General features: G+C 37.5%; 3 non-coding genes across 3 annotated transcripts; 2 read left to right on the top strand and 1 right to left on the bottom strand.

Annotated features, from left to right (window-relative positions):
• Positions 1–34,336: 34,336 nt before the first annotated feature.
• LOC141675670 (small nucleolar RNA R71) lies at positions 34,337–34,443 on the bottom strand. The gene has a single exon (XR_012556312.1). It is a non-coding gene; the product is annotated as a small nucleolar RNA R71 (small nucleolar RNA).
• A 22,470-nt stretch (positions 34,444–56,913) lies between these two features.
• On the top strand, positions 56,914–57,020 carry LOC141675404 (small nucleolar RNA R71). Its single transcript, XR_012556060.1, has one exon. It is a non-coding gene; the product is annotated as a small nucleolar RNA R71 (small nucleolar RNA).
• Positions 57,021–66,663: 9,643 nt separating this feature from the next.
• On the top strand, positions 66,664–66,770 carry LOC141675921 (small nucleolar RNA R71). Its single transcript, XR_012556545.1, has one exon. It is a non-coding gene; the product is annotated as a small nucleolar RNA R71 (small nucleolar RNA).
• The last annotated feature ends 5,319 nt before the right edge of the window (positions 66,771–72,089 follow it).

The raw sequence follows: 72,089 nt of genomic DNA, 5'->3' as shown, positions 1-72,089 counted from the left end.
ACCCCACAATATACACACACCACAAGTTATAGTCTCAGAGATGAATACCAAAATAACACAAGTCATTTTATTCCCCAATTATAAACCATTTTACCTTAAAAAGGGTTTCTGAATAATTTACATATTCTTTGCCATTATTACAATTCATAAATATACATAGTCTGGTACATCAAAAGTTGAAAGCCTAGCCTATTGGTAGATCCTACCTCAGCTACAACGGCATCAACGCCTACAGGAAACTGGGGAATGTTTCCTAACCGCTTGCGAAATGGGACCTTGGTCCTGTTCATCTTTGCTATCTGTTGTTGTGTGATGAAAGAAGAAAGCAAGGGTGAGCAACAAGCCCACCGAAATAATATGTATAGTAATTAACAATATATGAGCATTCTCATAGTACTCATGAAAGTCTTGGTCAAGAAGAAATGAACCAAGTTGATATCTTAACGCGACCAAGTCGCAAAATATTCAGTATATATATATACATATATACTTTTTACAATCTTTGAAATTCTCTGACATGTATAATATACACAGAGTTCCAGTTTATAACTGTATAAAAATATCGTTGCAAGGTGATCTCATATATCTAACCTTGTCTCAACATTTTTCTGAAATCTTTGACATGTACAAGATAATCATTTACTAGATATAAGTTTAAAAGATGAAGTTACAAGATACTCCAATATACTTATATCTTTTCTGAATACTACTTGAACTACCATCGTTCAAGTTATAATTAGTTTCAAAAGTTTATCACACTGATGAGACTGCAAGATAAGACTTGAATAGATTCAATCTTTGAAATATCATTTGAAAGAAATAAAGTTACGAGATATTTCATTAAGTCTCGATATATATATACACCTATATATATATATACATTTTATACACTTCTTGTAAACCTCTGTTATGAAAATTATAAACAGAGTTGCAATATCCAATAAATTTGGAAAGGAGAAAACCTTGGCATAAACCTGATATCTTGCTGATCAGCCAAAGATACCAATAAGTAACCTTTTCTACTAGTAGATGGACGAATTCCCCACTGGTCATCACCCTGGACGCAATAGGACCTTATGATGGACTGCCACTCAGCCACTTATGCATTTGATGGACTCCCACTGAGCCACTTACACTTTCATGGACGCCCACTGAGCCCATATTGCTTATGCCGACTCAATAGATGGACTTACTTCCCAAACGTTGGGTAAGTAATCAATTCATTTATCAAAACAGCAACCTCGTTGCAAATATAAAATACACCACAGAGCCGGATCCCTCAGGTTTTGAGCGAGTATTTAAATCCCCTTTGAAAGGAAGATCTTAAATATAAAAATGAGTTTTGGGATCCGCTCTAACTTTTAAAATCATTTTGAAGACTCGAAAACATTTTTAAGAATGTTTGGAGTAATGCTAATTTAATAAAATAAATTAGTCCCGATATGTTAGAAAATATCTGAATATTATTGTTTAAATAATATTCCCAACAAGGATGATTTTTTTTATAATAATAGTTGAAGTAGAAGTTTTAAAACTCATACTTGAAATGAATAATAATAATTAACCAAAGATATACTTATACGAAAGTATGATCTTTATTTGAATAATCGAAAATAAGTTTGATTATCAAAACATTATTCTTTAATAAAATAAAGAATATTATTTAGTAAATAAGCGGAGTCATAAGTCCTTGAATGAATATTCAAAATAATATTCATTAAATAGAAAAAACAGAGTCATAAGTCCTCGAATGAATATTCAAGTTAATATTCATTAAATAAAAATAAAGTTATCGAATAAACCTTATTCGGTTAATAGTTTTGAAAACTATCTATATATATATATAAATATATATAATATACTCGGGAACATCGACTCCCGGTTTTAGAAAATGTTCACCTTTGGGTCCCCTATACTAAAGGTATACGCAACTACTACTTATCTCTACCATAGGTATTATGCAACTTATAAGCATTTGAATCAACAATCAGATATCAAGATTACGAAACAGACATGCATATATACCATATCATTATGCTCTAATATATCGCAAAATTTGCTAATAACAATCATGCACTTATCACAAGATAATGCATATACATATGTACATCACAACAACAGTATAACGGGTAGAAAACTTGCCTGAGCGACTGGGGGTGGTAAAAGTCCTGGGACGACTCTGGTAACCTATAAACATCATATAAGTTGGAATTAAACCAAAGTCGCTTAAGAATCTATACTTTAACCAATTAGACCCTAACGTTCGCTTTTGCGCTAACGATTCACTTAAGTCGCTCAAGTACCCTCGGCTCCACCATTTTTAATAAATTAACCATTAGGAATTTTAAGGCGATTCTTTCGCGATTACCCTACTAACTGCCTAATCCACTTTACATAATTGTTTCATACTCCAATTAGTCATTTAAGGGCCTTAACCAAGGTTTCAAAGTAAGGCGAGGGGTAATGGTTCAGTCGCGAAATGCCGTTACTTAAAACGGTCGTTTCTCCTAAACCGTACATCGGATTCAAGCGAACCACATATCAAAACGAAGCTAGTAACATGAACTATCTAATCATCGCAATGGTCAAAACCTAACAGTGAGTTCTCGGGTTCTGATGTTAAGAACAAAAATAGTCTAAAGTAAATCGGGCATAACGACGTCTATGTTTACGCGATTACCAAATTTAAACTATTCCAATCAATTCACAATTCAACCCACAATCACCACTACAACCAAACTTCATCCATTCTTAACTACAACAGCCCCAACAACTCAATATTTCCAATTTATACTACTTCTCAATCATGAACTAAGAGCTTACTTAAGTTCATTAACTAATCATCAAGATTTACAACTCCAAAAACATTACAAAACTAACCAATCTCTAAATATTTAATAATCATACCTCTCATGAACTATACTACTCATAATAAGCTCTTAACATTCAATAACAATGCAAGGTTAAGAGATTATACCTTCCTTGTGAGTAGGAGTAAGTAATGAGCTTGAAACAACCTTGGAAAATCCTTACTAAAGCTTTATCTAAACAAAAACACAAGATCAAAATTTCAAGTTAGTGAAAAACACTATTCACTCTCTTCTTCCATGAATTATATGAAGAGATTGTGAAGGAATTTGAAGCTTAGACTTATAGGATATCTATAACTATGTACAAGGAACCTTAGATAATTACCTCACTAATTAACAAGGCTTGGAACTTGAATTTGAATTTTCTTTCCTTTGAAAATGAAAAGAGGCTGAGTGCTTCTTCTTGAATAATGAAGTCAACTTTGTGTTTTGTGATTTGTGATTTTTTTTGCTTGGTTGTTTTGTTTTGTTTTGCTTAATCATGGTAAAATTTGTGTGGCTTGAAATCAACCAACAATTCCTTCCCTTTTGGTCATGCTTATGTCATCCTCCTATGTCATCTTCCCACACTTGTCCTCTTCTTGTTGGTGTGATGACATCATCATCACTAACCTCTTTGATTAACTCCTAATTACTTGGCTAATGATCGCTGATCTGTTATACGGTTCGCTTAACTTTCGTTCTCGTTTATCGTTTGAGGGATCATACCCGGGATCTTATTACTTGGGTTTCCTTAACCTTTCTCAATACATTATATTCCTTTTATGATCCTCTCTTATATTCCTTGAATTTAAATCATTTTTATCCTGTTACCTTATACTCAATTCTTTCGGTATCTGGTGGATTTTCGGGAAAAATCAAAGTGTTCGAATTTGGATTCTGACGATCTTCACATACACTTATATACCATATAGAGTACTAATAAGATCTCAGAAAAACAATAAAAGAACCCCTACAAAGTGTGGCATGAAAAGTTTTCTTATTCAGCATAATCAGCAAAATCACTATTCATAAGGGTTACAAAAAGTCCAAAATTTTGGGGTTATTACAGGTTTTAATCTTGTAGTTATATTGTGATTCCCGTGATCCTCGATGAGTCATAAATACGGTCGTTTTTCAAAGTTCGTTTTCTTCGAAAACTAATACCGTTTACATACACTCATTTGGTACGTATAATCATAATATCAACTCCGAAACTCCTTTTCTCATGCACTACATAGTGTGGGCTCAAAAGTTTTTCCCCTCCGTCAGGGTTACTATTCATTAAACGTTTTACAAGGTCTCAAAAATTCGAGTTATTACAAAATGGACAAGTGAAAGTAGTCTTTTCTTGATCTTCTGGTGCAATGCAAATCTGATTGTAACCCGAATAGCCATCCAGAAGACAATAATACTCATGACCAGCCAACCTGTCGAGCATCTGATCAATAAATGGAAGAGGGAAGTGATCCTTCCTTGTGGCTTTGTTCAACTTTCTGTAATCCATGCATACCCTCCATCCTGTGACTATTCGAGTGGGGATGAGCTCGTTCTTCTCATTTGCTACCACGGTAATACCTCCTTTCTTAGGTACACATTGCACGGGGCTCACCCAAGAACTGTCAGAAATAGGATATATAATTTCTGCATCCAGCCACTTTAAAATTTCTTTCTTCACCACTTCTTTCATGATAGGATTAAGTCTTCGTTGTTGCTCAACAGTCAGCTTACTACCTTCTCCTAGCAGAATTTTATGCATACAGTACGAAGGGCTGATCCCTTTTATATATGCTATAGTCAATCCGATGGCCGATTTGAATTCTCTAAAGATCCTTAAGAGCTTGTCCTCCTCACTACCTGAAAGGTCAGATGCAATAATAACAGGCAAAGTAGATGCGTCACCTAAAAATGCATACCTCAAGTGTTCAGGAAATGGTTTAAGCTCCAAAGTAGGTGCTTCCTCAATAGATGATTTGAGCTTTCCCTCAGCATTTTTGAGATCAGTATTACCAAGAGATTCAAATGGCATGTCTAGCTTTCACCTCCAAGGAGAAGCATTTAGATATTGTAGTTGCTCATTGCCTTTCTCATATTCACTGTCAAATTCCCCCACTAAGGCTTTCTCTAAGGCATCAGACATTAGTACATGATCAAGTTTTAAGGATAACGCAGAATCAATCAAATCCACCTTTAAGCAGTCCTCGTCTTCTGTAGGGAATTTCATCGCCTTGAATACATTGAATGTCACATCCTGATCCTGCACCCTTGTAACGACCGAGAAATTACGCTTGTATTATATCATAATAAAGATAAATTATGTGTATTGTTATGTGATTAGCTGTGTTGAGTCATTAAACCCTAACTACTATGTGTTACGTGTTGTCTGTTTTGATCCAAACGTGTTTTGGATATTTATTGAGTGTTTTATCGTAAGTTATATATATCTTATATCAAAACCCGTACAGCTCAAACCATGTTTTAAAAGCCCATATTTCAAACAAAATCATTGGCCCTATTTTGCCAAAAATGCCCTATACCATATCGATATTCTGAACTCCTAGACGTTTAAGAAATTTACCTTTTTCGCGAAAAACGACTTTTCCAGACCCCTTCGGGTACCAAAAACCCCACAAAAATCACATTTTTATTTTTATATGATCATAAAATTATCATACATTATTTTTCTTTGTATTTTTGTAATATTCACAATTTTTGGGAATTTTTAGCATTAAATTTGTATTTATTGGATATTTAAAAATTCATTATTAATAATTAAAAATTATAAAAATTGGGGTCAAATATTTTTATTAGGAGTATAATTAGCCCCTTAATTTTATTTAGGGGTATTATTTTCCCTAGTATAAATAGTGGATTAATTAGTAATTAATTAATAATTAAATATAAAAAAATCAGAAAAAAAGAAATTAGAAAGTGTGGGTGAGAGTTGTGTTCTTGAAGAAGCTTGAAGATCAAACGGTGATTGTAAACGATTCGCTGAGCCTCTGATTTTGCTCGAGTAACCAAATTAATCCTCTCAAAGAGACGAATCTATTGATACCAACAACAGCAACTGAGGTTGGTTAAATTTTAAAATCGAATCTTTGGTGTTCTTGGTATGAATTCGATTTTTGAGTCTGAGGAATCATTTGATTGTTTTATTGATTCAGTTAGCTTTATCATAGTCTTCCGAATGATTTAATGTATTTACTTTGATTTTATAACTCCTTGAGTGTTATACCGAGTTCTTGGTTTTAGTGTTTTTTTTATTTCGTTTTTTAGAATTTATAGGTGTTTGTGATTGATTCTAATTGTTGGAAGTGATTGTAGACACTTGGGGCTTTGATTTAGTACCAGAATTGTGTTATTTGATTTCGATTTGACTGAAAACGATGTCGCCGGAGTTTGGGGTTGAAGGTCGCCAGTTTTGGTTCGGTTTTCACCGGAGATGAAGGAAGAGGGATGGTTACACGGTGTTAACGTCGTGGGGAGATGGCTGAAACTCAGGGGAATCGAACGGAGTCAAAACGGAGAAGAAACGATGATCAGGGGGCACGTTTTTGGACTCACCGGAAAAGACCCGCCGGCGCCAGATTCTGGGTTTGGCCGGCGGTGTTCTTGAGCAACCCGGGAACGACCCGAACCCGACCCGTTTTTCCAATTTCAGACCCGGTTTTGATCCTTAAAACCCCAAATGCAATTTCCTGTTTATGTTTCTGATATATTATTTATTTATTATATTTTTCTAAAATCAAAAAATCAGTTTTAATAATTCTAAAAAGTAAATAAAAATTAGATTTAAATTCTGAAAATTATTAATAATAATTTCTGAATTATTTTATTAATTTAGAAATTCGAATTTAATTATTTAAATATTTATTTAATTATTTATCTAATTATTTATTAGTTATCTAATTAATTAATAAATAGGTAATTAATTAATAAATAAGGATTAAATAATATAATTAATAATCTGATAATTAGTTTATTATATTACGAGTAACCCGTATCTATGTGAGTAGTGACTCGATAATTAGAATTATTAGTCGAGCGATGGTTTATTCGAAGAATATCGTAATAATTATTTGTATCGTATAATTAAATACAGATAGATAATTGATTAATTAATCATATAGGCATAGTAATAATAATAGCAGTTCGATAGTAATTGGAGAATCGCGAGTAGCTAGTATTTATACGAGTAGTTAATCGTTGAGTTAGATTATAATTCGAGTAATAAGTATTTATTCGATAAATAACGTATCAGTTAGTTGTATCGGTTGTTTATTTATAAATAATCGATCTAATCGAATAAGTGATAATAATTTGTCAATAATTGTAATAAATTGTAATTAATCCTAATAATTAAAGATTAATTATTTTTAAAATACAATAATTATTAATTAATTATTTTAAAAAATATAATTGTGGATTATTTAATTATGATTAATTATTTATAATTAATTATTAATTAATTAAATCTTTTTTAATTCATAATAATTAAACTGTTAGTCCGATTTGAGCAAAACGAAGACCCCTAGACTCAGAAAAATGAAACGAATCCAATAAAAATAATTGTAATTTATAATTTCTTCCGGAAGAGAGTGGTCTGGTGATAATTAATTGTTCATAGGCCCTATTAGGGGTATAATCGAGTCAAATAAATCCCGAAAAATTATAATAAAATCAAATAGGGTTAGTTATTATAAATATGAGTCTAGTATCGATTCTAAAAATAATTTTAAGTCTAAAAATCAATTATGTGCTTTATGTGCTATGTGCTTTACGTGGTTATGTAAACCTTACGTGCTATATAATTATATATGTGTATATATGTGAGTCAGATAGAGACGTATGGGTAGATTGATAGGGTTGTGTAGTCTCAATTCGAGATACGCGTATGTAGTAAGTTATCTAAACGATTATCTTTCTATGATTGGTTCAGTGTCAGCAAGGTAGATCAAGCTAGAGACCGAAGGTGGTAAGTTGAACCAGGTTAATTACGCACAAGGCAAATTTTCCCCTATTCTAAATTCAAAATAGTGAATTATATCCCATTTTTCTCATATCAGTTACCTTTGATAATTCTTGTTCATATACACTGTTACCCAATTATTGATTCTTGTTTCTATTTCATTTCAATTCTTGATTTCTCCCAATTTATTGAATCCTCTATTCATATTCCAATACTTTTATCCTTGTTACATATACTGTGATATATCCTGGTGTTGGGATACATCAAAAGCATTCCGATTGTTCCGGATGCTACACCTTGGACTGGATGGTTACTATACGGGTTGGGTTTTACCCAGACCATTAATTAATAGGCCGTGGTTGCCTGAGTACTCTTTATGTTGGTCGGGTCTATGCAGTTGGGTATAGATCTGCATTGTATCCTGACTGATCAGCAGGTTTTAGTGCATAGTTAGTTCTTGTTTCCAGTCTTGTTCATTTGGCATTCGCCAGCAATGGAAAATTATTATTCTACTCAGAAGCGGATGGTTGTTCAACCCACCAGATTATTGATTCATTTATTCTTCTCTCTTTATACTATATATATATTGTTGCAGGCTTATTGAGCAATTTTGGCTCATCCTCTTTTATTGTTATTCCTATTATTTTACAGTTAAGGTAGAAAATAAAACCCATCAGGACCCGCGTAGTCAAGAAGCGAGTCAAGCAGCGAGACCCTCTTATACCAAGGGTGTTCCTTCCTATCCCCGAAGAGAGCTTTGAGTTACCGGATCAGGTGTAACAGGATAAATAGTATTATAATTTGAATAAAAGTTTTGTGTAGTTTGAATAAAGGTTGTGTGGTGAGAATGTGGATAGAATAAAGTTTTGTAACAAAGAGAGTTCTTGAGAAAGATTATTTTATTTGGGTTTATAATAAAGTTAGTGTGTGGTTCTTGTTTTCAACTCTTAACCTTAAAAGATCCTAAGTAGTAGTAGTTCGGGGTAATTATTATTTTTATATTCCGCTTGTGCTGGTTTAGTTTGTAGTTGTTATTAATAATGCCCCAAATCTATACCCCGGATTTGGAGGGTGTTATAGTTGGCATCAGAGCTTAGGTTTTGACCCTTGAAAATAAGAACATTAGGATTACGATAAGATAGGAAAACTGTATAAGATAGAAGTAAGAGTATTAGGATTGTGATTTGATTTGTTTTTGTGTTATTATTGTTATGTATATTAGATGGCTTCATTATCATCGTCTACAGAGCGGGCCGAGATAGATCCAGTGATTGCACCGGTAGTGGCTCCAGTGTCAGAGCAGATCTTTCCTCCATTGCCACCACCTCCACCATTGCCACCTGGACCAGCACCAGAGATACCACTTCCCCCAGAGGTACCAGGTTTTGCAGATTACTTTCTATATTTTGAGCCAGAGATACCAGATTTTCCACCACTAGAGTTCCCGATGTTCGATATTCCTGACATGGTTGATATTCCACAGTGGGAGGATCTAGAGCCCCAAATTCCGATGCCACCAGTCAAGATTCCAGAGATTCCACTGATGGAGCCTGAGGCAGAGCCACCAGTGTATGCACCTATGGAGCAGCCTATCTTATTTCCTGCCCCATTAGCTATTTATGCCCCTGTTCCCGGGGTATATCAGTTCCCACAGTCGGAGTTCATGGACGAGGTAGTAGTAGATGGGCCGTTACCTTCTCGAGGTTCCCGCACAGATCTTCGTGAGCATCATACAGTTATATATCAGCGTTTTCAGGCAGAGAGAGAGGAGAGGATTAGATGGCAGAACCAGTTTAGAGAGATCCTTGGATTGTTTGAGACAAAGGCGGATGGTCCCGTCCGAGCACTATACCCAGACTACATATTGAGGGAGAGGTTACGCCAGATTCATAGAGTTAGTTCTCAGCAGCTTACTGATCTGAGGTAGCAGGATATTAGTGCAGAGGCAGCATATCGTAGGGTGATGGGACTTACCGAGGCAGTGTTAGAGGCATTGCAGGAGGAGCTGAGCCATGTGCCACCCGGATTCTCATATTAGCAGATGGAGGAGTGTTGTATCTTGTATATTTTTGTAGATAGAGGGAGCATAGTATCGTATGACTAGTTTGTATGAGTGTAGCTACTAGTTTTGACTGATAGCAGTAGCAGTATGACTGATATATCATAGACTTTTGTATCAAGCATTGACACCTGCAGCTGGTGTCCTACCCATATATATATATGAGATAGACTTTTTCACGTTTTCTTTATTTTATTTTTCCAGTCATTTAAGCATTTACATTTATTTTACTATTTTATTGTTGCATATTTACAAATATTGTTTTATTTACGATCATGTTGTACCCTTTATGTTTTCAAATTTTTTTTAAAGTATTTAAAAAAAGGGATTTATTTACACATCGCACTGTTTTATTTATTTAGATATTTAATAAATTGTTTTATTTCCCCATATCAACTGTTTTAACACATTTTTAATATTATAAAGACTGTTTCCATTATATAACACCTGTTTAGTATACTATTATTAAGAGAAACCTATTGTTTTATCATCAGAAAGATGGCACCTAAAAGAAAAGCACGACCCGACTCATCTAACGGAAATACCGAGGGCCAAACCAATAATAATCAGATGGATCAGATGTTCCATCTCATCCAACAGCAGATGCTGATGATGCAACAACAAATGCAGCAGCAACAGCAGCAGTTCCAACAACAGATGTTACAGCAAGCCGCTCATCCAGGACATCAAATACCACCAGCAGCACCTATAGTCACTTTCAAGCAATTTCAGTTGGTAAAGCCTCCAGAATTTTCCGGTTCCACAGATCCTACAAAGGCGAGAGCTTGGCTGAAGGAGATAGAAAAGGCTTTTACGTTGGTTAAGGTTGAGGAAGAACAGAAGACGGAGTTCGCTAGTTACTTTCTGAAAGCCGAAGCCAATTACTGGTGGGAATCGAAGAAAGCTTTGGAAGGGGAAGGTGTGGTGACCTGGGATAGATTCACTGATCTTTTTCTGGAGAAATATTTTCCTCATTTTATGAAGAACCAGATGGAGATCAAGTTCCTGGAGCTGAAGCAAGATAACTTATCGGTCGCGGATTATGAGACCAAGTTCACTGAGTTGGCCAGGTTTGTTCCTGAGAAAGTGGATACGGATGAAAAGCGGGCCAAGATATTCCAACAGGGACTGAAACCATAGATTCATAGCAGAGTAGATGTGTTTGAGCTAACGAATTATACGGCTGTTGTTCAGAAGGCCATGATCATTGAAGGTGAAAGTGAAGCAGCTCAGAAAGAGAAAGGACCGGGAAATTCTCAGAACCTTTTCAACAGAAGGCCGGGATTTCAAGCCCGGGGAAAAATAAATGCCAGGAGACCAGAACAAAACAATCAGAGGGCGGGTAATCGACTTCCAGCCCCGAATCAACAGAAACTTATTCGACCTTTCATACCTGATTGCAGAACATGTGGTAAGAAGCATACTGGGATTTGCAACAAGCCAAATGTTACGTGTTTAAGTGCAAACAAAAGGGACACTATTCTGGAGAATGTCCGATGGGAAAGACAGAGATCACTTGTTTCCAGTGCGGAAGAAAAAGACATATTTCCAAGGACTGCAGAGGAGTTGCAATGGCAGCTAGTATTCCAAGGGTTTTAGCATTACCTCCACCTCCACTACCACCACAAAATCAGCCCAAGGCAAGGACTTTCAACATGTCAATGAAGGAAGCATACAAAGTCCAAATGTGGTTACATGTACGCTCCTTGTGAATTCCGTAAATGCTCTAGTATTGATTGATTCAGGAGCTACTAGATCTTTTATTTCTAAAAATTTTATCTCTAAGATAGATTTTGAGGTTCAGTGGTTAGATGAAGTGCTAGTTATAAAATTAGCAAATGATGATCAGGTTATGGTAGATCAAGTATGCCCAAGTTGTGATATTGAGATAGGAAGATGTCATTTTTCAGTTGATTTGATACCTTTCAGGTTAGGAGAGTTTGATGTTATTTTAGGAATGGATTGGTTAGCTAGTAATAATGCTCAGATTGATTGTGCAAATAAGAAAGTGAAATTGCAGACTAAAGTAAATGAAACGGTAATATTTAAAGGTGAAAAACAAAAGCAGAGATTCTTAACAATGATGCAGACGAAACGATTGTTACGCCAAGGATGTCAAGCTTACTTAGCTTATGTATGGGATACCGACAAAGAAAGTCTGAAGATCGAAGATATTCCTGTAGTGTGAGTTTCCCGATGTTTTTCTAGATGAACTTCCAAGACTTCCACCGGACCGGGAAATCGAGTTCACTATTGATTTGGCACCAGGGACTGAACCAATTTCGAACGCTCCATATCGAATGACACCTGTTGAAATGAAAGAATTAGCAAAGCAGTTACAAGAACTTCTCGACAAAGGAATTATAAGGCCAAGTGTATCCCCATGGGGCGCACCAGTATTGTTCGTGAAAAAGAAAGACGGTAGCATGCGGATGTGTATTGATTATCGTGAGCTGAACAAGTTAACTATCAAGAATAAATATCCTTTGCCTCGCATTGATGACTTATTTGATCAACTGAAAGGAGCAGCATGGTTTTCAAAAATTGACTTACAATCAGGTTATCATCAGTTAAAGATCAAGGCAGAAGATACGGACATTATGAATTTTTTGTGATGACTTTTGGACTGACGAATGCACCTGTAGCGTTTATGGATTTGATTAATCGAGTATTCAAGAAGTACTTGGATAAATTTATCATTGTATTTATTGATGACATATTGATTTATTCAAAGACGGAAGAAGAGCATGCAACACACTTAAAAACGATATTGCAGACATTACGAACGGAGTAACTCTATGCGAAATTTTCAAAATGTGAATTTTGGTCGAAGAAAGTGCAGTTTCTAGGACACATCATCAGTATTGAAGGAATTCAAGTGGACCCAGCAATGATTGAAGCTGTTTTAAATTGGGAAAGACCAAAGACGCCGACGGAAGTCAGAAGTTTCTTGGGATTAGCAGGCTATTATAGAAGATTCGTTAAAGATTTTGCAAAGATAGCCCCACCATTGACGAAGTTGACGCGAAAGAATGAAAAGTTCGAATGGAACGAAAAATGTGAAGCCAGTTTCCAAGAATTGAAGAATCGACTAGTAACCGCACCTGTGCTTGTGTTACCTGATGATCAAGGAGACTTTGTCATATACAGCGATGCTTCGTATCGAGGACTTGGATATGTTTTGATGCAGCATGGGAATGTAATCGCATATGCTTCCAGACAGTTAAAGCCGCATGAACATAAATATCTGACGCACGATCTCGAGCTAGTAGCAATTGTATTCACATTGAAACTTTGGAGACACTATTTATACGGTGAAAGATGTGAGATTTATATGGACCATAAAAGCTTGAAGTACATTTTCACCCAGAAGGAACTCAATATGCGACAGCGACGGTGGCTAGAATTAATCAAGGATTATGACGTTTCAATCCATTATCATCCAGGAAAGGCCAATATAGTAGCAGATGCGTTAAGTCGAAAGGAACGATTGAACCTGTTAACATCTTCAGAAGACTTAATCAAGGAATTCGATAAATTGGAGATTGAAGCTCGTGTGCCAGAAAGTTCTACCGAAATGATTTACGCTATGACTTTTCAGCCAGAACTGTTGGAGAAAATAAGAAGGTGTCAGGAAGAAGTAAAGGGCCAGGATATTGACAATTTGACAGGAGAAGAGATTACCAGTCAGAAGGATACTAAAGGAATTTTTCGTGTTGCTTCAAGAATCTGGATACCTAACGTACCGGAATTGAAAGCGAAAATTTTGCAAGATGCTCATAGTTCAAGATATTCAATTCATCCCGGAAGCACAAAGATGTACAGAGACCTGAAGGAAAATTTTTGGTGGCCGAATATAAAGAAAGAGATAGCGGAATGGGTCAGCAAGTGTTATACGTTCCAAAGAGTAAAAGCTGAACATCAACGCCCGAGCGGACTACTACAGCCACTAGATATTCGAGAATGGAAATGGGAACACTTAGCTATGGATTTCGTAGTGGGACTTCCAAGGATGAAAGAAAATCACGATGCAATTTGGGTTATTGTTGATCGATTGACGAAATCAGTACATTTTCTCCCGATCAATGAAAGATTTTCACTGGACAAGTTGGTGCACTTATATCTTAGGGAAATAGTAATGCATCATGGAGTACCCGTATCGATTGTATCGGATCGAGATCCCCGTTTCAATTCGAGATTTTGGAGACAATTCCAGGAATGTCTAGGAACGAAGTTGAACATGAGTACGGCTTATCATCCACAAACGGATGGGCAAAACAAAAGGACAATCCAAACAATTGAAGATATGCTACGTGTATGTGCAATCGACTTTGAAGGCAATTGGGACGAGCACTTATCGCTAGTGGAATTTTCTTACAATAATAGCTATCAAGCAAGTATCAGGATGCCACCTTATGAAGCTTTATATGGAAGAAAATGCAGATCACCTACCTGTTGGGATGAGGTTGGAGAACGTAAGATTCTAGGTCCAGAACTGATTCAGCAGACCAAGGAAAAAGTAGAACTTATACAAAAGAGATTTGAAGCAGCGCAGAATTGACAGCGTAAATATGCAGATCTATCCAGAAAGGATATGGACTACCAGGAAGGAGAGCATGTATTGCTAAAGGTATCACCATGGAAGGGATTAACCAGGTTTGGCAACAAAGGCAAATTGAAACCTCGCTACGTTGGACCATTTGAAATTTTGAAGAAATTTGGGAAGGTTGCGTACGAGTTAGCTTTACCACCCCATATGGAACATATTCACAACGTATTTCATGTATCTATGCTTAAGAAGTACAACCCTGATACAAGACATGTAATAGAATATGAGCCAATAGAACTTCAGGCAGATTTGTCTTATGTAGAGCAGCCGATAAGAATTCTAGATCGGCAAGAGAGGGTATTAAGAAATAAGTCTGTGTCATTAGTGAAAGTTTTGTGGAGAAACCCAGTGGTTGAAGAATCAACCTGGGAGCTCGAGAGTGAAATGTTAGAAAAGTATCCTCAGTTATTTGTATAGTATGATTCTGAGGACAGAATCCTGTTAAGGGGGGGAGAATGTAACGACCGAGAAATTACGCTTGTATTATATCATAATAAAGATAAATTATGTGTATTATTATGTGATTAACTGTGTTGAGTCATTAAACCCTAACTGTTATATGTTACGTGTTGTCTGTTTTGATCCAAACATGTTTTGGATATTTATTGAGTATTTTATCGTAAGTTATATATATCTTATATCAAAACCCGTACAGCTTAAACCATGTTTTAAAAGCCCATATTTCAAACAAAATCATTGGCCCTATTTTGCCAAAAATGCCCTATACCATATCGCTATTCTGAACCCCTAGACTTTTTACAAATTTACCTTTTTCGCGAAAAACGACTTTTCCGGACCCCTTCGGGTACCAGAAACCCCACAAAAATCATATTTTTATTTTTATATGATCATAAAATTATCATACATTATTTTTCTTTGTATTTTTGTAATATTCACAATTTTTGGGAATTTTTAGCATTAATTTTGTATTTATTGGATATTTAAAAATTCATTATTAATACCTAAAAATTATAAAAATTGGGGCCAAATATTTTTATTAGGAGTGTAATTATCCCCTTAATTTTATTTAGGGGTATTATTTTCCCTAGTATAAATAGTGGATTAATTAGTAATTAATTATTGATTAAATATAAAAAAATCAGAAAAAAAGAAATTAGAAAGTGTGGGTGAGAGTTGTGTTCTTGAAGAAGCTTGAAGATCAAACGGTGATTGTAAACGATTCGCTGAACCTCTGATTTTGCTCGAGTAACCAAATTAATCCTCTTAAAGAGACGAATCTATTGATACCAACAACATCAACTGAGGTTGGTTAAATTTTAAAATCGAACTTTTGGTGTTCTTGGTATGAATTTGATTTTTGAGTCTGAGGAATCATTTGATTGTTTTATTGATTCAGTTAGCTTTATCATAGTCTTAGGAATGATTTGATGTATTTACTTTGATTTTATAACTCCTGGAGTGCTATACCGAGTTCTTGGTTTTAGTGTTTTTTTTATTTCATTTTTTAGAATTTATAGGTGTTTGTGATTGATTCTAATTGTTGGAAGTGATTGTAGACACTTGGGGCTTTGATTTAGTACCAGAATCGTGTTATTTGGTTTCGATTTGACTGAAAACGATGTCGCCGGAGTTTGGGGTTGAAGGTCGTCGGTTTTGGTTCGGTTTTCACCGGAGATGAAGGAAGAGGGATGGTTACACGGTGTCGACGCCGTGGGGAGATGGCTGAAACTCAGGGAAATCGAACGGAGTCAAAACGGAAAAGAAACGATGATTAGAGGGCAAGTTTTTGGACTCACCGGAAAAGACCCGCCGGCGCCGGATTCTGGGTTTGGCCGACGGTGTTCTTGAGAACCCGGGAACGACCCGAACCAGACCCGTTTTTCCAATTTTAGACCCGGTTTTGATCCTTAAAACCCCAAATGCAATTTCCTGTTTATGTTTCTGATATATTATTTATTTATTATATTTTTCTAAAATCAGAATATCAGTTTTAATAATTCTAAAAAGTAAATAAAAATTAGATTTAAATTCTGAAAATTATTAATAATAATTTCTGAATTATTTTATTAATTTAGAAATTTGAATTTAATTATTTAATTAATTATTTAATTATTTATCTAATTATTTATTAGTTATCTAATTAATTAATAATTAGGTAATTAATTAATAATTAGGTAATTAATTAATAAATAAGAATTAAATAGTATGATTAATAATTCGATTATTAGTTTATTATATTACGAGTAAACCGTATCTATGTGAGTAGTGCTTCGATAATTAGAGTTATTAGTCGAGCGATGGTTTATTTGAAGAATATCGTAATAATTATTCGTATCGTATAATTAAATACAGATAGTTAATTGATTAATTAATCGTATAGGCATAGTAATAATAATAGCAGTTCGATAGTAATTGGAGAATCGCGAGTAGCTCGTATTTATACGAGTAGTTAATCGTTGAGTTAGATTATAATTCGAGTAATAAGTATTTATTCGATAAATAGCGTATCAGTTAGTTGTATCGGTTGTTTATTTATAAATAATCGATCTAATCGAATAAGTAATAATAATTTGTAAATAATTGTAATAAATTGTAATTAATCCTAATAATTATGGATTAATTATTTTTAAAATACAATAATTATTTATTATTTATTTAAAAATATATAATTGTGGATTATTTAATTATAATTAATTATTTATAATTAATTATTAATTAATTAAATCTTTTTTAATTCATAATAATTAAACCGTTAGTCCGATTTGAGCAAAACGAAGACCCCTAGACTCAGAAAAATAAAACGAATCCAATAAAAATAATTGTAAGTTATAATTTCTTCCGGAAGAGAGTGGTCTGGTGATAATTAATTGTTCATAGGCCCTATTAGGGGTATAATCGAGTTAAATAAATCCCGAAAAATTATAATAAAATCAGATCGGGGTTAGTTATTATAAATATGAGTCTAGTATCGATTCTAAAAATAATTATAAGTCTAAAAATCAATTATGTGCTTTATGTGCTATGTGCTTTACGTGGTTACGTGAACCATATGTGCTATATAATTATATATGTGTATATATGCGAGTTAGATAGAGTCGCATGGGTAGATTGATAGGGTTGCGTAGTCTCAATTCGAGATACGTGTATGTAGTAAGTTATCTAAACGATTATCTTTCTATGATTGGTTCAGTGTCAGCAAGGCAGATCAAGCTAGAGACCGAAGCTGGTGAGTTGAACCAGGTTAAGTACGCACAAGGCAAGTTTTACCCTATTCTAAATTCAGAATAGTGAATTATATCCCATTTTTCTCATATAAGTTACCTTTGATCATTCTTGTTCATATACACTGTTACCCAATTATTGATTCTTGTTTATATTTCATTTTGATTCTTGATTTCTCCCAATTTATTGAATCCTCTATTCATATTCCAATACTTTTACCCTTGTTACATATACTGTGATATATCCTGGTGTTGGGATACATTAAAAGCATTCTGATTATTCTGGATGCTACACCTTGGACTGGATGGTTACTATACGGGCTGGGTTTTACTCAGACCATTAATTAATAGGCCGTGGTTGCCTGAGTACTCTTTATGTTGGTCGGGTCTATGCAGTTGGGTATAGATCCGCACTGTATCCTGACTGATCAGCAAGTTATAGTGCATAGTTAGTTCTTGTTTCCAGTCTTGTTCATTTGGCATTCGCCAATAATGGTAAATTATTACTCTACTCAGAAGCGGATGGTTGTTGAACCCACCAGATTATCGATTCATTTATTCTTCTCTCATTATACTATATATATTGTTGCAGGCTTGTTGAGCAATTTTGGCTCATCCTCTTTTATTGTTATTCCTATTGTTTTACAGTTAAGGTAGAAAATGAAACCAATCAGGACCCGCGTAGTCAAGAAGCGAGTCAAGCAGCGGGACCCTCTTACACCAAGGGTGTTCCTTCCTATCCCCGAAGAGAGCTTTGAGTTACCGAATCAGGTGTAACAGGATAAATAGTATTATGATTTGAATAAAAGTTTTGTGTAGTTTGAATAAAGGTTGTGTGGTGAGAATGTGGATAGAATAAAGTTTTATAACAAAGAGAGTTCTTGAGACATATTGTTTTATTTGGGTTTGTAATAAAGTTAGTGTGTGGTTCTTGTTTTCAACTCTTAACCTTAAAAGATCCTAAGTAGTAGTAGTTCGGGGTAATTATTATTTTTATATTCCGCTTGTGCAGGTTTATTTTTGTTACAACACAGCACTGCACTCTTCCCTTAGAGCAACGGTATCAAGGTCATCCAGTTTCACCTTCCTTGAAAGAATACTCTTCATGAATTTCGCATAACTAAGCATTTGGTCCAGAGCCTCAGCGAAAGGTATGTTGATGTGAAATTTCTTGAACACCTCCAGAAACTTACCAAATTGCTTATCCAACTTTTGTTTAACAATCTCTTAGGAAAAGGTGGTGGAGGATAGAGCTATTTCTCCCCTATATTACCCTCAAGCAGAGTGTGTTCAACAGTAGTCTTCCTTGGTTCCGCCTATTTTTCCTTTTTCTTCCCTTCTTCATCTACAACTTCAGCTTCTTCATCTTTTGCTTTTTCAGCATCAGCAACTTTTCCAGACCTTAAAGTAATAGCTTTGACTTGCTCTTTAGCTTCCTTCCTGCCTGGCACTTCAGTATCGCTGGGAAGTGTGCCAGGTTGACGATTGAGCACGGCATTGACTATTTGACAGATTTGATTTTCCAAGGTCTTGATAAAAATAGCCTGACTTTTGCACAACAGCTTTAGCTCCTCGAAATCAGCACTAGAAGGTGGAGCAGCACCTCCTTGTTGAGGATATGATTTCCTTTGAGCATATTGCTGAGGTTGCGTAAATCCAGGTGGATTAAACTGTATACTTACACCTTGCTGATATGGTTGTTGAACAATATTCTGAATGTTGCTCCAGCTAAAATTGGGATGATTTATGTTATTAGGATGATAGGTAGCTGGCACAGGCCGCTGCGGTCGCTGATAATTGTTCACATACTGAACAGATTCATTAACAAGAGAACACTGATCCGTACCATGAGAGCATGCACAAAGCTCACAGACCATAGCTATCTGATTGACTCCATAGTTGATAAGTGGCATTTTATACCACTTAGAACATCTTATAATGGCTTGAATTGATGTCTTGTAATCTTTACAAGTACATACAATGTGGCGCCCTCCAAACCCGGGTCAGAAGTTTGGGGTCCACACACACACCTTAATTATAACCTGCTTATAACAATACTAAAGATAATAATAATATGCAGTGACCCTACTTACCAACTACCAAGGATCGCAACAGGTTAAAGTATGCACACAAGCCAAACACATCTACTTATATTACAAACCGTTCAAATCCCAACCATTCAAACTCAAACTAAGTATTAAGCATTATTACAAATTTTTACAAACTTAAATTATTCCAAAAAAAGCCTTCTAGCTTAACTCGATCAACCTGAACCCCTAGCTCTCGCGCTGGACTGGGGATCCTCGCTACCAACTTGTTCCTTTTTAACTGGAAAGAATATAAATAACATCGCACAAATGAGCTAACTAGCTCAGCTACTCACCATGACAAAACTGAGAATAATGATCATCAGGTAAATATGGTTATGATATCAAGTGAACAATGGATTATGATTTAGAATTGGATATTATACTTTTATTTTAAAAAAACCAAGGTTAGGATGCTGATCAGTCACGTACTAACCCCGAGCAAAGCATACAACATTGCACTAACTACTGGATCCAAGGCACACATTGGCCTAACTTGACCATTATAAGGTCTGACCATGAATCTGGTCCACAATTTTATAAAAACAATCCAATTCTAGCATAATAACAGAATAAGCAATAATAAACAATAAACAGAATCATTAACAATATTGGATGTTTCATAATGAAATGGTTTCAGAGTTCATGAGGATCAATATGGCATTTTCAAAGCTTAGCTGTTGGGTAATGAAAGAATTGGATAGCAAAGGAATCAGTGTTTCAAGGTTTCAAGGAGTTTTCCTTTCAAAGCATAGGATACAATGGTTGGAGTGTGTGGTTAATTCGATTCAGTGTTCGGTATTTAGTTTGTATGTATTTGTGGAGTAGTATCATATACTTGAGGTTCGTATTTCGGTATGCAATAATCAATGGCTTAGAAAGAATAGGGTTTACGGCTCAAGAGAAATAACTAGAATCAGGGTTTGGGTTTCAGTGCTTCAAAGCACTTGTAATATCAACAGGACTACTAAGTACTACAATATCTCGAGAAAGTTCAGAACACTTGCCTGGTGTTAGCTTACTACACTGTACTCGCTTCCAATCTCAACCGTCTCACTCCTCAACTACCTATTTCCCTTTCCTACGTCTTGCCTCTTCTGCTCACATATCAAAAACATCTATCAATATTCAACTCATATGATTCTATTCAACACATACTTCTATCTACCCTTCGTTTCATCCAAATCCGATTAACGGATTGAAAGTTATGTAATGAACAAGTAAACATCGAATATACAGACCGACAGTCAACCAACAAGTCATATATAACACATAATACGTCACATAATCAATGATATATCATTTATAAAGAAGTTTCGGGTCATAAATAGGCTTTCTGGTATTTAAAATTATTTTTAAAACATTTTTCGGAATTAAAACGGGTCGTGGATCAATTTCGGGGCAATAAACAGGGTTCGGTTGGCCAATTCTGGCTTCGAAATAATTTTATAATAATTATCGAGCCTTGGAAATAATTTAGAATAATATTTTAAAGCTTAAAACTATTTTTCGGAATTTTTAAATCATTTTTAAATAAATAAATCTAATTAAATAATTAATTAAAATCAATTAATAATTAATTAAATCAATTAATCAATTTATTTTCGAATTAATTGACCAATTAATCAATTAAAATTAACTAAAATTCATTAACTAATTAATTCAGATTTATTTTCGAATTAAAAATAATTTTTGGAATTAAAATAATAATTTTTAGAATTTTCAGAAATTAAAAACAAATTTTTATAATAAAAATAAATAGGAAATATGATATTTAAGCATTTTTAAAACAGGAATCCTTAATTTGCAAAGTCTGGAAACTTCAGGGAGCAGACTGCATCGTCCCCAAAAGTTCAGGTATCAAACTGCAATTTTACACCCCTATCGCCGAAAAATACAGGGGTTGCCGGAGAACACGATTCCGGCCTCCTCACCCTACCACAAGCTCCAGATCACATCTACAAACTACCAGGAACACAACCATACAATCAAAACAACCTAACAATCCCTGAGTTGGCCGGAATTTGGTCGTGAAGTTTGCCAGTTTCCGGCGAACTTCGAAAATATTCAAAACACAACTCCCTTCTCTACAGACCTCGTTGATTCATGAAACTTATACGACTGGATTGCAAATTTTACAGAGAACACAATCCACTATACCACAACATCTATCTATTCCAGAATAAGAAACCGCCAAATTTCAATTAAGAACATTCATACGGGTTATAAACCCTAATTTTGAAATTCGAAAATTAAACTCAAATTTGAACATGTTATTGAACTCCAAATCAGACGTATAATATATCAAAATCATCAGGAAAGCAAGCTCTACAACATGCAATCATCAAATCATACAAACAATCATCCGAACAAAAATTCATATTTTTAATAAAATTAATTCGAAAATAAATAAAAATAAAGAAAATAAACCTTGATTTCTGCAGTAAAACGAAGCTCAGAATCTGATAGAACACTTCAAATCCTTTGGATTGAGTACTCGAGCTTTGAAAACAGAGACCGGTAACGCCTTCGTTTTGCTGTTTGATTCTTAGAACAGTTTATGAAATTAGGGTTTTTCTCTGAAAATTATATAATTATCTGTCTGCAAATGATTTTGATACGAAATAAAATACGGGAAAAGGCTATTTATAATTACGAAAAATTAGTATCCCGTTGGATCATTCCGGATATAAAACGGTACATTTATTTATAAAAATTGATCCAATCGGTATCGGTTTTCGGGATAATTATCCAAATCAGTACAATTTGTACTGTGGTCTTGGTCTCAGCGCCTGGTTACACGTATTACGAGGTGATAATTGTGATAGTTTAATAAAAAGCTCACGTTTATCGAAAAGACGGGTTTTATTGATTTACCGAAATGAATATTGTATCGAAAATGTTGCGCTGGGACCCGCGCAGAACAAACCGTACGCCGGATTGAAAAAGTCGAAACATGGAATATGCTCGGAATATTACAATTAGGTTAGGAAGGAGTTCTCGGAAGAGTTTCGGGTTCCAAAAACGTAACAACGGATGACATCGGTTAGTTCCCGTTTTAATAAAATAGATTTTAAATACCCGAAAAAAGATTTTATAAATTTCATATAATTCTTATAAATTCATAAATCAATATAAAAATAATTAGGAAGATATGACAATTATCTATATTTTATTTTGGACATATAAAAATTAAAATACTCAATTAATATTATTTTTGAATATCCAAATACAGATAACACTTAACAATTAATTCACAGAATAGATACTGAACACATATAATAATTATTTAATAGCAAAATAATAACACGATATATCCCGGATATTACATCCTTCCCCCCTTAAAAGGATTTTGTCCTCAGAATCTCCTAGGAAAACAAGTGAGGGTACTTTTCTCTCATATTACTTTCTAACTCCCAGGTTGACTCTTCAACCTTTGGGTTTCTCCACAATACTCTTACTAACTTTACTACTTTATTCCTCAATACTTTCTCTCTTTCTTCTAGAATCTCTATCGGGCTCTCTACATATGACAAATCTGCCTGAACCTCTATTGGCTCATATTCTATTACATGCTTGGAGTCTGGATTGTACTTCTTAAGCATCGATACGTGAAAAACATTGTGAATGTGCTCCATGTGTGGTGGTAACGCCAATTCATAAGCTACTTTGCCAACGCGCTTTAGGATCTCAAAAGGTCCGACATATCTTGGGCTTAGCTTCCCTTTCTTTCCAAACCTCGTTAGTCCTTTCCATGGTGATACTTTCAGTAATACCAAGCTTCCTTCTTCAAATTCCATGTCTTTCCTTGACTGGTCTGCATATTTCCTCTGACGATCTTGTGCGGCTATCAATCTCTTCTGGATAATTTTAACAATTTCCTTTGTCTGCTGTACCAGTTCATGTCCAAGTATCTTGCGTTCTCCTACTCCGTCCCAGTACACTGGAGATCTACATTTACGTCCATAAAGAGCTTCATAGGGTGGCATCCCAATACTGGCGTGATAACCGTTGTTATAAGCAAACTCTACCAGAGGTAAATGCTCGTCCCAACTTCCTGTGAAATCAATAGCACAAACACGTAACATATCCTTGATTGTCTGGATCGTTCTTTCACTTTGGCCGTCTGTCTGGGGGTGATAGGCCATACTCATATTCAGTCTTGTTCCTAAACATTCTTGAAAACTCCTCCAAAATCATGAATTAAATCTTGGATCTCGATCAGATACGATAGACACAGGAACTCCATGATGAACTACAATTTCCTTTAAGTACATATGGACCAACTTGTCGAGCGAAAATCTTTCATTTATAGGCAGAAAATGAGCTGACTTGGTAAGTCTATCCACTATAACCCAAATGGCATCATGATTAGCCCTTGTCCTTGGTAATCCAACTATAAAATCCATGGCGATATGTTCCCACTTCCACTCTGGAATCTGCAATGGCTGTAGCAATCCGCTTGGTCTCTGATGCTCTGCTTTAACTCTCTGACAGGTATAACATTTTCTAACCCATTCCGCAATTTCCCTCTTCATATCTGGCCACCAATAATTTTCCTTTAAATCCCTGTACATTTTGGTACTCCCCGGATGGATGGAATATCTTGAACTATGCGCTTCCTGCAAAATTTCATTCTTTAGTTCCGTTACTGGTGGAATCCAAATTCTAGAAGAAAACCTCAAAATACCTTAATCATCCTTTTGTGTGCATAATTCTTCACCTACGAAACGATTTATGTCTTGATCCATTATATCTTCCTGACATTTCTTTATTTTCTCCAACAATTCCGGCTGGAAAGTCATACTGTACACTTTAGCTTCCTCAGGCTTGCAAACTCTAATCTCCAATTCCAATTTCTGAAATTCCTTATATATCTCTTCAGGTACTGATAGCACATTCAACCTTTCCTTTCGACTTAACGCGTCTGCTACAACGTTCGCTTTACCGGGATGATAATTAATCGAGAAATCATAATTTTTGATCAATTCTAACCATCTCCTTTGCCTCATATTAAGTTCCTTTTGGGTGAATATATACTTCAAACTTTTGTGATCTGTATAAATCTCACACTTTTCTCCGTAAAGGTAATGTCTCCAAATCTTTAAAGCAAACACTATGGCTGCTAGCTCCAAATCATGAGTAGGATGCTTCTGTTCGTGTGGTTTCAATTGCCTTGACGCATACGCAATCACCTTGTCGTGCTGCATTAGAACACATCCTAATCCTTTGTGAGAAGCATCATTATAAATTATGAAATTCCCTTGATCGTCTGGAAGTGACAAAACAGGTGACGTGATTAATCTTCGCTTCAACTCCTGAAAACTTCCCTCGCACTTATCGTTCCATATAAACTTTTCGTTCTTTCGGGTAAGCTTTGTCAATGATGTCGCAATCCTTGAGAAATTCTGGACGAATCGACGATAATATCCCTCTAATCCCAAGAAACTTCTTACCTCAGTGGGTGTTCTCGGTCTCTCCCAATTCGTAATTGCTTCGATCTTTGCCGGGTCTACTTTAATCCCTTCGTTACTCACTATGTGTCCTAAAAACTGAACTTCTTGTAGCCAAAATTCATACTTCGAGAATTTAGCATATAACTTCTTTTTCCTTAAAATCTCTAAAGTTGTCCTCAAATGTTCCGCATGATCCTCTTCCGTCTTCGAATAAATTAAAATATCATCTATAAACACAATAATGAACTTATCCAAATACTCCTTGAAAATTCTGTTCATCAGGTCCATAAACATTGTCGGGGCATTGGTCAATCCAAAAGACATAACTAAAAATTTATAATGTCCATACCTCGTTCTGAAAGCTGTCTTTGGTATATCTTCTGGCTTGATCTTTAGTTGATGATATTCCGATCTTAAATCAATTTTGGAGAAGTACTTGGCTCCCTTCAATTGGTCAAACAAATCGTCAATTCTAGGTAACAGATACTTGTTCTTGATTGTAAGCTTGTTGAGCTCCCTATAGTCGATACACAGTCTCATGCTTCCATCTTTCTTCTTGACAAATAATACTGGTGCACCCCACGGGGTCATACTGGGTCTGATTACTCCTTTCTCCAATAGCTCTTGCAATTGCTTCGCTAACTCTTTCATCTCAACGGGCGCCATTCTATACGGGGCCTTGGATACTGGTTCTGTTTCAGGTGCTAAGTCGATTGCAAATTCAATTTCTCTATCTGGAGGAAGTCCTGGCAATACGTTGGGAAACACTTCTGGAAATTCATTCAATACTGGAATATCTTCAAGTTTTGCTGGCTCCTGACTTTTGTCAATCACATATGCTACGAAATGCTCGCATCTTTGCCGTAATAACTTCTTGGCTTGAATCATTGTTAAGAACTTCTTTACTTGCTTCTGGCCCTTAAACGTTACTATCCTTTCGTCTGGCGTTTTCACCATTACCTTCTTATTTCGACAATCTATCTGGGCATCATGCTTAGATAACCAATCCATCCCTAATATAACGTCAAATTCTCCTAACTTACATGGTATCAAATCTACACAAAACTTACTACCAGAGATCTCAATTTCATAATTCCCACAAACTTGATTAACAGATATACATTTTTGATTTGCTAATTCCACTGTCATTATTTCATTTAAATACTCAGCTGGACAATTTAACTTATTAACAAAATCTTGTAAAACAAACGATCGAGTGGCTCCCGAATCTATTAACACTTTAGCACATAAAGAATTCACATTAAGCGTACCTGCCACGACATCCATATCCTGGTTAGCAACCTTCACAGACATGTCAAAAACTCTAGCCCTTGGAGTCTTATTCACTATTGGGGTAGATCCCATAATCCTCAATGCATTACTGACTGGGGCTGGTGTCTTGCAATCCCTGGCCATATGTCCTGGCTTTCCACATCTGAAGCACGTAAATCCAATGGCTGGAACCTTTACTGCTGGATTCCGGATAGGCTGATCCTTATTTGCTGGCTCTCTTGCTGGCTGATTTCGGCACTCCCTCGAATAGTGCCCTTTCTGGTTGCATTTGAAACACACCACATTCAACCTATTACAAACTCCTCCATACTTCTTTCCACATACTTGACAATCTGGAAAAGTTAGTCTCAACTGATTCGGCTGATTCGCATTAACTGGACGGTTGCCCTGGCCTCCGTCGCTTACATTTTGTCTCTTGAAATTAAAATTTCTCCCTAGCTGAAACTTGCCTTTCTTAACATTTGGAAACTTCCCTGGTTGTGACTGACCTTCATTCCCTTCAAATCTCCTTTTCTTACTTTCCTTCTCCTTCTGTGACATCTCACTTTCTGTCTCCGCGATCATGGCCTTCTGTACCACTCCTGCATAGGTCTCCAATTTAAAAATAGCTACCTTTCCTCTGATCCATGGCTTCAAGCCTTGCTGGAATCTCTTAGCTTTCTTCCTGTCAGTATCCACATACGACGGCACATACCTTGACAATTCTTCAAACTTACTTTCATAATCTGCCATCGACATATTCCCTTGCTTCAATTCTAAAAACTTCGGCTCCATCTGATCTTGGACAAACTGAGGAAAATACTTTTCTAGAAACAATTCCTTAAACCTCTCCCAAGTAATAGCATCTGTACCTTCCAATGTCTTCACCATCTCCCACCAATAGGTGGCCTCGTTCTTCAGATAGTAACTTGCAAACTCAACCTTCTGTTCTTCCTTTACTTTTACTAAGGCAAATGCCTTCTATATTTCCTTTAATCAAACATCTGCTTTAATCGGCTCTAGGGAACCCTTGAATTCTGGTGGGTTTATCGCCTAAAAAGTTTTGAAGGTTACCTGGGGATTGGTCTGCCTTTGTTGTTGTTGTGCTAGGTGAACTGTTTGTTGGGCCAAAATTTAAAGAATTTGGGCTATTACTGGGTCTATGGGTCCTGGGTTCACATTCGGGTTTGTATCATCTTGGTTGTTATTGTTATTGGTTTCTTCATTCTGGGTGTTGGTGCGGGTATTTTTTCTAGGAGGCATTTTTTTGTAAAGAATCAAACAACTTATTTAGCTTTTGAATCAAATCTTTTGCATAAAAGAAAAGTTTTGTAAAACAGAAATATCTCTTTTTCAAAGCAGTTGTAACTAAGTAAATTGCATGCTTCCTTACAGAATATAAACAGTTATGGAAAGCAGGGTACATTGTATCACAGGGTATAACTGGTGCAATAATTAAGGTAGAGTAAAATAGGTGCAATAAAGTAAATGACAGTAATGGAAAGGAAAAGGTACTGATATATATAGTTCAAAAGTTTTGGGTAGTACAAGCGTAAAGACGCTTCGAAAGTAAAAGCAAAAGGGTACAACAACCTACTCACTAGTCAGCATAGCTAGTCTACAAATACAACTCAAAAGTCTACTGATACACACCACACACTACTGTACATACTATACAACCATAACAACACTACTCAGCATCTCCATCTCTGAATCTCTAATTCATGGCAGGTCTGGACCTCCAATCTCCTCAAGCTCTTCTAGAACCCACTTAGCCCACTCCACTAAGAAATCATGGGTGATGTCCTCATGTGTAGCCTCAGCAATCCTCACCGCAGCTGTCCTATGAAACGCCTGTAGCCTCTCTCTAAGTCACCTCTCACCACTCCCAACCTCTCTGGTACGCATAATATATAGTAACTCCTGAATCTGACCCTGAAGGAATCGCTGCTCCATAAGGCAAGCCTCAAACTGATGATATGGGACAGGGTAGGAAGAGAACTGGAAAGGTACTCATGTGACTGAATGACCAGTAAAGCCTGAATTAGCAGGTGGGGGTCCTCTGACAGGTGGAATAACAGGATGTGGATCCGATGATGGCACTCCAACTGAAGGCTCTGAGTGATCAGTTGATACGGGAATAAAAGAGTTGGCCATCGCTGCTATCTGAAATCATATCGCAATATAAGAATCTCGAACCACGACGTGAATTATACTAATATCGGTTATACCATAACACTCAACCTCTCAACGTTCTATCATTCTATTCCTTACTTATAATCCTAACCCTCTACCCATTCCCGTCAACCTAGGCTTGTGTCAGTGACTTATAACCTGTAGCTCTGATACCAAACCTGTGGCGCCCTCCAAACCCGGGTCAGAAGTTTGGGGTCCACACACACCTTAATTATAACCTGCTTATAACAATACTAAAGATAATAATAATATGCACTGACCCTACTTACCAACTACCAAGGATCGCAATAGGTTAAAGTATGCACACAAGCCAAACACATCTACTTATATTACAAACCGTTCAAATCCTAACCATTCAAACTCAAACAGAGTATTAAGCATTATTAAAAAAATTTACAAACTTAAATTATTCCAAAAGAAGCCTGCTAGCTTAACTCTATCAACCTGAACCCCTAGCTCTCACGCTGGACTGGGGATCCTCGCTACCAACTTATTCTTTTTTAACTGGAAAGAATATAAACAACATCGCACAAATGAGCTAACTAGCTCAGCAAGTCACCATGACAAAACTGAGAATAATGATCATCAGGTAAATATGGTTATGATATCAAGTGAACAATGGATTATGATTTAGAATTGGATATTATACTTTTATTTAAAAAAAACCAAGGTTAGGTTGCTGATCAGTCACGCACTAACCACGAGCAAAGCACACAGCATTGCTCTAACTACTGGATCCAAGGCACACATTGGCCTAACTTGACCATTATATGGTCTGACCACAAATCTGGTCCACAATTTTATAAAAACAATCCAATTCTAGCATAATAACAGAATAAGCAATAATAAACAATAAACAGAATCATTAACAACATTGGATGTTTCATAATGAAATGGTTTCAGAGTTCATGAGGATCAATATGGCATTTTCAAAGCTTAGCTGTTGGGTAATGAAAGAATTGGATAGCAAAGGAATCAGTGTTTCAAGGTTTCAAGGAGTTTGCCTTTCAAAGCATAGGATACAATGGTTGGAGTGTGTGGGTAATTCGATTCAGTGTTCGGTATTTAGTTTGTATGTATTTGTGGAGTAGTATCGTATACTTGAGGTTCGTATTTGGGTATGCAATAATGAATGGCTTAGAAAGAATAGGGTTTACGGCTCAAGAGCAATAACTGGAATCAGGGTTTGGGTTTCAGTGCTTCAAAGCACTTGTAATATCAACAGGACTACTAAGTACTATAATATCTCGAGAAAGTTCAGAACACTTGCCTGGTGTTAGCTTACTACACTGTACTCGCTTTCAATCTCAACCGTCTCACTCCTCAACTACCTGTTTCCCTTTCCTATGTCTTGCCTCTTCTGCTCACATATCAAATAAATCTATCAATATTCAACTCATATGATTCTATTCAACACATACTTCTATCTACCCTTCGTTTCACCCAAATCCGATTAACGGATTGAAAGTTATGTAATGAACAAGTAAACATCGAATATACAGACCGAAAGTCAACCAACAAGTCACATATAACACATAATACATCACATAATCAATGATATATCATTTATAAAGAAGTTTCGGGTCATAAATAGGCTTTCTGCTATTTAAAATGATTTTTAAAACATTTTTCGGAATTAAAACGGGTCATTGGATCAATTTCGGGGCAATAAACAGGGTTCGGTTGGCCAATTCTGGCTTCGAAACAATTTTATAATAATTATCGAGCCTTGGAAATAATTTAGAATAATATTTTAAAGATCGAAACTATTTTTCGAAATTTTTAAATCATTTTTAAATAATTAAATCTAATTAAATAATTAATTAAAATCAATTAATAATTAATTAAATCAATTAATCAATTATTTTCGAATTAATTGACCAATTAATCAATTAAAATTAACTGAAATTAATTAACTAATTAATTTAGATTTATTTTCGAATTAAAAATAATATTCGGAATTAAAATAATAATTTTTAGAATTTTCTGAAATTCAAAACGAATTTTTATAATAAAAATAAATAGGAAATATGATTTTTAAGCATTTTTAAAACAGGAATCCTAAATTTGCAAAGTCTGGAAACTTCAGGGACCAAACTGCATCGTCCCCAAAAGTTCAGGTATCAAACTGCAATTTTACACCCCTATCGCCGAAAAATACAGGGGTTGCCGGAGAACACGATTCCGGCCTCCTCACCCTACCACAAGCTCCAGATCACATCTACAAACTACCAGGAACACAACCATGCAATCAAAACAACCTAACAATCCCTGAGTTGGCCGGAATTTGGCCGTGAAGTTTGCCAGTTTCCGGCGAACTTCGAAAATATTCAAAACACAACTCCCTTCTCTACAGACCTCGTTGATTCATGAAACTTATACGACTGGATTGCAAATTTCACAGAGAACACAATCCACTATACCACAACATCTATATATTCCAGAATAAGAAACCGCCAAATTTCAATTAAGAACATTCATACGGGTTATAAACCCTAATTTTGAAATTCGAAAATTAAACTCAAATTTGAACATGTTATTGAACTCCAAATCAGACGTATAATATATCAAAATCATCAGGAAAGCAAGCTCTACAACATGCAATCATCAAATCATACAAACAATCATCCGAACAAAAATTCATTTTTTTAATAAAATTAATTCGAAAATAAATAAAAATATAGAAAATAAACCTTGATTTCTGCAGTAAAACGAAGCTCAGAATCTGATAGAACACTTCAAATCCTTTGGATTGAGTACTCGAGCTTTGAAAACAGAGATCGGTAACGCCTTCGTTTTGCTGTTTGATTCTTAGAACAGTTTATGAAATTAGGTTTTTCTCTGAAAATTACATAATTATCTGTCTGCAAATAATTTTGATACGAAATAAAATACGGGAAAAGGCTATTTATAATTACGGAAAATTAGTATCCCGTTGGATCATTCCGGATATAAAATGGTACGTTTATTTATAAAAACTGATCCAATCTGTATCGGTTTTCGGGTAATTATCCAAATCAGTACAATTTTTACTGTGGTCTTGGTCTCAGCGCCTTGTTAAACGTATTACGAGGTGATAATTGTGATAGTTTAATAAAAAGCTCTCGTTTATCGAAAATACGGATTTTATTGATTTACCGAAACGAATATTGTATCGAAAATGTTGCGTCGAGACCCGCGCAGAACAAACCGTACGCCGGATCGAAAAAGTCGAAACATGGAATATGCTCGGAATATTATAATTGGGTTAGGAAGGAGTTCTCGGAAGAGTTTCGGGTTCCAAAAACGTAACAACGGATGACGTCGGTTGGTTCCCGTTTTAATAAAATAGATTTTAAATACCCGGAAAAAGATTTTATAAATTTCATATGATTCTTATAAATTCATAAATCAATATAAAAATAATTAGGAAGATATGACAATTATTTATATTTTATTTTGGACATATAAAAATTAAAATACTCGATTAATATTATTTTTGAATATCCAAATACAGATAACACTTAACAATTAATTCACATAATAGATAATGAACACATATAATAATTATTTAATAGCAAAATAATTACACGATATATCCCGGATATTACATACAATTACAGCTCTGACCACCTCTGAACCCAGGTTCCATTATCCCGATCATGATTTTCCTAAAGTATTTTGTGTATTTGATGCGTTTTTCTAGTGTTTGTGCATTTCAGGATATTAATTGCATTTCTGGAGAGATTTCATCAAGATTAAGCCTTGGTATGTGTTTGGCATTGCAAGCGGGAAAATAGGAGCAGAATGCGGCAAGAAACGGGAGAAAAACAGAGCATTTTCCAGAAGGGGTCTGAGCGCCCGCTCAGCTCTGCTAAGCGATCGCTCAGGAAGCTGAGCGCCCGCTCAGGAATGCTGAGCGGCCGCTTAGGAACGGAAATTTAGAATAATTATTTTGGACTCCTGATTCTGTTTAACTTCCGATTTCTGAGTTAGCTGGGTTTTATGAGACTCCTATATAAGTAGTTTTCAGAGACGTTTCACAAAGGTTGGATCGTAGTACTAATCGAATAGCGAGGAGATAAGGAAGAAGACCGTTTTAGCACACCGCAATGAAGAGGAAGCATATTTTCTTGTGATTCTTTGTATTCGTTGTAACATTGGATGCTAGTTTTCTTTACTTTGAACCTATTTATTCTTGTGACGTACTGTGGTTTAATATAAGTAGATTTAGTTATTATTCTTGTATGTTATTATCATGTTTTCATATGAACCCATGATGACAATGAGTGCTATCATGGGCTAATCGTGATCATGGGTCATAACGGATTTACTATGGAATTCTTTAGTTAGTTGTTTAATACCTTAGTGTGTGATGATTGTATGATATCTAGTATTGGTTGTGCTTATTCGTCTTATGTGTGTCGCGAATATATAAGATAGGGTGTTAATCTCTTGTGAAGCGACGGTGGATCTTGAGGTTTAGAACTTGCCATGCTAGCATAGGTTCTTGTATTTGTATGCATGATTAGTAGGTAACTCTAACCGTTTTATTTGCCCTATGTAATCAAAAGGAATAACTTGTACTTAAATCGTTATGTTGTCAATTTCTGTAGACATATAGGGACTCAACATAATTGATGCCTATTCAACTTCTATCTTAATTGTGGATGCTTGGTAGAATGGTATTAGTACAATGAAAGTCGGCTTTTATCAGTTTCGTGTTGTTCGATTAATATCATCACTGTTGCATGCTAAGGGTAATGACAATGACTATTGAAGGAAGTAGTAATGAAGTTGTGATCTCATGTGTATTTAAATATTGTTAATTCAAGTGTTAATTAAGTGTTTAATTCTCGTAGTTAATTGTAGTTAATAATTAGTTAATCAAATCTAAGTGTTATTGTTTTAACATTGAGAAGTAATCATACATTGGTGAGTGAGTGTAATTGAACATAATTAGTCTGAGTCTCTGTGAGAACGAACTAGAAAGTATTCTATATTACTTGCGAACGCGTATACTTGCGTGTATTATTAGCGCGTGTTTTCGCCCTAACAAGTTTTTGGCGCTGTTGCTGGGGACTCGGCGTATTTGTTTAGTTTATGTACTTACCATCAGTGGTCATTAGGACTCAGTGATTAAGACGTGTTACTTAATATTTCCGGTTGTGTTTCAGGTACTTTAGCGAGCGTTTATGCAAACCCGTTCTCGTACTCGCAAGAGGACTTTAGATACGGCTGAGGAGACAGACGAAGTTCTTGATATTCCGAAGAAGATAGATTTTGAAGATTTGGATTCAGGAAGTGAGTAGAAAGAGCCGGTAATCATGGGTGATCGTATAGTTCGGGCAGATCCAGCTCTTATGCACCCGGCTATTGAGGCCAATAACTTTGAAATCAAGCTGGGCACTATTCAGATGGTGCAGAATTCTGTTTCTTTCGGAGGTGCTGCGACTGAAGACCCCAACATGCACATAAGGAATTTTGTCGAGATCTGTAGTACTTTCAAATATAATGGTGTGACTGATGAGGCTATCAAGCTGAGGCTTTTCCCATTCTCACTGAGGGATAAAGCTAAGGACTGGTTACATTCTGAACCAGCTGGGTCCATCACTACTTGGCAAGATCTTGTGCAAAAGTTTCTGGTGAAGTTTTGTCCAATGGCGAAGACTGCGGCTATAAGGAGTGCTTTTACTCAGTTTATGCAGCAACCTACAGAATCTATGTGCGAAGCTTGGGAGCGCTACAAGGAGATGTTGAGAAAGTGTCCACATCATGGTATGCCTGATTGGATGTGATCACTGGTTTCTATAATGGTTTGGGGGCCCAATCTCGGCTCATGCTCGATGCAGCAGCTGGAGGTGCCTTGTGGGCCAAAAGCTATACTGAGGCTTATAATCTTATTGAGACTATGGCTGCAAATGAGCATCGAAACCCAACTCAAAGGATGATTCCTGGGAAGGTAGGAGGTATTCTGGAAGTTGATGCAGCTACAGCTATTGCAGCGCAGCTCCAAGCGTTGTTTATGAAGGTCGATTCTATAGCCACTTATGGAGTCAATCAGATAACTATGGTCTGTGAGCTGTGTGCAGGCTCTCATGTTATGAATCTGTTCAGTATGTGAACAATTATCAGCGACTGCAGCAGCCTGTGCCAGCTACTTATCATCCTAACAACAGAAATCATCCAAATTTCAGTTGGAGTAATAATCAGAATGTTATTCAGCAACCATATCAGCAAGGTGTAAGTAAACAGTTCAATCCACCTAGATTTCAACAACCACAGCATTATGTTCAAAGGCAATCATATCCTCAATAAAGAGTGGCAGCTCCACCCTCTAGTGCTGATTTTGAGGAACTTAAGCTGCTGTGCAAAAGTCAGGCGGTTTCTATCAAGACCTTGGAAAATCAAATCATCAAATAGCCAATGCAGTGCTCAATCGTCAACCTGGCACACTTACCTTAAGGTCTGGAAAAGTTGTTGATGCTGAAAATGTAAAAGAAGGAGAAGCTGAAGGTGGTGATGAAGAAGCTAAGCAAAAGGAGAAAGCGGCGGAACCAAGGAAGACTACCGTGGAACACACTCTGCCTGAGGGTAATACAGGGGAGAAACAGCTCTATCCTCCACCACCTTTTCCTAAGAGATTGCAACAACAAAAGCTGGATAAGCAGTTTGGCAAGTTTCTGGAGGTGTTCAAGAAACTTCACATCAATATACCTTTCGCTGAGGCTTTGGAGCAAATGCCTAGTTATGTGAAATTTATGAAGTGTATTCTTTCAAGGAAGGTGAAATCGGACGACCTTGAGACCATTGCTTTAACGGAAGAATGCAGTGTTGTGCTGCAACAAAAGCTACCTCCAAAGCTTAAAGATCCAGGTAGCTTCACCATTGCTTGCACCATTGGCAAGTTGTCTTTTGACAAGTGCCTATGTGATTTGGGAGCAAGCATCAATCTGATGCCGTTGTCGATCTTCAAAAAGTTAAATTTACCTGATCCAAAGCCCACCTACATGTCTCTATAATTGGCTGATCGTTCTATTATATACCCACGAGGCATAGTGGAGGATGTGCTAGTAAAGGTGGATAAGCTCTTCTTTCCTGCAGACTTTGTTATTCGAGATTTCGAGGAAGATAAGAAGATTCCCATAATCTTGGGGAGACCTTTCTTGGCTACAAGCTGTACCTTAATAGATGTGCAGAAAGGTGAACTTACTATAAGGGTGCAGGATCAGGATGTGACATTCAATGTATTCAAAACAATGAAATTCCCTACAGAAGACGAGGAGTGCTTAAAAGTGGATTTGATTGATTCTGCGGTTACTTCAGAATTTGATCATATGCTAATGTCTGATGCATTAGAGAAAGCCTTAGTGGGGGATTTTGACAGTGATGAAGAGGATGGCAATGAGCAACTACAATATCTAAATGCTTCTCCCTGGAGGCGAAAGCTAGTCATGCCATTTGAATCTCTTGGTACTTCTGACCTCAAAAATGCTGAAGGAAAGCTCAAACCATCTATTGAGGAAGCACCTACCTTGAAGCTTAAACCATTGCTTGAACACTTGAGGTATGCTTTTTTAGGTGATGCATCTACTTTACCTGTTATTATTGCATCTGACCTTTCAGGAAGTGAGGAGGACAAGCTCCTGAGGATCTTGAGAGAATTCAAATCGGCTATCGGATGGACTACAGCAGACATCAAAGGGATCAGCCCATCGTACTGCATGCGTAAAATTCTGCGAGAAGAGGGTAGTAAGCCGACTGTGGAGCAACATCGCAGACTTAATCCTATCATGAAAGAAGTGGTGAAAAAAGAAATTCTGAAGTGGCTAGATGCAGGAATCATTTATCCTATTTCTGACAGTTCTTGGGTGAGCCCCGTACAATGTGTACCTAAGAAAGGAGGTATTACTGTGGTAGCAAATGAGAAGAACGAGCTCATCCCCACTCGAACAGTCACAGGATGGAGGGTATGCATGGTCTACATAAAGTTGAACAAGGCCACGAGGAAGGATCACTTCCCTCTTCCATTTATTGATCAGATGTTTGACAGGTTGTCCGGTCATGAGTATTATTGTCTTCTGGATGGTTATTCGGGGTATAATCAGATATGTATTATACCAGAGGATCAAGAAAAGACTACCTTCACTTGTCCATTTGGCACATTTGCTTTTCGCAGAGTTTCGTTTGGCTTATATGGCGCACCGGCCACCTTTCAGAGATGTATGATGGCTATAATCTCTGATATGATTGGAAATAATGTCGAGGTGTTCATGGACGACTTCTCCATCTTTGGATATTCGTATGATGAATGTTTGAATAATCTTCGTGCGGTGCTCAAAAGGTGTGTGGAAACTAATTTGGTACTCAATTGGGAAAAATGTCACTTTATGGTGCGTGAAGGCATTATTCTTGGGCATAAGGTCTCTAGCAAGGGTCTTGAGGTGGAAAAAGCCAAGGTGGGAGTCATTGAAAATCTTCTACCACCTATTTCTGTGAAAGGAATCCGTAGTTTTCTTGGTCATGCGGGTTTTTATCGGCGTTTCATCAAGGACTTTTCGAAGATATCTAAGCCGTTGTGCAACTTGCTTGAGAAGGATGTGTCTTTCAAATTTGATGATGAATGCTTGTAGGCATTCGAAACTCTCAAGAAGAGTTTGATAACTGCACCAGTTATTAAACACCCGATTGGACAGAGCCTTTTGAGATGATGTGTGATGCGAGTGATTATACGATGGGCGCAGTTCTTGGGAAGTGCAAGAATAATCTCTTTCATGTGGTCTTCTATGTTAGCAAGACCTTAAACGGAGCTCAAATGAAATACACCACTACTGAGAAGGAGCTCTTGGCTATAGTCTTTGGTTTCAAAAAATTTCGATCTTATTTGCTTGGGACAAAGGTGACAGTGTTCACTGATCATGCGGCCATTCGCTATCTGGTCTCCAAGAAGGATTCGAAGCCTAGACTCATTCGTTGGGTGCTCTTGCTACAAGAATTTGAGTTAGAGATCAAGGATCGAAAAGGTACTGAGAATCAAGTAGTTGGCCATCTCTCTAGATTGGAGAATCCCGAGTCTACTTCACATGATTGATCAATGAATCTTTTCCTGATGAGCAGTTTTTCGCAGTTCAGGAGGAAGAGCCATGGTTCGCAGATATTGTGAATTATCTTGTTACCAATATAATGCCTCCTAATTTGAATACAGCTCAAAAGAAGAAGTTTCTGCATGAGGTGAAGTGGTATATGTGGGATGAACCGTATTTATTTAGACAGGGAGCTGACCAGATCATCAGGAGATGTATTCCATTTTGTGAGACGAAGGGGATATTTTGAGACTGCCACTCCACAGTTTATGGTGGACATTATGGTGGTGAGAAGACGGCAGCTCGTATTCTGTAAGCAGGTTTTTTCTGGCCTACTTTGTTTAAGGATGCTCATCAGTTCGTTTTAAGGTGTGATCGTTGCCAAAGATTGGGAAATCTTACGAGGAAGGATGAGATGCCGTTAAATGTGATGCTTGAAGTCGAGGTCTTTGATGTTTGGGGAATCGATTTCATGGGGCCATTTCTCTCATCCTGCAATAATCAGTACATCTTGTTGGCAGTCGATTATGTCTCAAAATGGGTAGAAGTCAAAGCTCTACCGATGAATGATGCAAGGGTAGTTTTGAAATTTCTTCATAAGCAGATTTTCACAAGGTTTGGAATGCCACGAGTAATCATAAGTGATGAAGGGTTGCATTTCTACAACCGTAAGTTCACTTCTATGATGCAGCGCTACAATGTGAATCATCGTGTTGCCACTGCCTATCATCCGCTAACGAATGGTCAAGCGGATGTGTCTAATAGAGAGATAAAGCGCATTTTAGAGAAGGTTGTTTGTACGTCAAGGAAGGATTGGTCTTTAAAGCTCGATGAAGCTGTTTGGGCTTACAGAACAGCATATAAGACTCCAGTTGGGATGTCCCCGTTTCAACTTGTGTATGGTAAGGGATGTCATTTACCTGTGGAGCTTGAGCATAAGGCCTATTGGGCGTTGAAGAAGTTGAACCTGGATCTAGATGCAGCTGGAAAGAAGCGAATGCTTCAGCTAAATGAACTTGATGAATTTCGACTCCAAGCGTACGAGAACAACAAAATGTACAAGGAAAAAGTGAAAAGGTGGCACAACAGGAAGTTATATCCTAAGTCATTTATGTCGGGGCAACAAGTTCTTTTATTCAACTCTTATCTCCGACTTTTTCCTGGAAAGTTGAAATCAAGGTGGTCTGGACCTTTTATTGTCAAAACTGTGTTTCCACATGGAGCAATGGAGATTTTTGAGAATGATCCGGACCAAGCATTCAAGGTTAATGGTCAGCGTTTGAAGCATTACTATGGGGCACGACAAACCGGGAAGTGGTTAGTGTCATTTTATTATCAACTTGATTAAGGTACGCTACGTCAAGCTAATGACGAAAAAGAAGCGCTTCTTGGGAGGCAACCCATGATTTGTTATTACCTTTAGAAGTTAGTAACCTATCCAAAACCACAAAAAAAATCAGAAAAACAGGGCAAGGAAATTTTTTTTTCCAGTAGACCCCTGAGCGCCCGCTCAGCTCTGCTGAGCGACCGCTCAGGGCCCGACTAGGAGAAATTTTTTTTAAGTCTTATAAAAATCCAAAAAAATCTGAAAAATCCAAAAATAAAACACAGCCCCATTACCCACGAATTATCTTCCCATTACCCACGATTTTAACCCTCAAAACCCACTCCTAATCAAATTTTACCCTAATCTCTACCCTATATATACATACAACTATTCCATATACTCCCCAATACACTTTCAAACCTTAAACTCTCTCCCATATTCAAAAATACAAATCTTAAACACTTTTTCTCAGTTTCGATGGCACCCAAGAGATCTAGGACTATTGATAGCAGCAGCACTGTTCCTACCGTTGATTCTTCGAGGGGTACTGTTGTGAGGCCTCATTTGTTTGATAGGGCTGCTGAGGAGGAGTATACTAGGCTTCTGGGTAAGCCGATTTTGAAGGAGAGGGGATTCTTACCATCGGGGAGGGATGGTGAGTTTTTGCCAATGATTGGTGAAAAGGGTTGGATTGCTTTTTGTGAGTCACCAGAGGCAGTTCCGATGAGCATTGTTCGCGAGTTCTATGCGAACGCGAAGGCTAAAAAGAATGGGTTTTCTGTTGTGCGGGGGATGACGGTGGATTATCACCCTGAGGCGATTCGCCGTGTGATTGGGCAGCGACTGAGGAAGCCCACAGAGGAGAACTGGAACGAGAAGACTGCTGAGGATTTTGACTTGGATTTGATTTGTGCTACTCTCTGTAGGCAGGCACAGTTTGGACCTTCAAGACTGGGATTAACGAGTATCGCCATTTTCTGGCAATTGCGATGAATAGGTATGCCCGTGCATGGATTGCCTTTATTTGCGCTAATATTTTTCCTACTTCACATGCACATGAGGTCACAGTTGAGCGAGCACAGTTGTTATGGGGTATTTTGAATGAGGAGTACTATGTGGACCTTGGAGAGTTCATCTACCAAGGGATTCTGAAGTTTTTTAGGGGAGCTAAGCACATGAACATCCCTTATGCATCCATGGTTACAAAGCTTTGCCGAGCAGTGGGAGTACAGTGGCCATCTCACGAGCAGTTGCAGCTGTCGGCCGCTCCTATTGACTCTGGGACTCTGAATGCGATGCAGGAGTGGACTGGTGGAGAGCCCGAGGAGCATGGGCTGGGTTATCGTCTTCCAGGAGGGCGTCCAGCAGGTGGTGCTACCATGGCGAGACCAGGGCGTGATGAGGCTGGTTCTTCTAGAGCTCATGAGGGTGCTGGGATGTCACGAGACGCGAGCAGGTTTTCTCAGGAGCTCACCCTTGCGCTTAGGACTGCTTTTAGAGGCCTTGGAGCTGACATCCAGTGGCCAGTTTTTGGTGAGGACTCTACATATCCGCCTCCTGATACACGGTGATGAGGATGATGATCTCTCCGAGTAGGTATACCCTGTGTTCCTTTCTACTACCTTCACTGGGGACAGTGAAGATTTTAAGTTTGGGGGTGGTAGTTAAGGAATATTTTGTGTGTGTGTGTCATATAGTTGCATATTCATGATAGTTTAGTTCATATAATTGCATATTTTTGCCATATAGTTATTTTTATTTATTTATAGCTTTATTTATCATGTCATGTAGCTCATGTATATTCCATGATCCCTTTTGCGTTGCTGTGCCAATTGGTTTGTGATATTGATGTGAGTGTAGTCATAGCTTTAAAGTGATGTTGAGTCTTGTAGGTTGACATGCATGCTAGAAACACTTGTAATTTCACTACGTCTTAGAGAATGCTTAAGGACTAGATTGGTGTTATGGTTTGATGGTTTTCAAGGTTAATCTATTGATTATGCTTAGAATTTATAATAGGTTCTTAGTGATAAAAGGCATGAAAAGAAAAATTGGAGTAAAAAGTGAAATTCATTGCTAATTGTGGCTAGGCGTCAAATGGCTAGTAGCCGGCTCATATTTTTATGCGAGTAGTCTAGGGTTGAGCAAGATGGAGCGAAACGCACTTGCTCAGAAATTTTGAAAAGAAAAGAAAAAAATATATAAAAAAAGAAAAAAAAGAAAAGAAAAAATAGAGAGTTAATGCATAATTGATCACGAGTGGGCTCTTCAGAAATCTAGTTATTAAGTTCTTAGGGGACTTTGTGCCTAGTGACCTAAGGTTTTTATAGTCTGGGATCCGCTAACCTAACGCTCGCTACATGGATACCATTGCATAAGTCTTTTGTGGACCTCACTCATTGCACGGTCAAATAAGCATTTGTTTGTTGTGGTAAATAAAAAGCATGATTCAGTAATAAGCTCCGGTAATCTTGAAGTGTTATAAGTCATTTTGTGCCTAGAATTTTATTCTTCGTATAATCATGTGATTACTTTGAGGATAGTCGAGTTATGATAATTGATCTAGTTTCGAAGCATATCTATTAAGCATCCGCACACACCACATTTCCGGCTGTATGTTAGTTTGCATGATTTGATTGATCTTTATTCGCCTAATTGCATTTTTTGAGATGTCGTAAGTTGGTTGGTTTGGTCGTAGTAAGGGGGATCGCTGCATTTGATATAGATTGCATTCATGCATGTTATTGTTTTGTTTTTGAGTCTGTGACACTTAAGGACAAGCATCGATTGAAGTTTGGGGGTGTGATAAGTGGCATTTTATACCACTTAGAATGTCTTATAATGGCTTGAATTGATATTTTGAAATCAAGTATTTTGTGTATTTGATGCGTTTTTCTAGTGTTTGTGCATTTCAGGGTATTAATTGCATTTCTGGAGAGATTTCATCAAGAATAAGCATTGGTATGTGTTTGGCATTGCAAGCGGGAAGATATGAGCAGAATGCAACAAGAAACAGGAGAAAAACAGTGCATTTTCCAGAAGGGATCTAAGCGCCCGCTCAGCTCTGCTGAGTGACCGCTCTGGAAGCTGAGCGCCCGCTCAGGAATGCTGAGCGACCGCTCAGGGACGAAAATTTAGAATAATTATTTTGGACTCTTGATTCTGTTTAACTTTGTTAGGAATATGTGTATTAGTTTGATGATAAGTTAAATAGAACACTTAAGTAGAAATCTAGTGTTTGTAGCCTCAACAGATAAGACCATCTTGGCTATCCGTTGAAGGAGTAGCTTTACTTAGAAATAAATTTAGTATTGTAGAACATTTCATTCTCTGGATTCAAGTTGTAACTCTTAGATGTTGTAGGAAATTATCAGTCATGTTGACTACTAGTGGATATGCAAATAGGAGGGCTAATTGTAAATATTTCATGCCTTGTAATTTTGTATAAGTGAAGAAGTATCAACTGATATTGAAGACCTTCAACGGATAAGAAACAAAGCTTCAACGGATGTCTCTAAAGCTTCAACGGATAATATCCATCAACGGATAAGTGCTTCAACGGATAAGACTTCAACTACTAATGCATCAACGGATAAAGCTTCAACGGATAAAGCCTCAACGGATAAGGCATCAACGGATGAAAGCTTCAACGGATGCTTAGTTCAATAGCAGTTGATAGTGACAATTCATAAGCTGATAGAGGCACATGGGTTGACAGAGACAAATTGGAATGTGGCAGCCTCTAGGAGGAATCAAGAAAATGCAGCATTTCCATTCTGGTGCAAACAAGGGAGTATTCAAAGATCAACAGCTAAACCCAAATTGCATTGGATAGAGAAATGAAGAAGAAACATGTGAAGAGCCTCTTTATTTGTATTTTACAATTTTGTCTTCACTTGTAAACTTGGTGATATATAAACCAAGTAGCAGCTAGTAATTGGGTGTGAATTTTCAAGAGCTGTTTAGAAAAATCCGGAGAGAAAATCATCTAGTTTGTACTAGGAAGCAGCTATGATTTAATTCTTTAAATCACAGATTTTCTGAAATAACACATCTCTGATGGAACAACAAATCCACCAGAAAAGTTTTTAAGTTCTTTGTGTTCTTTACATTTGTGTTTGAATATATATCTGTCTGTATCAGCTTCAAGCCATTCACACACATTTGCTCACTAAAACACTTAGCCTTAGAAACTACTCAAAACTTGAAAAAGTTTTGAGATTTACATTCAACCCCCCTTCTGTAAATCTCATTGTTAGTCCACTGGGAATAACAATTGGTATCAGAGCAAGCTCTTAACATACAAAGAGTTTAAAGATCTATTCTGCTAATATCATGAGTGCACAGAAGAATCCTCCTGCTGTCAACATGAGTAGGAAGGATATTGGTATAAAGATTCCAGTCCTTGAAAAAGATAATTATCATCACTGGAAAGTGAAGATGCATTTACATCTTCTTTCTCAAGATGAAAGCTACATCAACTATATTGAAAATGGTCCTCACATCCCTCACAAAGTTGCCACAACTGCTACTGCAACAGTTGCTGTTGGACAGTCCATTCCCAAGCCAAAAGCAGAATGGACTATTGAAGACATGGAAGAAATCCGCAAGGACAAGAAAGCCATGAACATTTTGTTTAATGGCTTAGATCAAGATATGTTTGACAATGTCATCAATACCCAAACTGCAAAGGAAGTTTGGGATACTGTAAAAATCATCTGTGAAGGTACTGAGCAGGTTAGAGAGAACAAGATGCAGCTTCTTATTCAACAGTATGAATATTTTCACTTTGAAGAAGGAGAATCATTAAATGATACCTTCAACAGATTTCAGAAACTGTTAAATGGATTGAAGCTGTATGGTAGAGTGTACCAAGTCAAGGACTCTAACTTAAAATTTCTGAGGTCTCTACCAAAGGAATAGAAGCCTATGACTGTCTCCCTAAGAAATTCTCAAGATTATAAGAACTTCACACTTGAAAGATTATATGGAATTTTGAAGACTTATGAACTTGAAATGGAGCAGGATGAGCTGCTGGAAAAGGGAAAGAGAAAAGGAGGAACAGTTGCACTTGTAGCTGACAGTGAGCAGATAGAAGCCAGGAATGAGGAGAAGACAATGCCAAGTCTCAAAATTGGCACAAGCAAATCAGAATCAAGCAAGTAGCTGAGGATGAAGACAATTCCAGTCAGGATGACTCTGATGATGTTGATGAATATCTGGCTTTTCTGTGCAGGAGGTTTGCAAAGATGAAGTTCAGGAAAAATAAAAAATTCACTAAGCCAAACAAAAACATGGTGGACAAATCCAAGTTCAAATATTATAACTGTGGCATTAGTGGACACTTTGCAAGTGAGTGTAGGAAGCCAACCTCTGACAAGAAGAAATTTGAGCAAGTTGATTACAAAAAGAAGTATTTTGATTTGCTCAAACAAAAGGAAAGAGCTTTTCTCACTCAAGATGATTGGGCAGCAGATGGAGTAAATGAAGATGATGATATGGAATATGTCAACCTAGCCCTGATGGCTAATTCTGATAAAAATGAAACTAGTTCATCAAGCAACTAGGTAATTACTACTGATCTCTCTCAGCTTTCTAAAAATGAATGCAATGAAGCCATAAATGATATGTCCAATGAATTATATCATTTGCATGTTCCCTTAAATCACTAGCTAAAGAAAACACTAGGATCAAAGAGAATAATGTGTTTTTAAGTGATAGGAATGCTGTGTTAGAGGATCAGGTAATTGAGCTTGAAAAGATTAAACTTAAATGCTTGACTGTTGAGAGTGAACTAGAAGAAGTTGTTAAGAAAGTAGAAATTCTTTCTAAACAGTTAGAAAGTGAGCAAGAGGTAATCAAGGCCTGGAAAACATCTAGGGATGTTAGTGTTCAGATTTCCAAGGTTCAGGGAATTGAATCATTCTGTGAGGATGCCTGGAAGAAAAACAAAAAGGAGTTATAATTAATTGATGGATTGTCAACGGATGTGGAATCAACGGATGATGAAAGTTATCCGTTGAAGGAAGAAAAAAGCATCCGTTGAAGGCTCATCAATTAAAACAGGCAAGTAATTTCAAAAATAAAAATCTCAATAAGAAGGATGGTTCAACTTTCAAAAACTTTGTCAAAGAAGGAGCTAGCACATCCAAAGATGTCAGTAAGGTGAATATAGGACACATGACTTTAGATCAGCTGAAAAATAGGCTTAAGTTGGTTGAGGATAAAAAGGAAACTAAAAGAAAATCTAAAAGAAATGGGAAGGTAGGGATTAATAAACATAACAATTACACACCTGATAGGTATGCTCCTAGAAAAAGCTGTGTGCATTGTAAAAGTGTTAATCATCTATCTGATAACTGCAAATCTGTCAAGAATGCTCCCATGCCTTCAAATCCCTCCATGCCTAACATGTCTATGTCACCTCTGCATGTTATGCCTGTTATGTCTCATCAGAATCCCCATGCACATTTTGCAAACATGCCATATATTAATAATCCTTATTTTACTGCATTTAGTATGCCTCAAATGCCATACAATATGCCTATGTGGAATAATATGTTTACACAATCTATGCCTTATCAAATTCAATCAAATGTGTTAAATGATTCTGTGACTAACCCTATACTTCAACCAACCATATCTGAGACCAAGGTTGACCCAAAGTTACCTAAGTCAAAAGATGCAGGAGGCATGAAGTCTAGGAAAAAGACTAACAAGGCTGGACCCAAGGAAACTTGGGTACCAAAATCAATTTGATTGATTTTGTTGTGTGCAGGGAAAAAGAAGGAATCTATGGTACTTGGACAGTGGCTGTTCAAGACACATGACAGGAGATTTCACCCTACTCACAGAGTTTAAGGAGAGAGTTGGCCCTAGCATAACCTTTGGAGATGACAGCAAAGGATTCACTATGGGATATGGCTTGATTTCAAAAGAAAATGTCATCATTGATGAAGTTGCATTGGTTGATGGTCTCAAACATAACTTATTGAGCATCAGTCAATTATGTGACAGAGGGAATACTGTTTCCTTCAATTCTGAAGCCTGTATTGTCACAAGTAAGAAGGACAATAAAGTGGTTCTAACTGGAGTTAGAAAAGGGAATGTGTATTTAGATGACTTCAACTCTACAGATGCAGAATCTATTACTTGTCTTCTCAGCAAAGCAAGTTCAGTTCAAAGTTGGCTATGGCACAAGAAGCTGTCCCATTTAAATTTCAAGACAATGAATGATCTAGTCAAAAAGGACTTAGTTAGAGGAATGCCTCTAGTAGAATTCACAAGGGATGGACTGTGTGATGCTTGTCAGAAAGGAAAGCAAAAGAAAGTATCATTCAGTAAGAAACTTGAATCTGCAATTGATGAACCATTACAACTGCTACACATGGATCTTTTTGGACCAGTCAATGTATTGTCAATTTCAAGGAAAATATATTGCCTAGTGATTGTAGATGATTTCTCAAAGTTTTCATGGGTTTATTTTCTTGGATCAAAGGATGAAGCTAGTGAAATCATTATCAATCATATCAAGCAAGTCAACAATCATCCTGATTTCAAAGTAAGGAATATTAGGAGTGATAATGGAACTGAGTTCAAGAATTCAACCATGAAGTTCTTCAGTGAAGAAAATGGGATCATGCATGAGTTCTCAGCTCCAAGAACTCCACAACAAAATGGTGTGGTGGAAAGGAAGAACAGATCACTAATTGAAGCTGCAAGGACAATGCTTGAAGAGTCAAAACTCCCAACTTATTTTGGGCTGACGCTGTTAACTGTGCATGTTACACTCAGAATATTTCTCTAATCAATCAGGCAAAAGGCATGACTCCCTATCAATTATTCAAGAGAAGAAAACCAACTTTAAACTTTCTGCATGTCTTTGGTTGCAAATGCTACATCTTAAGGAATCAACCTGATCACAAAGGGAAGTTTGATGCAAAGGCTGATGAAGGAATATTTGTTGGTTATTCTGCTGGAAAATCATATAGGGTCTACAATCTAAGAACCAACATTGTCATGGAATCTGTACATGTTGTGTTTGATGATAAAAAGATTGATGGACTAACAGATGAGGGACATCATGAAGGACTCAAATTTGACAATATTGAGATATATTATGATGATAGTGAAGATGAGAATGATGAAGAAGGCATCTCAAGAAGTATTCAAAATTTGCCTTTGGATAATGCACAGGATGCTGCATCCGTTGAAAGTCATAATTCAACTTCTGTTGAAAGAAGCAATGCAGCATCCGTTGAAAGATAAAGTGCATCATCCGTTGAAGTTCACAATGAAGCATCCGTTGATAACAGTCTGTCAACGGATAATCAATTCACTTCATCAGTTGATAGAGCTCCCAATTCCTTTCAAAGGATCAGCAACTCAGGGGGAGTTTCAACCAATCAACATTCTATCTCACATCATGACAATACTGAGGCAACTTCATCTAGAGCTAATCTACCACCTCAAAGGAAATGGACCAAAAATCACCCTTTTGAACTTATCATTGGTGATGCTACATCTAAAGTGCAAACTAGAAGGGCTACTCAAGATGAATGTCTGTATAGTAGCTTTCTATCACAGGAGGAACCTAAGAAAATAGAGGAAGCTCTATTGGATCCAGATTGGATTTTAGCAATGCAAGAGGAGCTAAACCAATTTAAGAGGAACAAAGTATGGAAGCTGGTACCCAAGCCAAAGAACAAGAGTTTTATTGACACAAAATGGGTATTCAGAAATAAGATGGATGAAAATGGCATTGTCATAAGGAATAAAGCCAGATTGGTTCCTAAGGGCTATTCTCAACAAGAGGGAATAGATTTTGATGAGACATTTGCTCCAGTTGCCAGACTTGAAGCCATCAGAATCTTTCTAGCCTATGCAGCCCATGCCAATTTCAAAGTCTATCAAATGGATGTCAAGAGTGCATTTCTAAATGGGGAATCGGAGGAAGAAGTTTATGTAAGCCAACCTCCAGGATTTGAAGATCCAAACTTTCCAGACTATGTGTATTATCTGTTGAAAGCACTCTATGGACTAAAGCAAGCACCTAGAGCCTGGTATGAGACTTTGTCAAAATTTCTTCTAGATAATCACTTCACAAGAGATACTGTTGACAAAACTCTTTTCTTTAAAAATGTTAATGGCTCTAAAATACTTGTTCAAATTTATGTAGATGATATTATATTTGGATCTACAGATGATAAGCTTTGTAAAAAGTTTGCTAAGTTAATGCAAAGTAAATATGAAATGAGCATGATGGGAGAGCTAACTTATTTTCTTGGTTTACAAGTTAAACAAGTTAGTGGTGGAATTTTCATTAGTCAAACTAAATAAATTTATGATATTTTAAAGAAGTTTGACTTAATGGACTGTTCACCTGCAAAAACTCCCATGGCCATTGCCACCAAGCTTGAACTAAACAAGGTTGAAAAGTCTGTGGACATTTCAAGTTATAGAGGCATGGTTGGCTCACTTTTATATTTAACTACTAGTAGACCTGATATAATGTTTTCTACATGTCTCTATGCTAGATTTCAAGCTGACCCTAAAGAATCTCACTTAGTGGCTATTAAAAGAATCTTCAGATATCTCAAAGGGACTCCAAATCTAGGAATTTGGTACCCTAGAGAGTCTGGTTTTGATCTAATTGGCTACTCAGATGCAGATTATGTAGGCTGCAAAATAGACAGGAAAAGCACAACTGGCACCTGTCAATTTCTAGGGAACAAGCTTGTGTCATGGTTCAGCAAGAAGCAAAATTCTGTTTCTACATCAACAGTTGAAGCTGAGTACATTGCTGCTGGTAGTTGCTGTGCACAGATGCTATGGATGAGGAATCAACTATTTGACTATGGACTAACTGTTGATAAAATTCCTATATTCTGTGACAACACAAGTGCCATTGCCATTACTGAAAATCCAGTGCAGCACTCAAGAACCAAGCACATTGACATCAAGTACCACTTCATTAGGGAGCATGTGATGAAAGGTACAGTGGAACTTCATTTTGTTCCAAGTGAAAAGCAGATTACAGACATATTTACCAAGCCACTTGATGAATCAACATTCACAAGATTAGTAAGTGAGCTAGGTATGCTTAATTATTCATAAATTTATGTCCTCTTTATAATCTGCCCTGAAGCCTGAAATGAATTTGCTGCAAGAACAAAGCTGGCTTTAAGTAAAAATTATTCTATCAATGGATATTCCCTATCCGTTGAAAGCCAAAATTGTTCTATCAACGGATGTTCATTATCCGTTGAAAGAAAAATACATTTTTGTTAATTTTATCCCTCAACGGATAAAATAGTGTTGATCATCAATGGATAACTATTTACCTTATCCGTTGAAGTGTCACATCAGTTACTTTAAGTGAGTCACAGCCGTTGATTCTTTTACTCAACCATTGATACAGATATACACTGTTGTATATATTTGTATTAAAGGCAGTTTTCAGAATTTCTACAGTTTTCTTTATTCTTAAACGGCTGTAATTTATTTAAAAGTATCATTTAATCATTTTATTTATGTTTTAATTCAAGAAAGTATAAAAGCCCAGTGATTTCTTATTTTCACTTTACGCTTTCTTGCAATTTTTATTCTCCTTCTCTCCCAAAATTCTCAAGTTTTTCTCTGCAACCTCTACTCACAACAATGGCACCAGTAGTCAAAATTATGTCTCAGTCTGGATTTGTTTATGAAAAGAACAATTTCGTAGCCTTGGTTGAAAAGAATGAAGCCCATACTGACTATCACAAGATGATGGACTTCATCAAAAACTGCAAACTAAGCTATGCAATGCTGGAAGCCCCAACCATTTACTGTGAGGTAATTGAGGAGATTTGGACAACTGCAGAGTTCAACTCCACAGATATGACTATTGCCTTCTCTCTCAAAGGTAAGGATTATTGCATTAACTGTGATGATATACAGTCTTGCTTTAAGTTGCCTGAGAATAATGCCATGACACCACACACTGATAAAGATGTATCTGCTATGTTAGATTCCATAGGCTATGCTTTTGATTCTGCTAGCTTAGGTAGTATTAGAAGAAAGGGCCTTAGGAAAGAATGGAGTTTTCTTGGAGATGCCTTTATCAAGGTTTTCTCTGGGAAGATTAGCAATTTTGATGCCATAACTTCATCTCTTGTTAATATGCTCTATATGCTAGTTTCTGATAGGTACTTTAATTTTAGCAACTATGTCATGCTAGAATTAGGTTCCAGGTTAGGTAACAAAGCTAATAGACCACATAACATCTACTATGCTAGATTCTTTATGTTATTGGCTAACCATGTTGCTAAAGGACTGGTTATATCTAATGAGAGCAATAAACTCAAATGCTGGGCACAAGAGAAAAGGGTCCTTGCAAACCTTTTGAGAATCAACCTCAACAGCCAGATGCCATTGGTATATTTGCCAATCATGAATGCACCACAGGTAAGTGAGGTAAACACTTCAATAACTCCTACAGTTTCCAACCCCACTGTTTCTTTGCCTTCCAGTGTGGCAATGGAATCTGTGTCTCTGTCCAAACAGGTTCCTACCAAAGCCACCAAAACTAAAATTTCAAAACACAAGTCAAAGAAAACCACCTCTGTTGTTTCTCAAAAGACAACAGTTGTAACAACTACCATAATCCCTGAAGGGAGTGAACAGGGTGTGAGTGGTGAGGGGAGGGGTGAACATCAAGAAACCCCCTAGGATAAGGTGGGAGAGGTGAGTGGTACCCCAGCCAGCCAAGCCACAGTCTCTCAAAAGACTGTGGTGGTTCAAAAGGAGTCAAACACATCCCTAGTTGCATCCTCCCAAAAGGATGCAGCTATTGAAAATAGTCCCCAACCAGGGACACAGAACAAAAGAGGGAGGGACACTGGAGCCACACATTCACCAATCAAAGCCTTTTCAAGGAAGAAGAAGGCCAAGACCCTAGTTTCCACACAGGGGGCACACACAGCACAGATACATCCACCTGTATCTTTGCCTTCTCAAATTCAGCTTGATGTGACTCCAGCAAATGTGGAGTCACAGCCTCATTCTCTCATAATAGAAACACATCAATCATCAAACTCTCCATCACCCTCTCTGGATGTGGATATGATATTCACATCAATTCCTGATTCTCCCTCCTTAAAACTCAGGGAGGAGCCCCACTCAAAACCTGATGATCATCATCTTTTAGATGATTTGTTGGATCATCAGCCAATTCTTTCAGATATAGTTGAATAATCTGTGTCACCTCACTTAAAATCAATTCACACAGATTTAACAATTATGTCACTTTCAATATCTACATCTTTTCCTTCTTCAACGCATATCTCTCATCCGTTGACAAGTGGTTGTTCTTCGACGGATAAGCTTAACCGCAGTTATCCATTGATATCATCAGTTTCCACTTCAACGGATACTCCCTATCCGTTGATGGTCTCTACTCAAATAACAAAAACAATTCCAACTGTAGAGGACATGGTTACTGTACAATCACTTTTAGGTTTGAGGGAAGGGAGTGATAATTTGAGTGAGAGGCTGGGTTGCTCCCAGGCAAAACGAGAGGTTGAGAGTCACCATATGCATGATATTTCTTCCAGCATGGCAAAAGTGAGTGAGGGGAGTGCCACCTTAGAAGGTGAGGGTGAGGGTGTGAGGCTGTGTGTGAGCCATGGGGAGCCCCTAATGCAAGAAAATAGAGAAAATGAGAGAAAGGCAGGTACAGAAGCTATAAGGGTGGATCCAGCCATTGCTAGTGAGTCAATGATAGTGGATGATGCAGAAAAGGAAACACAATTTCAGCAACATTACAAAGCTGTAATTGATAACATTTCCTTGGATGTTGACACTTTTACTCACCCTGTTCCAGCCTATCAATTGTTGGCTGCTCAGGGCAATGTGGAGGCAGAACAGACTTTGAACATTGTACACACTTCAGAATCTCTTCTCAGAGATAAAGCTGCTGTTAACAGGCTGCCTTCTCAAGCTGGTGAGCCATCTGAAGAATTTGGAGTAAATTCTAATGATGATGACTCTAATTCTTTGGATGAGAGCATGAACTTAGGGGGAGAAGCAGGCCCAAGTTCTGTTCCAGATCTACCTGATTGGGCATGGGCAAAGGCATCTACACCAGGAGAGTTTGGTGTAACTTTGGTCAGGCAAGTAATGACTATTCAGAAGGCCCTTCAGGAGACTACAGATGCTGGTACCAAGGCAATTCTTCAAGCTCATCTGGACTCTCTGCATCTCTTGCAGTTACAGTATTTCAAACAGAATCTAAGTGTGGATGAACTCAAGCTGGACATTGCTGATCTGAAATCCTACAATGCTGAGAAGTTGGATTCAGTCATGCCTTATGGTACTATGCAAGATTTGTTGGGGAGACTGAGGAAAGAATCTGATGCTGACAAGAGGCTGGCCAGATTGGAAAACAGAGTTCAGATCATTGAAGACTCTATGGTCACCTTTCTTCAGAATCAACAAACTCAGACAAATCTACTAATGCAGCTGGCAAAAGCACAAGGCTTGACCCCTACCCTTGATGATAACAAAAGGGGGGAGAATAAAAGGGAAGGGGAAGGAGAGCCATCAACAACAGTTCAAATATCTCAAGTGCTAGTTCCTGCCATCACCACTTCTCCAACTATTCAAATCAAAGGAAAGCTTGATGGAATTGATCTAATCCAGATAGCAGCAGTTGAATTGCAAGTCAAAGAGCAAAGGAGGAAAATTGATGAAAAGATGCAACAAATTTTTGGTTCTACAACTTCTAAATCACAATCTGTGAAGCATAGCACAAAGGTGGAATCAATCATTTTGGAGCTCAAGCCAGTTAGGAGGAATAAGGTTGGAGAAACTTCTTCCAAGAATATGAAACCTATGGTTCTCAAGCCCAACAACATATCCAATAAGGACTCTACAAAGAATCCTCTAAGCCTTGCTCAGATGAAAGAAGTTGATTTTCCTCTTCCAAAGCCTGATGAAGACAAGGTTTTGGGTAGAAGTATCATAAAGCATAAAGAGACCATGGATGTGGTTGAAAGGATGTGTATGGCTATTATCTTTAGAGAGGGAAAGAGCATCTGTGTGATGCAAGGACATCCCAAATTCTCAATAGCCAAGAGGGAAGAAGCCAGAAGGTTGAAGGTTGAAGCCAAAAAGCTAAAGGCTGACAAAAGAGCACAAGCAAAACTTGAAAAATAGCTAAAGTCAAGTCAAGCTGAAGAAAAGAAAGAAATTGAAGACAAGAGTGAAGATGTAGGTATGGGGGATATGTTTAGTGATGATGTGGGAGAAAGAAGTAAGGAAAGAGAGGAATGGCAGAAAGGGAACAGAAAGAAGGCCAATGCAAAAAGAAAGATGGTAGATGAGACTGAAGAAACCCAATCAAAATCTAAACCACTACCTTCTATTCCTGAACCCATTGTGCCTAACCCCTTCATAAATATCCATGGTGAAACAATCACTCCTAAGGAGGAACCAATTGATTGGGACACCATCAAATTGCCCACCTTCTTAACCACTTCTCCACCAAAGAAACAGAAAAGGAAAATCAAATCAACACCTCCTCCAACCTCAATCAAATTCACTCAGAAGCCTAAGCCTAAGCCACAAGCCTCTAAGGATGATTATGTTCACATTTGTGACATAAAAGAATTTTCAGACATTGAACTCTATCTGGATGAGCTGGAGGAAGTGAGGGGAATAGATGCTTACAGACAGCTACCAGAAAGACTAGTGTTTAAATACAAAGGAAGTGGGGAAAGAACTTGGCCTCTCTACAGGATTCTGAATGAAGGCTACTCTACCTTGGTTAGAGTCTACTCAGCCATAAAAAGGGATTCTGGCTTTACCAGGACTGCCAAGACTGAGATTCTCAACAAGATTGCCAACATAAGGAAGACTTGGTGGGAGCCCAATGCCTTGCCTAGAACATTACTCATTCAAGAAAGAGGAATTACAATTCACAAATCACCTCATTGGTTGATGCAGTTCAGAGACAACAAAGGAGTCAGAAGATTTTTCAGACTTGAAGATCAGCTCAAGATTGCCAGTAATAAACTCTCAAGGATATGCAATCTAAGTTGGACATCAATGAAGAAGATGAAGCTGAGTTCTACAGACAACTTCAACTTCAAATAGAGGAGAATGACAGGAGGCTAGGAAAGAAAATTAGGGATCAAAGGAAAAGAAATTAATCTGCTCAGGCTAAAAAAGCACCCTTGGAAACAATGTAATTCTTCAATTCCATCTCAGCATACATATTTTTGCAGCACTTTTGAATTTCTGCTTTATTACAGTTAATATATTTGTCAAGTGTTTTGTTATCATCAAGCTAAACCCAAATTTATGCCTACAGTTCTAGTAGACATAAATAGGGGGAGATTGGTAGGAATATGTGTATTAGTTTGATGATAAGTTAAACAAAACACTTTAGTAGAAATCTAGTGTTTGTAGCCTCAACGGATAAGACTATAAGACCATCTTGGCTATCCGTTGAAGGAGTAGCTTTACTTAGAAATAAGTTCAGTATTGTAGTACATTTCATTCTCTGGATTCAAGTTGTAACTCTTAGATGTTGTAGGAAATTATCAGTCATGTTGACTACTAGTGGATATGCAAATAGGAGGGCTAATTGTAAATATTTCATGCCTTGTAATTTTGTATAAGTGAAGAACTATCAACTGATATTGAAGACCTTCAACGGATAAGAAACAAAGCTTCAACGGATGTCTCTAAAACTTCAACAGATAATATCCATCAACGGATAAGTGCTTCAACGGATAAGACTTCAACTGCTAATGCATCAACGGATAAAGCTTCAACGGATAAAGCCTCAATGGATAAGGCATCAACGGATGAAAGCTTCAAAGGATGTTTAGTTCAATAGCAGTTGATAGTGACAATTCATAAGCTGATAGAGGCACATGGGTTGACAGAGACAAACTGGAATGTGGCAGCCTCTAGGAGGAATCAAGAAAATGCAGCATTTCCATTCTGGTGCAAACAAGGGAGTATTCAAAGATCAATAGCTAAACCCAAATTGTATTGGATAGAGAAATGAAGAAGAAACATGTGAAGAGCCTCTTTATTTTTATTTTACAATTTTGTCTTCACTTGTAAATTTGGTGATATATAAACCAAGTAGCATCTAGTAATTGGGTGTGAATTTTCAAGAGCTGTTTAGAAAAATCCAGAGAGAAAATCATCTAGTTTGTACTAGGAAGCAGCTGTAATTTAATTCTTTGAATCACAGATTTTCTGAAATAACACATCTCTGGTGGAACAACAAATCCACCAGAAAAGTTTTTAAGTTCTTTGTGTTCTTTACATTTGTGTTTGAATATATATCTGTCTGTATCAGCTTCAAGCCATTCACACACATTTGCTCACTAAAACACTTAGCCTTAGAAACTACTCAAAACTGAAAAAGTTTTGAGATTTACATTCAACCCCCCTTCTGTAAATCTCATTGTTAGTCCACTGGGAATAACAAACTTCCAACTTCTGAGTTAGCTAGGTTTTATGGGACTCCTATATAAGTAGTTTTCATAGACGTTTCACAAAGGTTGGATCGTAGTACTAATCGAAGAGCGAGGAGATAAGGAAGAAGACCGTTTTAGCACACCGCAACGAAGAGGAGCATATTTTCTTGCGATTCTTTGTATTCGTTATAACGTTAGATGCTAGTTTTCTTTACTTTGAACCTATTTACTCTTGTGACGTACTCTGGTTTAATATAAGTAGATTTAGTTATTATTCTCGTGTGTTATTATCATGTTTTCATATGAACCCATGATGACGATGAGTGCTATCATGGGCTAATCGTGATCATGGGGTCGTAACGGATTTACTATGGAATTCTTTAGTTAGTTGTTTAATACCTTAGTGTGTGATGATTGTATGATATCTAGTATTAGTTGTGCTTATTCGTCTTATGTGCGTCGCGAACATATAAGATAGGGTGTTAATCTCTTGTGAAGCGACGGTGGATCTTGAGGTTTAGAACTTGCCATGCTAGCATAGGTTCATGTATGTGTATGCATGATTAGTAGGTAACTCTAAACGTTTTATTTTCCCTATGTAATCAAAAGGAATAACTTGTGCTTAAATCGTTATGTTGTCAATTTCTGTAGACATATAGGGACTCAACATAATTGATGCCTATTCAACTTCTATCTTAATTGTGGATGCTTGGTAGAATGGTATTAGTACAATGAAAGTTGACTTTTATCAGTTTCATGTTGTTCGATTAATATCATCACTGTTGCATGCTAAGGGTAATGACAATGACTATTGAAGGAAGTAGTAATGAAGTTGTGATCTCATGTGTGTTTAAATATTGTTAATTCAAGTGTTAATTAAGTGTTTAATTCTCGTAGTTAATTGTAGTTAATAATTAGTTAATCAAATCTAAGTGTTATTGTTTTAACATTGAGAAGTAATCATACATTGGTGAGTGAGTGTAATTGAACATAATTAGTCTGAGTCTCTATGGGAATGAACTAGAAAGTATTCTATATTACTTGCGAACGCGTATACTTGCGTGTATTATTAGCGCGTATTTTCGCCCTAACAATAGTTGGCTAAAGAATCGACCTTTATAGACAGCGCTTGGAGCTGCGCTGCAATAGCTGTGGCTGCATCTACTTCCAGAATACCTGCTACCTTCCCAGGCATCATCCTTTGAGTTGGGTTTTGATGCTCGTTTGCAACCATAGTTTCAATAAGATTATAGGCTTCAGTATAGCTTTTGGCCCACAAGTAGCCTCCAGCTGCTGCATCGAGCATGGGCCGAGATTGGGCCCCCAAACCATTGTAGAACCCAGTAATAACCATCCAGTCAGGCATACCATGATGCGGACACTTTCTCAATAACTCCTTATAGCGCTCCCAAGCTTCGCACATAGATTCTGTTGGTTGCTGCGCAAACTGAGTAAGAGCACTTCTCATAGTTGCAGTATTGGCCATTGGATAGAACTTCACCAGAAACTTTTGCACAAGATCTTGCCAAGTAATGATGGACCCAGCTGGTTCAGAATGTAACCAGTCCTTAGCTTTATCCCTTAGAGAGAATGGGAAAATCCTCAGCTTAATAGCCTCATCAGTAACACCATTATATTTGAAAGTACTACAGATCTCGACAAAATTCCTGATATGCATGTTGGGGTCTTCAGTCGCAGCACCTCCAAAAGAAACAGAATTCTGCACCATTTGAATAGTGCCCGACTTGATTTCAAAAGTATTAGCTTGAATAACCGGATAAACGATGCTTGACTGAATGTCATCAATTTTGGGCCGAGAAAAGTCCATAAGAGCTGGATCTGCTGCTGGAACTATAAGATCACCCATGATTATCGGTTCCTTCTGCTCACTCTCTATATCCGAATCTTCAAAATCTATCTTCTCCGGAATATCAAGAATTGAGTCTGTCTCCTCAGCCGTATCTAAAGTCCTCTTGTGAGTGCGAGAACGTGTTTGCATAAACGCTGGCTAGAGTACCTGAAACACAATCGGAAACAATAAGTAACAAGTCTTAATTAATGAGTCCTAATGGCCACTAATGGCAAGTACATAAACTAAACAAATTAACACCGAGTCCCCGGCAGCGGCGCCAAAAACTTGTTAGGCACAAAACACGCGCTAATATTTCACGCAAGTATACGCGTTCGCAAGTAATATAGAATGATTTCTTGTTCGTTCCCACAGAGACTCGGACTAATTATATTTAATTAACACTCACTCACCAATGTATGATTACTTCTCAATGTCAAGACAATAACACTTAAGGTTGATTAACTAATTATTAACTACAATTAACTACGAGAATAAAGCACTTAAATTATTACTTGAATTAACAATATTAAACACACATGAGATCATACCTTCATTACTACTTCATTCAATAATCATTGTTATTACCCTTAGCATGTAACGGTGATGATATTAATCGAATAACACAAAACTGATAAAAGCCAAATTTCGTTGTACTAGTACCATTCTACCAAACATCCACAATTAAGATAGAAGTTGCATAGGCATCAATTATGTTGAGACCCTATATGTCTACAGAATTTGAAAACATAATGATTTAAGCGCAAGTTATTCATTATGATTACATAGGGCAAGTAAAATGGTTAGAGTTACCCACTAATCATGCATACAACACATGAACCTATGCTAGCATGGCAAGTTCTAAATCTCAAGATTCACTGTCGCTTCACAAGAGATTAACAAGCTATCTTATATGTTCGCGACGCACATAAGACGAATATGCACAACCTATACTAGATATTATACAATCATCACACACCAAGGTATTAACAAATTAACTAACGAAATCCATAGTAAATCCGCTACGATCTCATGATCACGATTAGCCCATGATAGAACTCATCGTCACCATGGGTTCATATGAAAGCATGATAATAACACAATAATATAAACTAACTAACTATTTATTAAAACCAGAGTACGTCACAAGAGTAAATAGGTTCGAATTAAAGAAAACTAGCATCCACTATTACAACAAATAAAAGAATCACAAATTAATGTATGCTTCCTCTTCTTCATTGCGGTGTGCTAAAACGGTCTTCCTTCCTTCTCTCCTTGCTCCTTGCTTGATGAATACTTCGTTATGTGAAACGTCTCTGAAGATTACTTATATAGAAGTCCACAAGAATCAGCTGTCTCAGAAGTCTAGTAGAACACGAATTATAAAAACAAAATTTTATTTCCCGACTCCGGGCGGCCGCTCCAGCTTCCCGGGCGGGCGCCCCAGATCCCAGGAGGCCACCCCGGCTTCCCGGGCAGGCGCCTGGCAGGCTTCTGGAAAATTCTGCATTCTGCTCCTGATGTTGCTGAATTCTTCACACATTCCCCCGAGACTGATCCCAAGTACTTCCCTAGGCTTATTTTGATGAAATCTCCCAGAATATGCAAGTTGCACCCTGAAATGCAAAAACACTCGAAAATGCATCATATATACCAAAATACTTGATTCCAAAACATCAATTCAAGGCATTATAAGACGTTCTAAGTGGTATAAAATGCCACTTATCGTACCCCCAAACTTAAATCGATGCTTGTCCTCAAGTGTCGCAGACTCAAAAATAAAATAACAACATGCATGAATGCAGCCTACATGAAATGCAGCGATCCCTCTTTGCGATGACTGAACCAACCAACACATGACATCTCAACAAATGCAATTAGGCGACTAAAGGTCAATCAAATCACGCAAGCTAACATACAACTAGAAATGTGGTGTGTGCGGATGCTTAACAGATATGCTTCAAAACTAGATCAATTATCATAACTCAATTATCCTCAAGGCAATCATATGATTATATGAAGAATAAATTCTAGACACAATGACTTATAACACTTCAAGATCACTGGAGCTTATTACGGAATCATGCTTTTATTCAACTCAATAAACAAATGCTTATTTGATCGTGCAATGAGTGAGGTCCACAAAAGACTTATGCAATGGCATCCATTTAGCGAGTGTTAGGTTAGCGGATCCCAGACTATAAAAGCCTTAAGTCACTAGGCACAAAGTCCCCTAAGAACTTAATAACTCGAATACCAAAGAGCTCACTCGTGATCAATTATGCATTAAACCATATTTTTGTTTCTCATTTTTTTTCTTTTTTCTTCTTTTCTTTTTTTTTCTTTTTTTCAAATTTCTGAGCAAGTGTGTTTCGCTCCATCTTGCTCATCCCTAGACTACTCGCATAAAATACGATCCAGCTACTAGCCATTTGACGCCTAGCCACGACTAGTAATGAATTTTAATTTTCACTCCAATTTTATCTTTTCATGCCTTTTATCATTAAGAGCCTATCATAAATTCTAAACATAATCAATAGATTAACCTCAAAAACCATCAAACCATGACAACAATCAAGCCTTTAAGCATACTCTAAGACTTAGTGAATTACAATTATTTCTAGCATGCATGTCAACCTAACAAGATTCAACATCACTCTAACGCTATCACTACACTCGCATTAATATCACATATTAATTGGTAAAGTAACACAAAAGGGATCATGGTATATGCATGAGCTAAATGACATGATAAATAAAGCTATAAAAAAAATAATAAATAAAAAAACTATATGGCAAAAATATGCAACTATATGAACTAAACTAACATGAATATGCAACTACATGACACACACACAAATATGTTCCTTAACTACCACCCCCAAACTTAAAATCTTCAATGTCCCCAGTGAAGGTAGTAGAAAGGAACACAGGGTATACCTACTCAGAGAAATCATCATCATCACCCTCAGAGGGTGGAGTATCAGAAGGTGGATAAGCAGAGTCCTCACCAAAAACGGGCCACTGGATGTAAGCTCCAAGGCCTCTGAAAGCAGTCCCAAGCGCTATGGTGAGTTCCTCAACAAACCTACTCTATGACTCGTACATCACATCCATCCTCCTCGATAGCCTCCTATACTAGGCATCAGCCATCCCTGAACCAGCACCTCCCTGAGCTCTAGAAGAACCCGCCTCGTCATGAGCCTGACTGGGCCTAGTCATCGTAGCACCAGCTGTTGGACGTCCTCCTAGAGGACGATATCCCAAACTATGCTCCTCGGGCTCTCTACCCGTCCATTCCTGCATTGCATTCAGCGTCGATGAATTAATAGGAGCGGCCGGCATCTGTAGCTACTCATAAGAAGGCCAATAGACTCCAACTGCCCTGCACAGCTTTCTGACGGTAGAGGCTTAAGGGATGTTGTTTTGCGTCGTCCCCCTCAAAAACTTTAAAATCCCTTGGTAGACGAACTCACCAAGGTCCACATAATACTCCTCATTCAAGATCTCCCATAACAACCTGGCTCTCTCAATTGTAACCTCATGTGCATGCAAAGAAGGCAAAATATTAGCACAAATAAAGGCATTCCATGCACGGGCATACATGTTCATCGCAACAGCCGGAAAAGAACGATACTCGTTAGATCCCGTCTTAAATTTCCACACCGTGCCCGGCTGACAGAGAGTAGCAACAATCAAATCCAAATCAAAATCCTCAGGGGTCTTCTCATTCCAATTCTCCTCCTCGGGATTCCTTTGTCGCTGCCCAATAACACAGCGAATCGCTTCGGGCTGGTAATCAACCGTAAGCCCCCTAATAACAGTATAGCCATTCTTATCATCCTTTGCGTTCGCATAAAACTCACAAACCACACTCATCGGGACCGCCTCCGGTGACTCAGAAAAAGAAATCCACCCTTTCTCAGCAATCATCGGCAATAACTCACCATCCCTCCCCGATGGTAAAAATCCCCTCTCCTTCAGAATCGGCTTAGCAGTAGCCTAGTATACTCCTCCTCAGTAGCCCTATCCACCAATCGGGGTCTCGCAGCAGTACCCCTCGAAGAATTAGCAGTAGGAATGGTGTTGTTGCTTTCAACAGTTCAAGACCTCTTTGGGGCCATTAAAACTGAGAATAAGTGTTCGAGATTTGTGTTTTGTGTGTAGGAGAGAGTTTTTAAGTTGAAAGTATGTGGGAGATGTATACGAGAGGATGTGTGTATATATAGGGTAAGATTTAGGTTTAGAATTAGAATAGGAGTGGGGTTGTGGCTTGTTTGAAGGGAAAAATTCGTGGGTAATGGGGTTATGGTCGTGTTTTTATGTTTTTGTGTGTTTTTCTGTTTTTTTTATAAGGCCTAAAAAATTCCAGCAGAATGGCTCCAGGCAGCCGCCCGGGCTTTCCCGGCGGTCGCCCCAGCTTTCAGGCGGCCGCCCCAGATCCTGGGCGGGCGCCCGGGGGGTCTTTGGAAAAAAACAATTTCTGCCCATTTTTCTGATTTTTTTTGGTTTTTTTGATAGAGTACCAACTTCTAAGGGTTCCTATAGTCTCAAATCTTGGGTTTCCTCCCATGAAGCGCTTCTTTTACGTCATTAGCTTGACGTAGAGTAGCTTGATCAAGTTGACAATAAAACGGCACTAACCACTTCCCGGTTTGTCGTGTCCCCATAATAATGCTTCAATCTCTGACCATTAACCTTGAATGTTTGGCCCAAATCGTTCTAAAAAATCTCCACCGCTCCATGTGAAAACACAGTTTTGACGATAAATGGTCCAGACCACCTTGATTTCAACTTTCCAGGAAAAAGTCGGAGACGAGAGTTGAATAAAAGAACTTGTTGCCCCGACATAAATGACTTAGGAGATAACTTCCTGTCGTGCCACTTTTTTACTTTTTCCTTATACATTTTGTTGTTCTCGCACGCTTGCAGTCGAAATTCATCAAGTTCATTTAACTGAAGCATTCGCTTCTTCCCAGCCGCATCTAGATCAAGGTTTAACTTCCCAATACGCCTTATGATCAAGCTCCGCAGGTAAATAACATCCCTTACCATAGACAAGTTAAAATGGGGACATCCCAAGTGGAGTCTTGTATATTGTTCTATAAGCCCAAACAGCTTCATCGAGCTTCAAAGACCAATCTTTCATTGGCAGACAAACAACTTTCTCTAAAATGCGCTTGATCTCTCTATTAGACACTTCAGCTTGACCATTAGTTTGCGGATGATAGGCAATAGCAATACGATGATTCACATTGTAGCTTTGCATCATAGAAGTGAACTTACGGTTGCAGAAATGCGACCCCTCATCACTTATGATTACTCGTGGTGTTACAAACCTTGTGAATATCTGCTTATGAAGAAAATTCAACACTACCTTTACATCATTCGTCGGCAGAGCCTTGAATTCTACCTATTTCGAGACATAATCGACTGCCAGCAAGATGTACTGATTATTGCAGGACGAGATAAATGGTCCCATGAAATTGATTCCCCAAACATCGAAGACCTCAACTTCAAGCATCACATTTAAAGGCATCTCATCCTTTCTAGTAAGATTCCCCACTCTTTGGCAATGATCACACCTTAAAACAAACTGATGTGCATCCTTAAACAACGTAGGCCAGAAAAAACCTGCTTGCAGAATACGAGCTGCTGTCTTTTCACCCCTATAATGTCCACCATAAACTGTGGAATGGCAGTCTTGTAATATCCCCTTCGTCTCACAGAATGGGATACATCTCCTGATGATCTGGTCAGCTCCTTGTCTAAACAAATATGGTTCATCCCACATGTACCACTTCACCTCATGCAGAAACTTCTTCTTTTGAGCTGTATTCATATTATGAGGCATTATATTGCTAACAAGATAGTTCATAATGTCTGCGAACCATGGTTCTTCCTCCTGAACTGCGAACAACTGCTCATCCAGAAAAGATTCGTTGATTAAAGTCTTCTCATGTGAAGCAGAATCGGGATTCTCCAATCTAGAGAGATGGTCAGCTACTTGATTCTCAGTACCTTTTCGATCCTTGATCTCTACCTCAAATTCCTGTAGCAAGAGCACCCAACGAATAAGTCTAGGCTTCGAATCCTTCTTTGAGACCAGATAGCGAATGGAAGCATGATCAGTGTATACTGTCACCTTTGTCCCAAGTAGATAAGATCGAAATTTTTCGAAACCAAAGACTATAGCCAAGAGCTCCTTCTCAGTAGTGGTGTAGTTTAATTGAGCTCCATTAAGCATCTTACTAGCATAGTAGACCACATGAAAGATATTATTCTTGCGCTGGCCAAGAACTGCTCCCACTGCATAATTACTTGCATCGCACATCATCTCAAAAGGTTCTGTCCAATCAGGTGTCGTTATAACTGGTGTAGTTATTAAACTCTTCTTGAGAGTCTCGAATGCTGCCAAGCATTCATCATTAAATTTGAAAGGCACATCTTTCTCGAGCAAGTTGCACAATGACTTAGATATCTTAGAGAAGTCCTTGATGAAACGCCGATAAAAACCCGCATGACCAAGGAAACTACGGATTCCTTTCACAGAAATAGGTGGTGAAAGATTTTCAATGACCCCCACCTTAGCCTTATCAACCTCAAGGCCCTTACTAGAGACTTTATGCCCAAGAATGATGCCTTGCTGTACCATGAAGTGACATTTTTCCCAATTGAGCACCAAATTAGTTTCCACATATCTTTTGAGCACTGAACGAAGATTATTCAAACATTCATCAAACGAATGTCCAAAGACGGAGAAGTCGTCCATGAACACTTCGACATTATTTCCAATCATACCAGAGAATATAGCCATCATGTATCTCTGAAAAGTGGTAGGTGCACCACATAAGCCAAACGAAACTCTACGAAAAGCAAATGTGCCAAATGTGTGGCGCCCCAAAATCTGGGGTCAGGAATCTTGGAGGCCGCACCATCAAACTATTACAACCATATAACTCACACCGCAATATATAAATACTCACGCTTCACGACCCCACACTTATCACACACACTTATAGGTTATTGTCTTGGAAACGAACCATTCATAACTAGAGTGATTTCAACCATCAAGTGATAATTATTACAACCCAAAAGTGATTAAGTCTAACCGGGGAGTAACTTTTAAGTAAGGCTGGTCTGCCGGCAAAATATAAGTTTCTTGTTTATTACCTTACATAAGTCATACTTATAAATAAACCTAACTAAAAACAACTGAAAACTAATCCAGAATTTTATGCATACAGTACGAAGGGCGGATCCCTTTTATATCTGCTATAGTCCATCCGATGGCCGATTTGAATTCTCTCAAGATCCTTAAGAGTTTGTCCTCCTCACTACCTGAAAGGTCGGATGCAATAATAACAGGCAAAGTAGATGCATCACCTAAAAAGGCATACCTTAAATGTTCAGGCAATGGTTTAAGCTCCAAAGTGGGTACTTCCATAATAGATGGTTTGAGCTTTCCCTCAGCATTTTTGAGATCAGTATTACCAAGAGATTCAAATGGCATGTCTAGCTTTCGCCTCCAAGGAGAAGCATTTAAATATTATAGTTGCTCATTGCCTTCCTCATCTTCACTGTCAAATTCCCCCACTAAGGCTTTCTCTAAGGCATCAGACATTAGCACATGATTAAGTTCTGAGGTTACCGTAGAATCAATCAAATCCACCTTTAAGCACTCCTCGTCTTCTGTAGGGAATTTCATCGCCTTGAATACATTGAATGTCACATCCTGATCCTGCACCCTCATAGTAATTTCACCTTTTTGCAAATCTATCAAGGTACGGCATGTAGCCAAGAAAGGTCTTCCCAAGATTATGGGAATCTTCTTATCTTCCTCGAAATCCAGAATGACAAAGTCTGCAGGGAAAAAGAGTTTATCCACCTTTACTAACACGTCTTCCATGATGCCTCGAGGGTATGTAATAGAACGATCAGCCAATTGTAGAGACATGTAGGTGGGCTTTGGATCAGGCAAATTCAGTTTTTTGAAGATACATAACGGCATCAGATTGATGATTGGTCCCAAATCGCAAAGGCACTTGTTAAAAGCCAACTTACCAATGGCGCAAGGAATGGTGAAGCTACCTGGATCTTTAAGCTTTGGAGGTAATTTTTATTACAACACAGCACTGCACTCTTCCGTTAGAGCAACGGTATCAAGGTCATCCAGTTTCACCTTCCTTGAAAGAATACTCTTCATAAATTTTGCATAACTAGGCATTTGCTCCAGAGCCTCAGCAAAAGGTATGTTGATGTGAAGTTTCTTGAACACCTCCAGAAACTTACCAAATTGCTTATCCAGCTTTTGTTTTTGCAATCTCTTAGGAAAAGGTGGTGGAGGATAGAGTTGTTTCTCCCCTGTATTACCTCAGGTAGAGTGTGTTCAACAGTAGTCTTTCTTGGTTCCGCCTCTTTTTCCTTTTGCTTCTCTTCTTCATCTACAACTTCAGCTCCTTCATCTTTTGCTTTTTCAGCATCAGCAACTTTTCCAAACCTTAAAGTAATAGCTTTGACTTGTTCTTTAGCTTCCTTCCTGCCTGGCACTTCAGTATTGCTGGGAAGTGTGCCAGGTTGATGATTGAGCACAGCATTGGCTATTTGACCGATTTGATTTTCCAAGGTCTTGATAGAAACAGCCTGACTTTTGTACAACAGCTTTAGCTCCTCGAAATCAGCACTAGAAGGTGGAACAGCCCCTCCTTGTTGAGGATATGATTTCCTTTGAGCATATTCCTGAGGTTGCGTGAATCCAGGTGGATTAAACTGTTTACTTACACCTTGCTGATATGGTTGCTGAACAGTATTCTGAATATTGCTCCATCTAAAATTGGGATGATTTCTGTTATTAGGATGATAAGTAGCTGGCACAGGCCGCTGCATTCGCTGATAATTGTTCACATACTGAACAGATTCATTAACAAGAGAACACTGATCCATAGCATGAGAGCCTGCACAAAGCTCACAGACCATAGCTATCTGATTGACTCCATAGTTGGCTAAAGAATTGACCTTCATAGACAGCGCTTGGAGCTGCGGTGTAATAGCTGTGGCTGCATCTACTTCCAGAATACCTGCTACTTTCTCCGGCATTATCCTTTGAGTTGGGTTTTGATGCTCATTTGCAGCCATAGTTTCAATAAGATTATAGGCTTCAGTATAGCTTTTGATCCATAAGGCGCCTCCAGCTGCTGCATCGAGCATGGGCCGAGATTGGGCCCCCAAACCATTGTAGAACCCAGTGATAACCATCCAGTCAGGCATACCATGATGCAGACACTTTCTCAACATCTCCTTATAGCGCTCCCAAGCTTCACATATAGATTCTATTGGTTGCTGCGCAAATTGAGTAAGAGCACTTCTCATAGCTGCTGTCTTGGCCATTGGATAGAACTTCACCATAAACTTTTGCGCAAGATCTTGCCAAGTAGTGATGGACCCAGCTGGTTCAGAATGTAACCAGTCCTTAGTTTTATCCCTCAGAGAGAATGGGAAAAGCCTCAGCTTGATAGCCTCATCAGTAACACCATTATATTTGAAAGTACTACAGATCTCGACAAAATTCCTGATATGCATGTTGGGGTCTTCAGTCGCAGCACCTCCAAAAGAAACAAAATTCTGCACCATTTGAATACTACCCAGCTTGATTTCAAAAGTATTAACCTGAATAGCCGGATGAAGGACGCTTGACTGAATGTCATCAATTTTAGGCCGAGAAAAGTCCACAAGAGCTGGATCTGCTGCTGGAACTATACAATCACCTATGATTATCGGTTCCTTCTGCTCACTCTCTATAACAGAATCTTCAAAATCTATCTTCTCTGGAATATCAAGAACTGAGTCTGTCTCCTCAGTCGTATCTAAAGTCCTTTTGCGAGTGCGAGAACGTGTTTGCATAAATGCTAGCTAGAATACCTGAGACACAACCGGAAACAATAAGTAACAAGTCTTAATCAATGAGTCCTAATGACCACTGATGGCAAGTACATAAACTAAACAAATTAACACCGAGTACCCGGCATCGGTGCCAAAAACTTGTTAGGCACAAAAAACGCGCTAATATTTCACGCAAGTATACGCGTTCGCAAGTAATATAGAAAGATTTCTTGTTCATTCCCACAGAGACTCAGACTAATTATATTTAACTAACACTCACTCACCAATGTATCATTACTTCTCAATGCCAAGACAATAACACTTAAGGTTGATTAACTAATTATTAACTACAATTAACTACGAGAATAAAGCACTTAAATTATTACTTGAATTAACAATATTAAACATACATGAGATCATAACTTCATTACTACTTCATTCAATAATCATTGTTATTACCCTTAACATGTAACGGTGATGATATTAATCGAACAACATAAAACTGATAAAAGCCAACTTTCGTTGTACTAGTACCATTCTACCAAACATCCACAATTAAGATAGATGTTGCATAGGCATCAATTATGTTGAGACCCTATATGTCTACAGAATTTGACAACATAACGATTTAAGCACAAGTTATTCATTATGATTACACAGGGCTAGTAAAACGGTTAAAGTTACCCACTAATCATGCATACAACACATGAACCTATGCTAGCATGGCAAGTTATAAATCTCAAGATTCACTGTCGCTTCACAAGAGATTAACAAGCTATCTTATATGTTCGCGACGCACATAAGACGAATAAGCACAAACTATACTAGATATCATACAATCATCACACACCAAGGTATTAAACAATTAACTAACGAAATCCATAGTAAATCCGCTACGATCCCATGATCACGATTAGCCCATGATAGAACTCATCGTCACCATGGGTTCATATGAAAACATGATAATAACACGACCATATAAACTAACTAACTATTTATTAAAACCAGAGTACGTCAGAAGAGTAAATAGGTTCAAAGTAAAGAAAACTAGCATCCACTGTGACAACGAATAAAAAAATCACAAATTAATGTATGCTTCTCTTCTTCGTTGCGGTGTGCTAAAATGGTCTTCCTTCCTTCTCTCCTTGCTCCTTGCTTGGTGAATACTTCGTTATGTGAAACGTCTCTGAAGATTACTTATATAGAAGTCCATAAGAATCAGCCATCTCAGAAGTCCAGTAGAACACGAATTATAAAAACAAAATTTTATTTCCCGACTCCGGGCGGCCGTCCCAGCTTCCCGGGCGGGCGCCCCAGATCCCAGGCGGGCGCCCCAGCTTCCCGGGCGGGCGCCTGGCAGGCTTCTGGAAAATTCTGCATTCTGCTCCTGATTTTGCTGAATTCTTCACACATTCCCCCGAGACCGATCCCAAGTACTTCCCTGGGCTTATTTTGATGAAATCTCCCTGAATATGCAAGTTACACCCTGAAATGCAAAAACACTCGAAAACTAATCAAATACACCAAAATACTTGATTCCAAAACATCAATTCAAGCCATTATAAGACGTTCTAAGTGTTATAAAATGCCACTTATAAAAAACTTCCATTTAGGTAGGTGCACACACATATTCGAGAGTAGCTCAGAACAGGAAAAAAACTAGGTAAACTTGAATTTTGGTCGATTATAACCATGTCTTACGCTATGCCTTCATGGGGACTTGGCTTAAATAAGTGTAATGCATCCTTAGGAAGCTTAAAAAACCTGTAGAATTAAAAATTTATTGAGAAAAGTGAGTTTTATGTAAGTAAGAACAGAGTAGAGGGAAATCAAAGGGGGCTTGGCAGTGTCAACTTTGAGCAGAGGCCTAGAGAAGCCTAGGTGAGGCATTGGCATGAAACTAAGTCTGAGAGTTAGATTTAGGTCTTAAGAATCCATGGGAGTTGGTTTTGTTAGAAGGCCCAAGGTGAAGACATCCCATTTCCACCAAGGCACCCGAGAGCACCCTTAAAGTGGCATTACGAAGCTTTAGTGGTATTCGTTGTAATTGGGACTTAGTGATGAAGGGTCTGGGTGTTGCACAACATCTTTGGGTTTAAATTAAGGTCATATTAGATAGATGGGAGCATTAGTAATAGTTCTTATGTGTTACTTGCTTATGTGCTTAAGAATTCAGGTGATAATAACTAAGTATCATATGCCATGCCATTATGTTATTACGTGACTATGTGGATTACTTGAATTGCATATGATTAAGTTATGTGTATTCTTATAAGCATAAGTTCTTGTGTAATAGTAGTTATGATAAGGATAAAAGTTAGTTTAGGAGCTTATAGGCTTATAAGGTGTTAAAGGTGAATAGTAATGAGGTTAATATAATGTGTAGGTTCTGAAGCGAAGGGGAAGACTCGTGCCAGTAAGATCGAATAATCTTAGGACTATTGAAAGGAAAGTTACTTACCTCCTTATCCTTATAATTGTTGCAAGTATACATACTTTTTCGTGAATGCTTAGTTGTAATAATCACCATGTCATTAATTAATTCAAATACTTCCATTAACAACTCTTAACCTTGTTAGTACCTTACCTTTAAAATATTCCCCATCCATTAGACCGTGAATACTAAAATCTCTACCAAATTCCCTAGCGAACCTCATAACACAATCATATTCATAAATATTAAAGTACCATCCTTGATACCATGTAGAGTTGACTTTTTATTTTATTCGACCTTGGAACTCACCCCATAGGGATTTCTAATATGTGTTTGACACCTCATTGTGAACTTGAATTCTCTTATTATAATTCAATTAAAGTGATACCAAATCTTTCCCCTGCATCCATGTTATAAATCATTATAAAATAAATGTTTTCTTGACTTAGTGGATTGGACTAGACGCAAGTCCTTTCACACTTATTGATAGGATCACATATAGCCTAGGGATCCCATTATATTTGGGAATCCAGTGCGGTTCGGGATTACTTCATGGCTGATCACTGGTTGTAATCCGTAGCGTCCTAAAATGAAATTTTTTATGTTTTGATTATAACATGTTGCCACGATGCCATGATATCATATGCCATATTTTGATTCCTATAATTCTACCATGCCTTTATATTATAACTTCATGTTTCTTATTGTCATTCTTATCAAGTATCCATGACCTCTTGATATTGAGATAATGCCATGTATAGAAGAACTGTTAGTACTTGCTGAGCATTTTAGTTCATTTTCTCGTATTTAACCCTGTTCTACGGCTAGCAATCATGGTTCGTACCAAGTAGACCGCCCGTAGGCAAGGTGAAGACCATTTGAGGGCGCAGGTAGAATATATATATATAGATAGATAGATTAGGCGAAATCCGTTATTATGTAATTTTGTATTAGTTAGAAGGGCTGTTGCAAACTCTGAACTTGTAAAGATCTTGGGATTGTTATTATTTTGGTTGGGTTGTAATCGGATTATTATCATCTTTTGGACTTATAAGTGTAATATAATTATGGTTTGCATTAATTTCATGTGTGTGTGATGTTCTTTTGGGGTGTGACATGTGAGAGCTCAGGTAGTCCAGTTGGCATCTGTGTGATGACCGGTAGTTATGAAAAAGTTGTAATAGTTGTATTATTGGACTGTTCAAACACTGAACCTTTGTGATCTTGGATTTTGTTGTTAACAGCCTTTTTGTAATAACTTTATATTTATCAGTTGTTTCTATTAGTTTTATTTTCAGGCTGTGATAGTATGCATGGAATTTTTTTTCTGAAAAACGTTAAGGTAAGGTTAGATATATGAGATGACCTTGTAACATTATATTATACAGTTTATATTTTGGAACTCTATTTATAATATGCATATCATAGGATTTCAGAGAATTATGAAAAGGATCATAAGTATTGTTGATCCGTTATATATTAGTTTGGGCTTTATTACTCCATTTTCTATAGTATTTGAACTGTATGGCATTCTCAAAAATTGGGTAACGTTACTATCCCTTGTATAGTATTTTGAACCATATGGTATTTTGAAATCAAAGGATATTCCTTAAAGATTTTTGGTGTCTATACCAATAAATATTATTGAATTTCAAACTTAATAAGCTGTGAAGACATTTATTCTGCAGTGGGGTACTTGATGAGCATTATTGTGTTGTCTACCTGAAGAGAGTTGCATAGGTTTCAGCCTGGAATGCTGAAGCTGGCATTCAAGTCTAGTTGTTTATTCCGCACCCTTGTATAATTAAGTTTAACTGTTAATATAACTTCAGGTAGAGGTTGTAATTAATAGTGTGAGATCCTGGATTGTACATTTTGTTTGTGATAACTAATGTTACTTTTGAGAATCGTTTCTAAGACTCTAACTTGTGTGTGTAACTGATTCGGGTCATTTGGTGTTGTATTATTGGATTGTTGGGTTAATATAGGTAATAAATGTTTGGACGATAGTGTGACCTCGGATTTGGGGGTGTTATAAACACATATCAAGCTATAATATACATGTGAGGATGACTCCTCAGTGTGTGAATTTATGATGAACTCATATAGATATAGATTCCAATGGTTTCTTGATATTGATCATAATCCAAATATGAAGCTTATCAAGGTAAAAATATCTCATACTTCTTATAAAATTTCAACACAAATATGAGATAATTATCCTATTGGCTTGTAGAGTTGCAGGTGTCCTAATAAATTTAAGACATAAGTGGCAGAACATATTTTCCCCAAATAACTTTAAAATAATTTAGGATAGTAATTACAAAGATTGTTTTTGAGTTCTGAAATCTATCCTTTCAGCCAAGTACATGTACAAT

Source organism: Apium graveolens, chromosome 7 (assembly GCF_009905375.1).
Source record: "Apium graveolens cultivar Ventura chromosome 7, ASM990537v1, whole genome shotgun sequence".
Lineage (NCBI taxonomy): Eukaryota > Viridiplantae > Streptophyta > Magnoliopsida > Apiales > Apiaceae > Apium > Apium graveolens.
The sequence above is the reverse complement of the archived record's forward strand: the minus strand, read 5'-3'. Positions and strand labels throughout refer to the sequence as shown.